This window comes from Euleptes europaea, chromosome 19 (genome assembly GCF_029931775.1).
Source record: "Euleptes europaea isolate rEulEur1 chromosome 19, rEulEur1.hap1, whole genome shotgun sequence".
Taxonomy (NCBI): domain Eukaryota; kingdom Metazoa; phylum Chordata; class Lepidosauria; order Squamata; family Sphaerodactylidae; genus Euleptes; species Euleptes europaea.
Genome location: NC_079330.1, coordinates 16,666,886 through 16,738,484, shown reverse-complemented (window position 1 = coordinate 16,738,484; position 71,599 = coordinate 16,666,886). Strand labels below are relative to the sequence as shown.

General features: G+C 47.4%; 2 long non-coding RNA genes across 2 annotated transcripts; both read left to right on the top strand.

Annotated features, from left to right (window-relative positions):
• The first annotated feature begins 44,456 nt into the window (after positions 1-44,456).
• On the top strand, positions 44,457-47,461 carry LOC130491818 (uncharacterized). The gene is made up of 4 exons (XR_008933866.1): positions 44,457-44,475; positions 46,437-46,466; positions 47,178-47,225; positions 47,389-47,461. It is a non-coding gene; the product is annotated as an uncharacterized LOC130491818 (long non-coding RNA).
• A 668-nt stretch (positions 47,462-48,129) lies between these two features.
• Positions 48,130-50,913, top strand: LOC130491798 (uncharacterized). Its single transcript, XR_008933864.1, has 4 exons — positions 48,130-48,187; positions 49,791-49,835; positions 50,178-50,240; positions 50,868-50,913. It is a non-coding gene; the product is annotated as an uncharacterized LOC130491798 (long non-coding RNA).
• Positions 50,914-71,599: the final 20,686 nt, after the last annotated feature.

Genomic DNA, 71,599 nt, shown 5'->3' with positions numbered 1-71,599 from the left:
TCTGTTAGGATGAGGAAAAAGCACAAGTGAGTTTCGCTGTGCAGTGGGAATTGGAATCCGGATCTTATTTTAGAAGTTAACACTCGACAGGGCTTTGGGACACAGGTGCTATGCTGGAAGCTGTGAAAGAGCTACTCTTCTGCACCTTTATTCAAGTCCAGTAGTACCTTGGCGACTAGCAAGGTATAAGCTTCCAAGAGTCAAAGGTCCCTTCATCAGATATGGCACCTTTGTATCCATGGAGACTTCTGCCAGCGAGTTGTGCCCTTTGAGTGGTGTTCTTGGGTGGACTGCATTGCACACTTTTGTATTAATCGCCTTGTATCGGAGAGCTGTGCATGCAGAAGGTCAGTCCCTGATTCCTCCAGGCAAAGGTGTTGGGAAAGGCCTTTCAACTGTAGAGAACCAGTCAGAGAGATGTTACTCAGCTAGACAGACCCAGGAACTGACCTGATATGTTTCATAGAACATAAGAACATAAGAAAAGCCATGCTGGATCAGACCAAGGTACATCGTCCAGCAGTCTGTTCACACAGTGGCCAACCAGGGGCCTCTAGGAAGCCCCCAAACAAGATGACTGCAGCAGCATTATCCTGCCTGTGTTCCACAGCACCTAATATAATAGGCATGCTCCTCTGATCCTGGAGAGAATAGGCATGTATCATGAATAGTATCCATTTTGACTAGTAGCCATGAATACCCCTCTCCTCCATTAACATGTCCACTCCCCTCTTAAAGCCTTCCAAGTTGGCAGCCATCACCACATCCTGGGGCAGGGAGTTCTGTTTATCTGTTTAGGGGAATGAGACAGCCATGGCTCAGCAGTTCATTGCCTGTATGAGGAAGGTTATGGGTTCAATCCCTGGCTGCAGTTAAAGGCTCCCAGGGAGCAGGCTCTGGACATTCCCACCACTGTCCGAGACTCCATAAAACCACCCCAAGTCAGAATAGAGAGTACCATGGTCTGATTCACTGACACACGAACACATGCCCTATACTGAATCAGACCATTGATCCATAAAGGTCAGTGTTGTCTACTCAGACCAGCAGCGGCTCTCCAGGGTCTCAGGCAGAGGTCTTTCACATCACCTACTTCCTGGTCCCTTTAACTGGAGATGCTGGGGATTGAACCTGGGACCTTCTGCATGCCAAGCAGATGCTCTACCACTGAGCCATGGCCCCTCCCCAGCGTCAGATGTTCAAACAGGCATCAGATGTTCAAGAAAGAGTGAAGCTTACCCTCCTTGTGGGGCACAATTGTGGAGTGCAGCCGCTCCCTCTTTGCAATGCCGCATTCCTCCGTCCATCTTCATGCCCATAATATTTTTGTTCCCTGTGGAGAGAGGGGGAGTGTGCGACATTCATGGAAGTAAGCCTTTTGCCACGGCTTGTAGCAAAACAAATACTTGCATGGTTTTTAGAAAAATGTATAAAATATTTTTTATTAGGCAGCTAGGAGAAAGTAGGGCCCAAGATGGGAATTCTAGCTTTAAAAAAAATAATCTTGGAGCGAGTAAGTTGCAGCAAAGGAACGCCAGTTTCAAAATAGCCTTCCCCTTAGTCTCCTGCAAAGAGTTAAAAATCGCCTCCAGACAATCAGGCAGTGGAGGGCTGTGATGGGCAAACCTTTGGTTCTTTGCCATCTTTCAAGCGGCGTGTGCCCCAAATAACTAACACAGGCTAATAAATCATTTTGGCTAATTACTAACATGACTAGGGGAAAAAAAACCCTTCTGACTACAAACTTAACAGGACTCAGGGTCAGTTTATAAAACCGGCAGGATCAAGTAGCAAAGTTTTGGCTGAACTGTACCACATTTAAGCTGTTCGTGTGTGTGTGGTGTGTTTGGGGGAGGGACTTGCTTTTTTTTTACTCCCCTTCCCAAACCCTCATTCCTGCATGAAGAAAACTAGCAGGTCAGGGGAAAAGATGTGCAGAGAGCTTTGACGTTTGTATTCACAACGAGTGACAGTTGAGCCCAGGCTGAGGATATTTCTCATGTGTGTTTTCGAAGGAGCTTGCTTTGAAAAGCAGGCAGTTTAATATACACGCTGCCGTCAGCTATGAAAGATGCAGTAATCCAGAGCCGACCACATTAGGTCTTAGCAGAAGTGGTCCCCTACTGTGCCATCCTCTGCATGTTTTTCAGAAGTCACACCCACTCAGTTCAACTGGATTTACTCCCAAGTAAGTGTGCAGAGGTTTGCAGCCTTGGTGGCTTTAGAAAAACAGGATGTAGAAAAAATCCTAGCCTTGGCAGAGCTTCCCTGCCTGAAAGTTAGTCAACAATTCATGGGATTCAGGTTGTTGGCTTTTTTAAAAAAGCGATTCTCAGGGCCAAACTAGATGTTTGGTAGCAAGCCAGGTCTGGGGAGCTGGGACTCTGCCTATTATTAGTCTTCATATTAGTATTAACACTACAAACATTATTCATATTGTTAAAGCATCTCAGATTTCAGCGTTGTGCAAAAAATTCAGAGTATTAAGACAAGCCCCGCCTTCAGGCTTACGAGCCAATGAACAGCAGCAGAGCAGCAGGGGGAGGGTGCAGGTTTAAAAGGGCTCTTAACCCTTCCCTACCCCCTGCTGTCCACCTCTGACCCCTGTCCTCCCAAGCTGCTTCTCCTTCTGCCAGTGTCTCCAAAGCACTTTTGAGAAATGTACTGGGTGTGGGAAGGGTTAAGTAGTCCACCCCCAGCTTTTCCATACCAATGCCCTCCTCCAGCTGTTTTTCAGCATCTGCAGAGACTAGCTCCAGACCTCTTCTGGATATTTGGACCTCCATATTGGATTTTCGGATCCCCAGCTGGAAAATTTCGAAACCTGACATTTCAGATCTGAATCTTTGTTCAAGTTTCGGATCTGCATTAACCTTTTCCGTTGGTGCTACTGGCATGTATACAGCCACAGGCGCCGTGGAGAAGGACTTTCTTGCTTCTGTTTTGATCTTGCAGGGGGAATCATCAGGCTCTAAGGAAAAGCATGGGGGGACAGTGGGGGTCTGAAGTTTGAGAGGGGCATCGGCAGAAATTGCCACCCCCTCTTCTGCAATTTGGTCACATTATGAGAAGACAAGAGTCTCTGGAAAAGAAAATCATGCTAGGAAAAGTTGAAGGCAGCAGGAATAGAGGAAGACCCAACAAGAGATGGATTGACTCTATAAAGGAAAAGAGGAAGACCCAACAAGAGATGGATTGACTCTATATAGGAAGCCACAGTCCTCAGATTGCAGGACCTGAGCAAGGCTGTCAAAGATAGGACATTTTGGAGGACCTTGATTCATAGGGTCGCCATGAGTCGGAAGCGACTTGATGGCACTTAACACGCACACACACACACACACACTTCTGCAATTGGAAGTGCCATTTATTGGAGGAATATGGGTGGATACTTGCTAGGTTGGATGCAGGTTCTTGTTGGTTTTTTACTTGGCATATCTGGAATGGTAAGAACTTGGAGGGTAATCTGGTGAACGGGATTTGTTTCTCCACTCCTCCACGTGAAGCCAGCTGGGTGTCCCTGGGCTAGTCACAGCTCTCTTAGAGCTCTCTCAGCCCCACCAACCTCACTGGGTGTCTGTTGTGAGGAGGGGAAGGGAAGGTGATTGCAAGCCGGTTTGAGTCTTCCTTAAGTGGTAGAGAAAGTCAGCATATAAAAACCACCACCTCCTTCTCCTCCTCTTCCTCCTCCTCCTTCTCCTTCTTCTTGTCTACTGAGGCTGCTTTGCCTCACAGAGCTGGCTCTGGAAGAAGGATCGCGGTGTTGTTTTTCAGGCATGCGAAAGGTACAGATGGATAGGAAGATCTGAGAAAATGTATCTCAGTCACCATCAGGAAAGGAGCACTAACTCAGACGGAGAATCCTCTGCGGCAAGCGTTACATGTCCAGGAACAAAAAAGTTAACTTAAACAGTGTCTTGCAACAAATGCTGCTGCCAAGGTTTCTGGCCTATTTTTCTAGGAAATGGGGATTATCTTCGGTTGGGGGTGGGGCTGATTTTGGTGGCTAAAGAAAGGAAGAGGTGGAGCTGCAAATGGGCCCAGCTGAATATCTAAAGAAAGGTTGCATTCAGACCGAGTCAAGCCAAGGAGTTTGCCGTTCGGGGAAAATCGTCCCCCTGTGCATCCCAGCATGCATTTTTTTAAAGCAGTCTGATACTCCATTCAATGCCCAGAATTTGGATGTTGAGTATAATTGCATATGTTTTTGTTATAAAACCAAAGAGTTTTATTTCAAGGTAGTGTAAAAAAGGGAAAATCAGCAGTAGGTTTTATTAGGAAAGAGGTTCAGAATGGAATCCAGTTTCATAATGCCTTCATAAAAATCTGTGGTGCGTCTGCATTCAGAATATTGTGTACAGTTCTGGTCACCCCATCTCAAAATGAGGACGGTGTAAGCTCTGGAAAAGGTGCAGAAAAAGCTACCGAAACTATTAAGAGATTGTCGCTCCTTTCTTCTGAGGAAAAGTTAAGGAATCTGAGGCTTTGAGGTTTAGATAAAAGATGACTAAGGGGAGGACATGAAAGAGGTTTATAAAATTAAGCATTGTGTGGAAAAAGTAGATACAGGGAACTTTTTCTCCCTTTTGTGTAATACTGGTGGGCAGGAGATTCAGGAAAGGCAAACAGAAGCCAGCGTGATGTAGTGGTTAAGAGCAGTGGTTTGGAGTGGTGGACTCTAATCTGGTGAACTGGGTTTGATTCCCCACTCCTCCACATGAGTGGCAGATGCTAATCTGGTGAACTGGGTTGGTTTCCCCGCTCCTACACATGAAGCCAGCTGGGTGGCCTTGGGCTAGGCACAGTTCTCTCCGAACTCTCTCACCCCCACCTACCTCACAGGGTGTCTGTTGAGGGGAGGGGAAGGGAAGGAGATTGTAAGCCGGTTTGAGTCTTCCTTAAGTGGTAGAGAAAGTCGGCATATAAAAAACCAACTCTTCTTCTTTTCTCCCACAATGCCTTGTGGAACTCAATGCCACCAGATGTGGTGATGACTATTGGCTTAAATGGCTGAGGCAAATACATGGAGGATTTGTCTAAAAAGGGAAAGGTCTCCTGTGCGAGCACTGGGTCATTCCTGACCCATGGGGTGACGTCACATCCCGTCGTTTCCTAGGCAGACTTTATTTATGGGGTGGTTTGCCAGTGCCTTCCCCAGTCATCTTCCCTTTACCCCCAGCAAGCTGGGCACTCATTTTACCGACCTCGGAAGGATGGAGGGCTGAGTCAACCTTGAGCCAGCTACCTGAAACCAACTTCCATTGGGATCAAACTCAGGTCGTGAGCAGAGCTTGGACTGCAGTGCTGCAGCTGACCATTCCGCGCCACGAAGCTCCTTATTTGTCTAAAAGCAGTCATTAATTATGATAGCTGAATGGCATGACTGTGTCCAGAGGCGATCCACTTCTATGTGCCAGATAACTAGGAAAGACAACAAGGGCCTATACCGTTCATGTCTTGTCAGCTTTCCGGGGGGCATCTGGCTGGTTGCTTTTGGGAACGGGATGCTGGATGGATGAATCAAGGAAGTACAGAAGGGAAGGAGAAAATTTCTCTTCTGTTCCTATTCCCCCCCCCCCCCGCCTTCATGGTATGGTTTTATAAAGCCAGCAGCAGAGAGCTTACTGGTCCCCTTCCAGTCCAATCGCTTCGAAAGGATTTGGTACCCGGAGAAATGAACAGCAGCCAGGAAGGATTATCCTGGGGCCTTCTGTTATCAGGTGTTCTGCGCCATGTTCCCGTGAAACCTCAGAGTCCTGCAAGATAAGATTAGAGCCCCTGCCACGGTTTACTCTTGTTCTGGAAAAAAGAGAGAGAAAGAGTTAGAGGTGGGGGTTGAATGTGAGTAGTCGAGAGTCTGGGCTCCCAGATTCCATAAAGATATTATGTTCCGTTCCTCGTGGTGCATTAGCTTGGTTTGTTGTTGTAAGCTGTTGGGACTTGGCAGACCTTCGCGTAAGCCGTTAAGTCATTTTCCTGAGCTGCCCTTCCCTTGTGGGTATCAGAAGTCATGCACAATAATAAGCTAGTCGATGCAAAGGCATTCGATATGGATAATTTGGTCTCCAGATTTTGGCTTTCCTTGACTAGAGACTGGTGTGGAAGAAGGGGTAGTAGAGCCATCTTTTAAAATGAGCACGAGTGCGCTCACTGTTGTAGTTTCCCTAACTGTTGGCAAATAGATTTGGCTGGCTTTTGTAGTTGCTCAAAAGCCTGCCAAACCTGTTTAATCAAAGACAGTAGGTACCAGAAGGCATCAGACCAAGCAAACGACTGGTCTTTTATGCAGGGACATTTCCCTGCGGTCACCCCCGCTGACTGCTTGGGGGCTTCCTTTTGATTACGTGCACTGTTTCTGCCCATCAGCGGTCGCCTCGCTCTCCCCACGCATTTTGCCAGTGTTTTCCAGAGGCTGTTTTAGCAAGAAACTGGAAAATGCGGGCAAAATGGGCGGGGAGAGCAAGACGACCTCTGACGGGCAGGAAAGGCACGCATAAACAAAGGGAAGCCCCGAAGTAGCCGGCGAGGGTGACCGCGGGGAAACATCCCTGCATAAAAGGCCACTGCATACAACGTCCCTGCGTGAAAGGTATCCTGCAGGAAGCAGTGTCTTTGTCACATCACCTTCTGCTTTTTTGAACATGATTGTCTTCAAGTGTGGTCACTGACTTTGACTCTGCCAAATGGAGACGGGCAGACCCCTGGCTTCCAAAAGGTAGCCCCCCCCCCATCCTAAGGCCACCTAAATATTGGCAGCCTGGCGTGTCTCACCCTGTAAGGTGATTAGCTCAGCTGCTCTAAGTGCCAGGGTGTGCGGGGAGAAGGGAGGCACGAGTTTCCCATGGGGAGGTGGCACTCTGGTGGAACTTTCAACTTCTGACCCTGCTGTTCTTAGCTTTGTACTCAAGAATGTGGCTGCACGAAAGATGCCTTTTTCCGTTCCAGCCATATCCACCAACTCGGAACAGAGACCCGTCGCCAACCCCCAGACAGTTTGCAAGCTTATATGACACAGCAGGTAGAGAAGGCTGGACTAGATTTCCATAGAGTTGCCAACTCCAGTTGTGAAATTCCTGGGGATTGGGGATAGAGCCTGGGGAGACCATGGTTTGGGAGGGAGGGATCTCAGGAGGGTATAGTGCCATAGAGCCCACCCTCCAAAGCAGCTGTTTTCTCCAGGGAAACGGATCTCTGCCATCGGGAGTTCAGTTGTGATTCTGGGAGATCTCCAGGCCCCACCTGGAGACTGGCAACCCAATCACAGCAGAGCACGTGAACACATGAAGCTGCCTTATACTGAACCAGACCCTTGGTCCATCAAAGTCAGTGTTGTCTACTCAGACTGGCAGCGGCTCTCCAGGGTCTCAGGCTGAGGTCTTTTACATCACCTGCTTGCCTAGTCCCTTTAACTGGAGATGCCGGGGGTTGAACCTGGGACCTTTCCCCTTACAATTGAGTAACCGTAAACCAGATTTGTGTGTATGTGTGTATGGAGGGAAGAACAGAAGGCAGGTAGAAATGACTTAAGCGTAGATTTTTAAAATTCCGTTTTGGTTTCCGTCTCTTTCTTGGGTCCTTTTTGTTATTAGGGGCTGAGAGGAGAAGGTGGTGGGTGGAGCCATTCAGGGCAGGGGCCGTGGCTCAAATGTCCGAACACACCCCTTCCACGTGCAACCTCTGGCCTCGATCAGCTTTGTTTTTTGATGTATTTCGGCATGGCTTAGCTTAGCTTATGAGATCTGATGGTCTAGCACAACCACTTTTACCTGTTCCAAAAAACTAATGTAGAGGTGAGATGGGGTTGCAACTGAAGAAAGTTACTGGACTGTTTCCCCAGTGTTTTGTGATGGAGTCTCCCCCTTGCAAGTTTCCAGAATCTGCTGCTGACACCCAGCCAATTCCCTGCCTGTACCCCTTACTGAGTGGGTCCGCCCCTGCTCCCAGAACTTGGGAGCTGATCTTGAGAGGACAGGAAAGAAATATGTTCAAATAAGTAATCTAATGAGGTGGGCCAACCTACTTTAAAAAAATCATGTGTGTGTAAAGTGCCGTCAAGTCGCAGCCGACTTATAGCGACCCCTTATGGGGTTTTCATGGCAAGAGACTAACAGAGGTGGTTTGCCAGTGCCTTCCTCTGCACAGCAACCCTGGTATCCCTTGGTGGTCTCCCATCCAAATACTAACCAGGGCTGACCCTGCTTAGCTTCCGAGATCTGGCTGTACCATGCTGCCTTCCCTTCTTTAAAAAATCATAGTTAATAGTTAACATCATATCTGAACAGGAATTGTGCATTCTGAAATGACAACACTTTATTTATAATATCTCCAAATGTGTCCATTGCTGCTTCTTTTTTTTTGCCAGTGTGACGTAGCCGTTAGTGTTGGATTAGGATCTGGGAGGCCTAGGTTCAAATCCCTGTTCTGCCATGAAAGTTTGCTGGGTGATCTTAGCCTCATCTTCCTCACAGGGTCTTTGTGAGGATAAAATGAAGGGCAGGAGAATGCTTTATGCCATCCTGAGCTTCTTGGAGGAAGGGTCAGATAAAAAAAATGTCCTATAGTAAGATTTGTAAAGCTGTGCTTAAAGTGGTTTGAAGTGAAATCGGTAAAAAGATACAAGGAAGAAAAGCGTTTTAAAATGAAACAGCAGGAATAAAGACTAACCCAGCCACATGATCACCCATGTTCAAGAAATTAAGTTGGCCAATACCCTATCATTTACAAATGTCTTTACCTTCTGGAGCACATCATGAAAGAGGTTGCCAGCAGACCTCCCTAGGCAGGGACTTTTGAAGAGCAGGGGCCGCTGTGGTGAAGGCCGTACTCCAGGTAGGGTTGCCAACTGTCTAGAGGTGAAAAAAAACATCTTGTCCTTTTTTTACAGGCTTAATGGGACATTATTTACCTCTATGTCATGAAGAGCTTCAGTTGGCCATTTTCGTACAGTTTCTGTCAAAGGGAGCTTTGACTCTCGAAAGCTCATACCCCCCCCAAAATCTTGTTGGTCTCTAAGGTTCTACTGGGCTCTAATCTAACTGTTCCATTTCCATACATTAAGTCTATATTAAAAGGATAGGACCTTTTTCTCCAGGCCTGTTGGCAACCCTAGCTCTGATAGCTGTTATTTAGGTAAGCAGAAGAGCAGTCACCAGGTGTTTTTTTTACTGAGATCGCTTGATGGTATGGAAGGAACATACAGGAGCTTGCACCAATGAGACCTCTAGGAGATTTCAAGCACAGCACCAGTGATGCTGGTAGAGTTGCCAACCTCCAGGTACTAGCTGGAGATCTCCTGCTGTTACAACTGATCTCCAGCTGATAGAGATCAGTTCACCTGGAGAAAATGGCTGCTTTGGCAATTGGACTCTATGGCATTGAAGTCCCTCCCTCCCAAGGCTCCACCCCGAAAACCTCCAGCTGGTGGCGAAGAGGGATCTGGCAACCCTAGATGCTGGGGATGCAAGAACCTTCATATCCGTACAAGAATCAAGGGTCTCTGACCTTTTCCACTCCTGCACGCTTATGTATGAGAATTCAGGGCCGTTCATTGCAGCAGGGAGATTGCTGCCCTCCGCAAAACAGCTGTCTGCAAAATGACATCTCAAGCAAAACCATGAAGGGGAGAGAGGCCTGCAGGCTACCTGGAAAAGAGGTGGGCTTTCCAGTACAGTTACTGCCCCATTGTGGGGGAGATCCTTGTATGACACCCCCACCCCTCAACTAAAAAGCGCCAAATGCCTCAGCCTTTCCTCCTGAGGAAGATGCTCCAGCCCTTTGAACAAAGAAGGCCTAAGGGGCAGCGGATATACCGTGGGGGCGTATCAGGACAGCTTAAACTTTTGAATGAAGACTGGCCCAGCACTACGGCCAGGCCCTTCCTTGAGATGAATTACTTATGGTGTTTCTGAGAAAGAGGGAGAAGGAGGGGTGCAAAGATTGCAGGGCCCCCCCCCCAACACACACACCTGTGAGAGGTCAGAGCTCTATGAGGATGTTTCTCAACGGATACTTTGGCAGCATTACGTGGCGCTTGCTGTCCAGGAGGTGTTGGAAGACTGCAACAGAATGTAAGGGCTTGCGCTTGATTAATCCTCTGCTTTTCACAACCACGGAGCCTCGACTGTCAGCGTCCTAGATATTCACCAGAATCCAGCTCGCCCCCCCACTCCCCTTCGCATCCTTCAAATCAGGATGTTGCAAAACTCTGACTGGGGGTCCCTCTGTCTCTCTGTTCCAGAGACTCTTCCCTCAGGCAGGCTTGGTTCCTGGCGCCATCAGAAGCCCCTTGCAAAACACTGGATCTGCCTCCCAGGGAAGAAAGCAGGGCAGCGTTTATGTACCTTGCCCCCCACGTTTAAAAATCAAATCCTGAAAAACAGTGCGAGATTAGGGCCTGAAGTTTTCCTTTCTCGGTTCCTCCTTTTTTTTCTTTTTTTTTTTACATGGGTGGGAACGCGAAGAGAGAAAAGCAGAAAAGTACAGACGGGAACCAGCCCTTTGTTTTTGCATGCCCCGTGCTGTCTGCGGGCCATAAATTTCCTGGGGATGGCAAGCAAGCAGCATCGTGCACACTCTGTTCCTAGTTCAAGGGCAGATCTTTTGCACCCTTGGGCGGAACTTTGATCCACACGCGTGACCCTGTCCTGATCATTATCATAACATGGGGACCCAAAGTATTTTCCTCTCTGGTTTTATCCTCGCAGCAACCCTGTTTTGAGGCTGTGTGTGAGACTGGTCCAAGGCCATCCAGCAAGCTTCCTTAACAGTGAGGATTCAAACAAGACCTAATTGTAGAGCATGTATAACACACGTGAGAATACAGGGACAAAATGCAGCAGTGGGAATCGACGACCTGGGGAGATGGTGAGCCCACCCACCCCCACCCCCACCCCCCGCTTCGCTGGCAGTCTTCAAGCGGTGGCTGGATGTGAATGCTTAAGAGACAAGCCCAGGTCTGTGCTTTCCGTACAGATCAGAGAGAAGAGAAGAAGAGTTGGTTTTTTATATGCCGACTTTCTCTGCCACTTAAGGAAGAATCAAACCGGCTTACAATCACCAGCCAGCATGGTGTAGTGGTTAAGAGCGGTGGTTCAGAGCGGTGGAGTCTGATCTAGTGGATCGAGTTGGTGACCTTGGGCTAGTCCCAGCTCTGTTAGAGCTCTCTCAGCCCCACCTACCTCACAGAGGTAGTCTGTTGTGGGAAGGGGAAGGGGAGGTGATTGTAAGCCGGTTTGATTCTTCCTTAAGTGGTAGAGAAAGTCGACACATTAAAAACCAACTCTTCTTCTTCTTCCTTTCACTTCCCTCCCCACAACAGACACCCTGTGAGGTAGGTGGGGCTGAGAGAGCTTTAAGAGAACTGTGACTAGCCCAAGGTCACCCAGCTGGCTTCGTGTGTAGGAGTGGGGAAACCTACCCGGTTCACCAGATTAGCGTCCGCCTCTCATGTGGAAGAGTGGGGAATCCAACCTGGTTCTCCAGATCAGAGCCCACCGTTCCAAACCACCGCTCTTAACCACTACACCATGCTGGCTCTCAGCTTGAAATAGCACCCTCCTGCAAGCCACTATGATTGCCATCTTTGTGGACAGCTCTGCTTCTGTGCCTCTCAGAACAGCCTGACGTGCAGGAATCAAAGAGACGAAGCTTCTCCCACTGCTGATGCAGGAAACATTTCACCGGCTAAATTTGTGGGTGTCCTGCTGCCGTTAAGCACAGGGGCATGGCCGATGAAAGCAGGCGGCAGCCTGTCCAGATCAGCCATTGGTGATATGTACACTAAGTTAAACAACAGTAGTAGCTAGATTCGATGCCAGTAGCACCTTAGACAACAACAAGATTTCCCCCCATTAGGAAGAATTTTCTAGCAGTTAGAGCAGTTCCTCAGTGGAACAGGCTTCTTCAGGAGGTGGTAAGCTCTCCTTCCCTGGAGGTTTTTAAGAAGAGGTTAGATGGCCATCTGTCAGCAATGCTGATTCTATGACCTTAAGCAGATCATGAGAGGGAGGGCATCTTCTGGGCATGGTCACTGGGTGTGTGTGTGGGGGAGGTAGTTGTGAATTTCCTGCATTATGCAGGGGGTTGGACTAGATGATCCTGGTGGTCCCTTCCAAGTCTGTGATTCTATGGACTCGAATCTTGTTCTTCTACAGCAGACTAACATGGCTACTCTCTGAACACGATTCTAGCAAGTGTGTATGTAGCACTTTTGAGGATTCAACACATTTACACATGAAGAAGAGTTATTTATGCCCTGCTTTTTTCTACCTGAAGGAGTCTCAAAGTGGCTTATAATCACATTTCCTTCCTCTCCCCATAATTTACACATAATATGATTTTGTAATCTTTAAAGCAACCGTGTAAGGTAGGCCAGTAAGCGAAACACGGGTTTTGTTCCTGTGAACTCTGGGGAAGCAGATTTGCTCATGTGAGGGAAATCCATACTCTTGGGTGTGTATGAAATGTAACTGATTGACTGAAATGGCCCCAGGGCTTGGGGCTTTTCCCCATCCCGTATATACCAGTCTGTGAGGAGGTTCCTGGAAGCTGAACTTGTGGTCCATGCCAGAAAAAGGCGAATGACATTTTGTTGGCCCCGCTATTGGCACCAAGGCCCTAAAAATGTTTGTCCCAAACAACTTTTCCCGAGCCAAAATATTTGGTGTTTGAGTTCATCATAACCCAAAAAAAATTCCAAGTATCCAGAGCTGATATTTACAGCTTGTAAATCAAAATGCCAATGCGTATTAAATGAACTAATTCTGAGTTCCTCACCACCCCCCTAGGGATTTTTCATTTTGTTCACTGGGTCTTAGCTCCTTCCCTAGAGACGCCAATAGGGCTTGTATGTCTTTAAGGAGGAGGAATTCCATAGTCTTCTTGGGTGGACTTTTTCCTCCTAGGCTCCCTTTTTAAAAGCACATGAACTCTTTCAGGCTCTGAACTAGTAAACAATGTTTGGCTTATGAAACTTTCCTCAAATACTGCATTCATTTTTTTCTTGGATACTACTGAAATCATTAAATGCACACATGACTAATCAAACCTATATGTTTTATACAAACATTAGGTGAATTAATTAACATATTAACAATAAACATATGCATGGCTACTAGTAAAAATGGTTACTAGTCATGATGCATACCTATTCTTTCCAGGATCAGAGGAGCATTCCTGTTAACATAGGGGCTTTGGAACACAGGCAGGATAATGCTGCTGCAGTCGTCTTGTTTGTGGGCTTCCTAGAGGCACCTGGTTTGCCGCTATGTGAACAGATTGCTGGACTTGATGGGCCTTGGTCTGATCCAGCATGGCTTTTCTTATGTCCTTATGTTCTTAACATATAGGAATTAATTAACATATAGGATTAGAATTAATTAACATATAGGATAAGAGTTAAACACAGAAAGAGAGAATATATAGGTTTTTTTAGAAATATAAAACTATCTAAACACGTACAGGGAGTGATGTTAAGTTATGCAGGGGTAGTTTAGAGTACATGGATGCATGAAAGTAGCTATGTGTGTGTATGTAAAGTGCCGTCAAGTTGCAGCTGACCTATGGTGACCCCTTTTGGGGTTTTCATGGCAAGAGACTAACAGAGGTGGTTTGCCAGTGCCTTCCAGGGTTCCTGTACAGCAACCCTGGTATTCCTTGGTGGTCTCCCATCCAAATACTAACCAGGGCTGACCCTGCTTAGCTTCTGAGATCTGACGAGATCAGGCTAGCCTGGGCCATCTGACACTTGTGTGTTATTAATTTGCATCTTTGTAGGTGTACTGTGTTTTCTGTTCTGTATATTCTATATTTTTTGTTCTGTTTCTATTATTAGAAACAAGTTTTAAAAAATTAAACTGCACACATGGGCCCGTGTGCTACAATGGTTGGACTAGGTACTGTCGTTGTTGTTCTTGTTCCTGTTAACTTGGCATGGTTATTGAGTGGTGCTGGCAATTACTAGCGGTGCACACTGTAAACCTGGAATGTAAACTTGCCGCGCACTACAGAGATGGTGCCTCTGGGTCCGGGTGTGACAAAATAGATCCCAAGGGAACTGTTGTCTTGGGGCCAGCGATGTCTCTTGGCAGCCCTGTCCTCGACCAGAAATGTAAGAGGCCAGCTGCTATCTCCGAGGCATGATTCAGATATCTCATGCATTTCCTTTACGGTTGCCAACCTCTAGGTACTGAGATACAAAAGACTCGCTAATACTGTAAGGCAAAGACTGTATGAAAAAACAGTAGTAGGCTCTAAATACGAAATAGCAAATATATTAATGGAACGCTGATGACAGATAAGAGACAATATGTGCAACAACTAACAATCAAGGTACAATTAAATACAAAACGCCAAAAAACACAACAGTGTGACTCAACAATAATAACAATACTCTATATCAGATTCAAAGAATTCTGTACAGAAACAATTCAAAAGAAACTTGTATCATGCAAACTGTGCTGATATGCAATCCAGGTCTCGCATCCTCCATAAAGTCCTTCAGGAGTGGGTATGCGTTACCTCACTCAATAACCGTGCATTTCGGCATTGATGGGCGCTCTTCCTGGTAAGACTCGTCAGGCAAAAGAAACGGAAACGCCTTTCCGGATATTTCTCCTGCTATTACAACTGATCTCCAGCCGATAGAGATCGGTTCACCTGGAGAAAATGGCCGCTTTGGCAATTGGATTCTATGGCATTGAAGTCCTGCCCCTCCCCATTCCCTGCCCTCCTCAGGCTCTGCCCCAAAAACCTCCTGTAGGTGGCAAAGAGGGACCTGGCAACCCTAACTTCCTTCCCCACTTCCTCCTCTCACATGCAGTGAGATCCTTGTGGGGCTTTTGCTTTCGCGGTAGGCCAATGTCTGTCATTGCATCCGAGCCATAAACTCTGGTTTGCCGTTTTCCTCTCAAACCAGGAATAAACCAGTGTGTGGGTGTGTGTAATGTGCTGTCAAGCTGCAGCCAATCCACTGGAAATTCCCATTTGATTGAGTGTGTGTGTGTGTGTGTGTAAAGTGCTGTCAAGTCACAGCTGACTTATGGTGACCTCAGCAAGGGGCTTTCAAGGCAAGTGATTAAGCAGAGGTGGTTTGCCATTGCCTTCCTCTGCAAAATCTTCCTTGGTGGTCTCCCATCCAAGTAATGACCCAGCTTAGCTTGCAACATCTGACAAGATTGGGCTATACTTCAACTTTCCACATCCCTATAAACCAGAGTACAGAATCTTGATTTTGTAGGGGCGAGCAGAAGCCAGAATTTGCAGTGGTAGTTAGAGTGACAAAAAGTGGTTTGCCACGGAAGTGGTCATATTTAGTTACCTCATCATGCACTAGGCCACAGATTACCTTGGCTCGTTCATTTGGTCACGGTTTGCCATCACATCATACCTGTTCCTCAGCACACACTGCCAATTTGAGTCTGCAGCAGGGGTTGTCCTGTTCATATATTGGCCTTCTTCCTTGAAACCCAAGACGGTGTCTATGGAAGATTCCCAGGTGGTCTTCCTCCTATCCAGGCACTGACTAGCCCCAGTCCTGCCTAACTTCAGCATCCTAAAGCATCAGACCTTATCCTAGCATGGCACAAGAAACTCTTTGGACACTCAAAAAGATATCAGCATATTGCTAATATGGGTTGCAAGTCTTCCCAATTCATTATGATATTCTTTTTGGCAATCCCATGTTTGGTTGTTCCTTAAATACGGCATTCAACCTGCAATGTGGTACTGGATCCTTTCTAGTGTATATACTGATCTCCAGAGTGGCAAATTCCTTGGAGCTTGGATAATCTACCACCTATCTCTCTTTTACCTACCCCTTGCTCATCCAGCAGATTCAGTTGCAATAGGAAAAGCTACAGGAGAATTACACAGCTTTAAGGTTGACAATGAGGAAATTGAAATTGTTGAAGACTTTCTATTCCTTGGCTCCATCATCAACCAAAAGGGAGACTGCAGGCAAGAAATCAGAAGGAGCTTGAGACTGGGAAGGGCAGCCATGAAGGAGCTAGAAAAGATTCTGAAGTGTAAGGATGTGTCACTGGCCACCAAGATTAAGTTAATTTATGCCATCGTATTCCCTATTATGTGTATGGATGTGAAAGCTGGACATTGAAGAAAACTGATTGGAAGAAAGTAGATTCCTTTGGAGGAGAGTGCTATGGATACCCTGGACTGCCAAAGAAAAACACAAATCAGTGGGTTATAGATGAAATCAAGCCTGAACTGACCCTAGAAGCTAAAATGACTAAACTGAGGCTATCGTATTTTGGTCACATTATGAGAAGACAAGAGTCACTAGAAAAGACAGTCATGCTAGGAAAAGTTGAGGGCAGCAGGACAAGAGGAAGACCCAAAAAGAGATGGATTGACTCCATAAAGGAAGCCACAGCCCTCAATTTGCAAGGTCTGAGCAAGGCTGTCAAAGATAGGACATTTTGGAGGGCTTTGATTCATAGGGTCGCCATGAGTCGGAAGCGACTTGACGGCACTTAACACGCACGTAACACACAGGAAAAGCTTCCTGCGCATGCACAAAAAAAAAAAGACACCGCAGCCTCTCCTCTGATGGTTGTTCTCCCTTCTCAGAAATGTTTTTTGGGGAAAGGAGCAACTCCTGTGGGCCTGATTGGCAACTTCCAGTATCCCCTCCCACTATCCCCTCTTTTTTACTTTTGGGGTCAGAAGCCAATCATACCGTTCTGCTAATAATTGCAACATGTTGGCAAATTCTTTCCAGAAGTTGCCTGACTGGGGAGGAGAGAAAGGATAGGAAAGTTGTTGCCGCTGTGAACGAAATGGACATTTCCACCCATTTGAACTTTGCTGAGTACTTTCTAGTGACAGGGCATCTAACCTTAACAAAAGACGTAAAATACGAAGATTTAATTAGAAATAGTAGTCTTGGGAGCAAGGGTAACTGTTCCAGTTTACTCCACAGACGCGAGCAAGAAATCAAATTCAATAAAATAAATAAAAGAGGCATATAGCTTCCTACTAAGAGAAATATGCTTATCTGCCAAAAGAGAAAGAGTACAAACATGGAGTGTAGAAGAACCTTCCTGAAAATCAATTTGTTCTGGACCAATTACAGAAAAGAAATCCATCCATTGTCTCAGTCTTAGCATAAAATGGGCAGCATATAATTTCCCAGTAATTGAAAGTAAACTAATGGGGCGATAATTAGACGGCAGGTTAAACAGTTGCTTTTTATGGACAGGAACGATTATGGCTTGACACCATTTCTCCTGAATTTTCAATGGCAGTGAATACAGCTGCTAAAAAAGGAGCCCAATTGGTATTTAACTTAAAAAGCTCAGCAGGGCCCTACTCAGGGTCAGGGGGTCTACCTTACTGTCAATTCTGCCAGAAGGGTAGAGATTTCCTCAATAGTAAAAGGCAGCTGCAGTAAAAGTTAAACTCTTTCTGGTGGATTGTGAATCCCTACCAGAGCTCTTCAGATGGACTCAATTTGACTCCCATAGATGATCTTAGGATAAGTTAATGGAGGATAAGGTGTTGAATTTAGGGTTCAATTTGTCTTTCTATTGATGTACCAAAGGTTAGAAGCGAGGCTTTGGAATCACTGAAAAGATTAGATCAGGAGGTTATTAATTTAGATGCTAGGAGACATCGTTCTCCCCTTTTGGGGACTTTTCAGACCCTCTTTTTCTTGTTTCACCAAGTTATTTTACTTTTCCAACTGTCCAAATTTTTCATCAGCTTTTTTCAGGGCTAGAGAAAATGCCTTACTGCTTGCAGAACTATTAGGTCGCCGCAAGGGTATTAGCTAGGGTTGCCAACCTCCAGGTATTGTGGAAAAGAAACAGAGCAGGCTCAAAGTATCAAAGTATCAAAAAACTATATTAAACGACCTAAAAGGTGCAAGACTTCAACAAGTTGGTGTAACATACATATATATATACAACAATGTACAGCAGCTGTTAAGAAGGACAACAGCAAATACAATAATAAGCACACTGGCAGTCTCCAAAGAAAGACGTGACGCAAGTCCAAGAGGTAGGTGATCTTGATGTAAACTTCCAAGGGTGGAGACCACAGCCCTGCCGCAGCCAGACGGGAATGGGGCAGGACGGGGAGGAGGAAACGCTTTCCCGGATAATTATAGTTCTTTCACCTTATCAAGCTTCATCAGCCTCAATTAAGAGTATGTGTTCAACTTTTGCCTGGGAGAATCATCATATTTCTAAATATTGTCGAAGGCTTTCATGGTCAGAGTTCATTGGTTCTTGTAGGTTATCCGGGCTGTGTGACCGTGGTCTTGGTATTTTCTTTCCTGACGTTTCGTCAGCAGCTGTGGCAGGCATCTTCAGAGCAGTAACACTGAAGGACAAGCTTCATCAGCCTCAGTTAAGAGTATGTGTTCAAAGTTTGCCTGGGAGAATCATCATATTTCTGCTAATCAATCAGAATGAACATCTTCTGTTTCATTTTGCTATTTTTATTTTGTTTTTTCTATAAAGTTTATGCTCCCAAAAAAGTATATAACAACTAACAGATAGAATTGCAGCCCTGTTCTTTTTGGGAGCATAAACTTTATAGAAAAAACAAAATAAAAATAGCAAAATGAAACAGAAGATGTTCATTCTGATCGATTAGCAGAAATATGATGATTCTCCCAGGCAAACTTTGAACACATACTCTTAATTGAGGCTGATGAAGCTTGATAAGGTGAAAGTGCTATAATTATCCGGGAAAGCGTTTCCTCCTCCCCGTCCTGCCCCATTCCCGTCTGGCTGCGGCAGGGCTGTGGTCTCCACCCTTGGAAGTTTACATCAAGATCACCTACCTCTTGGACTTGCTTCACATCTTTCTTTGGAGACTGCCAATGTGCTTATTATTGTATTTGCTGTTGTCCTTCTTAACAGCTGCTGTACATTGTTGTATATATATATATGTATGTTACACCAACTTGTTGAAGTCTTGCACCTTTTAGGTCGTTTAATATAGTTTTTTGATTCTTTGATACTTTGAGCCTGCCTTGTTTCTTTTCCACATTCTTGTATTAACAGTGGTTTTGAGTTTTTCTTGTTGCTTAACCTCCAGGTATTAGCAGGAGATCTCCTGCTATTACAACTGATCTCCTGCCGATAGAGATCAGGTCACCTGGAGAAAATGGCCACTTTGGCAATTGGATTCTATGGCACTGAAGTCCTTCCCCAAACCCCACCCTCCTCAGGCTCTGCCCCCAAAACCTCCGGCCGGTGGCGAAGAGGGACCTGGCAACCCTAGTATTAGCCTTCCCCAGAGACTCTGCCCTTGTGGTAGAACTGCAATTGAAACTTCACTTCATTTTGTATTTAGTTGTTATTTATATTCATCTGCAAGAGCTAAATATATATTACCTTTATTGAGCATATCCCCTTGCTGTTCACATGATTTTAATCTGTTGTATCTTTTAGATGGTAATGATAGGCGTGCGACTTTGCTTTGTTAAAGTTTATATTTTGTAGAATTAAACGGGCATATGTTAAAAATATCCCTGGGGTTAAGTGTTAGCGGGGCTGTTGTTTTATTTAGTTTCACCAAGGTGCTTTGGGGCACGCAGGCTCTCTGATTTTGACACAGGAAGAGGAAATTTATTGAATTTTCCCATTGAAGGTTAGGACAGGGCCTGGATCGTCCCCTCGGAATGCGTCTGCTTTAGGCTTGTTGGCATCTCTTAGTGGTTTTGGCAGATATCTAGTATGCAATCCCAGAGACAGGCAGGGATCAAACACTAAATACCATTTCGTACGCCAACCAGCAAAAACTGTCACACGGTTCCTGTTTCCCTGAGCAATGAGACGGTCCAGGAGCAGCCCTGCTAGACTTTGGTTTCGTTTGGACGTGGGAGCTCAGAAGACTTCTGCTCTTTCTCATGTTTGGGTTGTTTTTTTTTAAACCCAGAATCAGAGTGCAGGGTAAGAGAACTCCTGCAAGGCAACATTAATAGGGCGTTGGCCACTGTTGCGCATTACATGGTAGTATCCAGATTGGACACAGGTACGCATGCACACAACGAAATTATTTTCATTGCTCCGGATTTGAGGCAGGGAGTGATTTACATTGCGTCTCCCAGCAGCAGTTTTTAGAAAGGGCAGTCGAGGACATGGCGCTGTTTATTGCATGCAGTTCTTGTTTTTGCTGCATCGCTTTCTAATTTCTGTAGTCAATCCATTTTTTGTGTTGATGTCATGTCTTACACTGTTCCGTTTGCATTGTTTTTCTAACACTACAATCCACTTTTACTATAAAGTAAATGGATAAATGGATAACCCTGTGGGTTGGGACCTGCATGTGGACCATGGAATCCTTCCTGCCAGGGTGCAAACTCCTATAGAGCTGCTTCTTAGGGGACTGCTTTTTGGAAGGGCCTGCTGCTAGTGTGCATGCACAAAGCGCTAGGAATCATAGAATCATAGAATTGGAAGGGACTACCAGGGTCAGCTAGTCCAACCCCCTGCACAATGCAGGAAACTCACAACTACCTCCCCCCCACACACCCAGTGACCCCTACTCCATGCCCAGAAGATGCCCAACATGCCCTCCCTCTCATATACTGCCTAAGGTCATAGAATCAGCATTGCTGTCAGATGGCCATCTGGCCTCTGCTTAAAAACCTCCAGGGAAGGAGAGCGCACCACCTCCTGAAGAAGCCTGAGGGACTGCTCTAACTATTAGAAAATTCTTTCTAATGTCTAGACGGAAACTCTTTTGCTTTAATTTCAACCCTTTGGTTCTGGTCCGACCTTCTAGGGCAACAGAAAACAACTCTGAAGCCTCCTCTATATGACAGCCCTTCAAGTACTTGAAGATGGTTATCATATCCCCTCTCAGTCTTCTCCTCTTCAGGCTAGACATACCCAGCTCCTTCAACATTTCCTCATAGGACTTGATCTCCAGACCCCTCACCGTCTTTGTTGCCCTCCTTTGGACACGTTCCAGCTTGTCTACATCTTTCTTAAACTGCGATGCCTAAAACTGAACACAATACTCTAGGTGAGTTCTAACCAGAGCAGAGTAAAGCAATACCATCACTTCTTGTCTGTGGCAACACTTTGCACGCACACAGAGAAGTCCAGCGAATGGCAGGGTCACTCAATGATGGAGACGATTCTTCTCAGCGACAGGCAAATTCAGAGACAACCTCCTCCTGCAAAAAGCTCTCACTTGTTTGCTTTCTCTTCCCCCAGCTAGAACTGCCCCTTCAGTCTGCCCTCCAAGCACTATGTTCATGCCGTCCTCTCCAACAGTGAGGTCACAACTTCGGCTCCTCCTCTTCCTCTAATGTGACTCCGATGAAACATGCTTTTGTCATGTGCTTGCTGCTCGGTTGTCCCACCTGTGCGTTAAAAGCTGAGTGCCGATCTGGAACCATCAAAGACCACTGACTTAGAGGATTGTTGCTTGCTTGTTTTTTTAATTGCTGAAGTTTATAGAGGAAGAAAAAAAGAGGATGCAATTAATATTAATGCGATGTTGAGTGTGAAAATGCGGGCCATGCAAAATTTACAATAAAAATGCAGTGTTGATCTAGTGTTAATGTGAAATTAATGCGCAGATTAACAGACTAAAATTGTACTGGTTCTATAATGGAAAAAACACATCTTCAGTTAATTAATTATAACTCAAGTCATCATTACACAAATTGGTTAATTATTAATATTAATGGCGACAGCTTAATAACTAGGGAAGAGGGGAGAAAGAAAATATATACCAAATATGTTGCTACTAAACCACTTTAAACAATTAAACATTGATGTTGATGTATAAACAAGCTGTCCTACTCAGAAAAAGACAAATACTAAACAACTGAGAACCGAACATATGGTCTCACACCAGCATAAGAACATAAGAAAGGCCCTGCTGGATCAGACCAAGGTCCACCAAGTCCAGTACTCTGTTCACACAGTGGCCAACCAGGTGCCTCTAGGAAGCCCCCAAACAAGACGACTGCAGCAGCACCATCCTGCCTGTGATCCACAGCACCTAAGATAACAGCCATGCTTCTCTGATCCTGGAGAGAATAGGTATGCAGCATGACCAGTATCCATTTTAACTAATAGCCATGAATACCCCTTTCCTCCATGAATATGTCCACTCCCCTCTTAAAGCCTTCCAAGTTGGCAGCCATCACCACATCCTGGGGCAGGGAGTTCCACAATTTAACTATGCGTTGTGTGAAAAAAAAAAACTTCCTTTTATCTGTTTTGAATCTGTCACCCTCCAGCTTCAACAGATGACCCCGCGTTCTAGTATTATGGGAGAGGGAGAAAAACATCTCCCTGTCCGCTCTCTCCAAACCATGCATAATTTTATAGACTTCTATCATGTCTCCCCTTAGCTGCCTTCTTTCCAAACTAAACAGCCCTAAGCGTCTTAACCACTCCCCATAGGACAGTTGCTCTAGTCCCCTAATCATTTTGGTTGCATGAATATAGGATGTTGCAGGAATGACAAAAACAACTAATGTGCACCCTGGAAAGGAGCTTATCAAGGGCAACCCAGGAATGGTGCATTTTTGATGGGCAAGTTCTGGAATGGTGTGGTGGTAGAAAGCACCTTCAGCAGAATTTTGAATATACCATACCCAGACAGGACCTGTCCTTGCCCTTCTGGCTCTATTGATTCACTAGCTCATGCCCTTTTGGAATGCCACTTTTATGAGGAACTGAGATCATGTTATATCTTTCCCCTTTTAATATATAAATCTAATGCCTCTGTGTCCGATATAATGCTTTTTTTTAATTAAGTGACAGGGATCCCAAGGCTACATTGTCAGTGGCAAGATTTATTTCAGTCCTTATATTCCTCAGTCATTAGGTTTTAAATTACGCTGCTCGAGATCAATGGATCAAGGAGCTTCTAAGGGATGAAAGGAAAGGAAGGAAAGGAAAGTGCCTTCAAGTCACAGCTGATTTGTGGTGAACCCCATAGGGTTTTCAAGGCAAGAGATGTTCGGAGGTGGTTTGCCAGTGCCTGCCTTCACATAACCACCCTGGTTTTCCCTGGAGGTCTCCCATCCACATACCAACCAGGGTCGACCCTTAGGGTTGCCAGGTCCCTCTTTGCAACCAGCGGGGTTTTTTTGGGGTGGAGCCTAAGGAGAGCCGGGTTTGGGGAGGGGAGGGACTTCAATGCCATAGAGTCCAATTGCCAAAGCACCAATTTCTCCAGGTGTACTGATCTCTGTCGGCTGGAGATCAATTGTAATAGCGGGAGATCTCCAACTAGTACCTGGTGGCTGGCAACCCTACCAACCCTGCTAAGTAATATTGTTAGGTGCAAACAATACTTAGAGTCCTGCTGCTGTCGTTGGAAAAGTTAGTTGCATCTTCCCAGTCGGAGAATCCAGGCTTTCCCCTCTATCCTGCTCGTTGGGCGGCAGAGATGGCCCCCTCCCTCTATCTTGGTCGGGGGAGGTCAAGCACAGCTCACTTGGCACCGAGGCTGGGCTTCAGCTCCGCCCGAGGGGGTGGACGAGGAGGTGGACGACGTGCCCCCCCCTTGCAAGCCTGTCTGCCCCGGCCAGCCGCTCTCACGAGCAGCAGGCGCCGCTGGCTCCCGGAGGAGCTCTTGGGAGGCTCAAAGAGGCAGCCCGCAAGGCCGGGGGCCCTGCCAAATGGTCTGCCCCTCCTTGACCCATTCTAAAGCCTCAAGGAGCAGCAGCTGAGGGAGGTGTCGGTCTGAGGACAACAGGGTAGGGGGGTAAAGAACTGGGGTGGGGGCGCTCGGAAGTCTCGCTTCTGTGCAACAGAGTTGCTTCAGTAGATTTAACCACACCAAGCTGCCCTGTCCTGATAGATCCCTGGACCACCAAGGGTTGCGTGTCGTCCCTGCCTGGCAGTGGCTCTCTAGAAGCTGCCTTATCCTGAGTCATATCCTTGGAAGCAGCTCTCCAGGATCTCTAGCAGAGAAGAGCCTGTCCTAACACCAGAGGATCGTGCTCTGGAGGTGCCAGGATTCATGCTTGTTCCCCTTCCTGAGCTGCAGTTCTGTCAGAGGAGGTGTCCAGGGTTCTTTTCAGCCTCCAGCCCGTGTGGCGTAGTGCTAAAGAGTGGCGGATTCTAATCTGGAGAACCGGGTTCGATTCCCCAGACCTCCACATGAGTGGCGGACTCTAATCTGGTGAACCAAGTGGGTTTCCCCACTCCTCCACATGCAGACTGCTGGGTGACCTTGGGCCAGTCACTGTTCTCTCGGAATTCTTTCAGCCCCACCTACTTCACAAGGTGCCTGTTTTGGAGGGGCGGGGGGAAGAGAAGAAGAAGAAGAGTTGGTTTTTATATGCCGACTTTCTCTACCACTTAAAGGAGACTCAAACCAGCTTACAATCACCTTCCCTTCCCCTCCCCACAACAGACCCCATGTGAGGTAGGTGAGGCTAAGAGAGCTCTAACAGAGCTGTAACGTCAGTTGACCAGATTAGCCTCCGCCGCTCTTGAGGAGTGGGGAATCAAACCCTGTTCTCCAGAGCAGACTCTACCGCTCTAAACCACCGCTCTTAACCACTACACCACACTGGAAGGTGATTGTAAGCCACTTTGAGTCTCTTTAAAGGTAGGAAAAAAATACAGCATAAAAACCAACTCTTCTTCCTTTGCCAATTGTATGATTCATAGAATCATAGAGTTGGAAGGGACCACTAGGGTCATCTAGTCCAACCCCCTGCACAATGCAGGAAATTCACAACTACCTCCCCCCCACACACACCCAGTGACCCCTACTCCATGCCCAGAAGATGGCCAAGATGCCCTCCCTCTCACGAACTGCCTAAGGTCATATAATGAGCATGGCTGACAGATGGCCATCTAGCCTCTGTTTAAAAACCTCCAGGGAAGGAGCACTTACCACCTCCCGAGGAAAGGGGGTTTTTTTTTGGGGGGGGAGAGGGAAGAGTTATGACTGTTAAGCAGGTATAATAGCAATCTAAGTCTGGAGTGTGTGGACAGTGGTTGCACATTCTTGCATTTCCCTCAAAGCTCAGCCCTGACATTCGATATTCAACAGCATAATCAAAGCAAGGTTGGCTCTGAGCATGTGCAGAGTGCTTCCCCTTCACTCAAGTAAGCAGCTCCAACCAACTGTCGTTTGCTGGTTTCTGGCATAGAACACCCCACACACATACATACCCACATGTAAATGATGAGGGCCAACGTTTCTTAGCAGCGTTTGCCTTGCTGACCCTTCCCTTCTGAGTTAGAATCCTGTGGGGTGCGGCGAAGTTTGGCGGAAAAAGAAACGTGCTTGGTCCTTGTTCCCCCCCAAACTCTGGTGTTTGTAGCAAAACAGTCGGGGAATTAATCTGTTTAGAAAATATCTTTGCCATGATTCCCACATCATCTGTTTATTTTCCTCACCCAGCCATGGAAAAACTTGGGGTGGGGGGGGTGTTTGAGGGCGGAGAGAAAGAGGAGCATTTTCCAAAAGTTGATTCATTTTCCGGGCATTGCATCACTGATGCATGCAAGCTGCCTTCTGTCCTCCTCCACCCCTTGTTACCTGGTGGTGGCGGCGGCTTAGTTTCGTTAGTTGGTTAGCCGTTTGCAGTTTTGGGTCCCGGCTTTGATGCTTACACTGTTTTTTCCCCAAGAGCGACTCTGAGAACGCACAGAGTGCTTTTGTTTCTCTTCTCCACTGCTAGCCTCAGCCATGTTTGCATAGACAACATCTGAGATCAGGAATGGTGGCTACTAGGGCATGGTTATTCAGTAAGGACACACATACGCTCTCTCTCTCAGCTGCGTGCACATACCTTCCCTCCTGGGTTTTTTTTTTGGGGGGGGAATCCCTTCTGAGGAGGCACAGAAAGAGCAGTGGGTAGTGGTTAAGAGCGGTGGTTTGGAGCAGTGGACTCTGATCTGGAGATCAGAGCTTGATTCCCCACTCCTCCATGAGTGGTGGATGCTAATCTGGTGAACTGGATTTGTTTCCCCGCTCCTACACATAAGAACATAAGAAAGGCCCTGCTGGATCAGACCAAGGCCCATCAAGTCCAGCAGTCTGCCCACACAGTGGCCAACCAGGTGAAGCATGTTGGGTGGCCTTGGGCTAGTCACAGCTCTCTCAGTCCCGCCTACCTCACAGGGTGCCTGCTGTGGGGAAGGGAAGATGATTGTAAGCCAGTTTGAGTCTTCCTTAAGTGGTAGAGAAGGTCGGCATGTAAAGACCAACTCTTCTTCTTTCTTCTTCTATCCCCACCCTGGAACAATTCACCTTGTTCTAGTGAGTGATGTGTATCCCCTCCCCCATACCACATTAGTGGTAGGTAGCAGAATAGCTTGCTCTCTGCTGATGGGGGGCAGGGGGGGCAAGAAAAGCCCAGCCTCCCACACTTTTGCAATGGCCCCCTTACCTTTGTTTTTCAAAAGCTACACTGGAGGCAAAAGCAGAATGGTTTGAGGGATGGAGTTTTTGAATTACATTAAGCCTATGAAGTGGACATGAGGGAAAAGCCTGCCTCTTGTTGTCCCCCTTGAGTGACATTCAGAGGTACACTGCTTCTGGACATGGAGGTTCCATTTAATCATCCAAACGAATTGCCATTCTATTTATTTAAAATATCTGTGGTTGTTGATAGACCTCTAGTTCTCCATGAAGGCATCTAATGTCCCTCTAAAATGATTCATGGTCATTGAAAGATCTTTAGTCCTCCATGAATGCACCCCATCTCCTTTTAAAACGATCTGTGGTATCCTGTGGCTGTGAGTTCCGTAAGTTAAGTATTTGTTGTTTGAAACATACTTTCTGTGCAAAGGGGAGGGGTCCGTTGCTGAAAGGCTTTGGGCACATGAGGCTTTCCCCACCCCTGCACAAAAAATTGCACCTTCCAAAATCTCCCCTCCCTCCACTCGTCCATTAAAGGTAGAAGAGCCTTCCCGGGACCTCTCTTTCTATTCTGTCAGCTTATTTTTGGGATGCTCCCATAATGCACCTGTGCCCATCCGCCCGGACCAAATTGAGGGCCGCTGATGGGTTCCAGCCCCCACTGCGCTGACAGAGCCTTGGGCCCAGGCTTGCTGGCGGCTCCCTGGCTCTCTCCGCTGCCCCTGTTCTCACTCTCTTGCAAAGCGGCTCCAGATTTGTGCAGGACAAGCTGTTGAGCAGGCCTGTGTTTAGTCCAAGAGGCAAGCTACGACTCTCACCGTAAATAAATATAAATCTCAAGAGTCAGCGCAGGAGGCCCCCGATTCTGTCTGGCCGGTTCTCCTTTCCCGGAATTGCGCATTGTTTCTGCCCAGTACAGAATGCATCTTCCACAATGCAGAAGGACCGGCTGTGCGTCTGTTTTTGGCCATGACACCGTTCGCATGCATCTGCTCAGAATCCTGCTTATTTTTTTTTTGTCTTCCACAGCAACATATTTAATGCTTTAAACCTGTTGGAGATGCTTGCAGCTTTTCAGGGCCACTGCCAGAGAACGCTTCTGCAGGCAGCAAATGTAGAGTTGAGTGAGGTGAGGTTTCCAATAAAAGGAAGCAAGGTGTGCAGTTCTCATCAGACACTGAGCTAAGGCAACAATTTGCAATCCATGTGCTGGTGCATGAGCCTATAGTACCCATAAAGGAGGTTCCTCGCTGTCTCTCTGTATGATTTACTGCTCTGGCCTTGCCTCCCTTCTTTGACTGGGGGCAGGCGATCCTGCCATGTCTTTGTGCTGGGTGGATCATTGAGTCAACTCCTGATGGAGAAATAACTGCTTTCAGAGGAGGCTGCCTGTTCTGTCTCTGCATGAAGCATTACTTGAACCTTCCTTCTTTCCATAGTTGCCACACCATGAAAACATGAACTCCTGGGTTGAAATCTCACGTGTGCCACATAGACCCAATAGAGGGGCCTAAGGCATGTCATCCCCTCCTAGTGCCCAACCTGTAATTTAGGGATGGTGATACTATTGATACTACTGACCTGTTTTACTAGTTTATTGCAAGTATTATAGATGATGTATGTGAAGCATTTGTTGTTGTTAGTAATAATTACTATAATTTTTGCTGGATCTTAAGCTTTATCAACCAGCTAGCTATGACAATTATATTCTTTAGGGACTGTAGGATGTCATACAGTGTTCTCCCCTGCCTGAATTTGATCACAACAACCCTGTAAGGGACCATTTCAGGTTGGGAAAATGGTGCAGGGGGGAATTTTGACACACACACCCCATGCTATGGGAGAACCAGTGTGGTGTAGTGGTTAAGGTGTCAGACTAGGATCTGGGAAACCCAGGTTCGAATCCCCACTCTGCCATAAAAACTTGCTGGGGGACCTTGGGCCAGTCACACATTCTCAGCTTCGACCCTGGCAAGCATTTGGGTGGTAGACCTCCAAGGAATACCAGGGACGGGAGGTAGAGGCAAGCCACCTCTGAACATCTCTTGCCCAGAAAACCCTATGGGGTCGCCATAGGTCATCTGTGACTTGACAGCAAATAGAAATACTGTGGTCCTGATCTGACTCAGGCCCTATGTGGACCTGGGAATTAAGTTTCAAGCAAGGAAGTTCCAGAGCACGTCTGATGGACAGTACCAAGATAGCTATGGGCAGCCGTGTTAGTCTATCACTAGCAGTAGAAAAGAGTAGGAGTCCAGTAGCGCCCCAAAGACTAACAAAATTTCTGGCAGGGTGTGAGCTTTCCTGAGCCACAGCTCACTTCTTCAGATACAGCTAGAATGTGATTCCGTCTATCCTTAAGTAGAGATGAGTGAATTAGACACACAATGCCAATGTAAATGTCAAAAGCAATTAAATGACATAAGCAGGTGTGATAGGACTAGGTGTGATATGCAGAGGGGTAGTAGGCGTGGAGAAATCAGCATTGGTAATGAGACAGGAATCCCAGATCTCTATTAAGTCCTGGAGAATGCATCACCTTGATCTTCATTATTAGTTGTAATTCAGCAGTCTCTCTTTCTAATCTCCCTTTGAAATCCCTTTGTAAGAGAACTGCTACTCTTAAATCAGCAACTGTACCAAGATGGACATGTAGGGGGCAGAACGACGGGGTAACATGTAGCTATTCCTTTGATGAGTAAGGATTTGGGCACAGGTCCCCTACGAGACACAGAGGGTGGTCTGTCTCTGTGTCCATTCCTCCGCTGGGCTGCTTTCTTTCTAACCTTGTGAACTAGATCTCAGTGTTGCAAGCATACCATGAAATCTGAAACGGTAAGCATTAGTCTGGGGCAGTAAAACACAATGAAGTTTTGGCATCTCACACTCAGAACGTGCTTATTGGGTTGTAAGGAAAAGCTCACACTGCGAAATTCCTGGTCTGTATATATCTTCCTCCCCACGCCCCTCTCTCTCCTCCCCTCTGCCTTCCATCCAAGTAGCTTTCAAAGGGATTGTTCATTGCTGTCAGGTGAACTCCCTGTTTACATAAAATATAAAACATGTGCTTATCGTTTCTCAGGGGCAGAGGAGAACCAGCCTTTGAAATGAGCCAATCACATGGTTTGCAGCTTCAACAAAAGCATCCAGCTAGAGTTTTGCTAGATTAAACGACACAGGGCAATGAATCATTCTTCACAGAATCATAGTTGGAAGGGACCACCAGGGTCATCTAGTCCAACCCCCTGCACAATGCAGGAAATTCAAAACTACCTCCCCCCCCACATCCCCAGTGACCCCTACTCCATGCCCAGAAGATGGCCAAGTTGCCCTCCCTCTCATGAACTGCCTAAGGTCATAGAATCAGCATTACTGACAGATGGCCATCTAGCCTCTGCTTAAAAACCTATGAGGAAAGGCTAAAACTTTTCGGTTCAGGAGGGAAAGCCGAGGACATGACAGTGGTTTATAAAATTATGAATGGCACGAACTGTGTGGGTGAGCAGAATTCCCCCTCTCACACACAAGCTCAGTAGTAATTGTAGGGCTGTAACCACTATGCCGGCTTTTTCACATAAAGCTTCATTGTAGGATGTGGTGATAGCAGTTAACTAAAACCTAGCCTGCGGATACAGCAGAATGAGGGGGTAATGAGGTGTCAGAAAGCCGAGGAGACAGACTGGATCGTGGAGTGGACTGGGAGCTTTCTGTCTCTTTCATAATACCAGAACTCGAGGGCACCCACGAAATTGTTGGGAAATAGGTCCAGGAGAGACAAAAGGAAATACTTCTTTATTCAACCAGTAATTAAACGTGGAATTCTCTTCCATGGAGTACACAAACACCTGAAGCTGCCTTATACTGACTCAGACCCTTGGTCCATCAAAGTCAGTATTGTCTACTCCAGTGGTTCCCAAAGTGGGCAGTACCACCCTCTGGGGGGCGGTGGGATTACCTAGGGGGGCACTAAGAGGCAAGAGGGCAGCAGAGGGGTGCTGGAGGTGGGCCCCTTCAACTGTGTTGTTCACTAATTTACAATAGATCAAGCTATGGCACCATGCTGGCAAACTTGATGAAAACTATCAGAATTTTTTTTCCAGACTTTGAAGAGCTGGTACCACTGGATCAAGTTCATCAGTTTTGTTGAAAACATTTCAGCTAAAAAGTTTTAATTTAATCTTGAATAGATGTGCAATTAATTATTACTGTTTTGAAATTTTATTGTCATTATCTTCTTTAGTGAGTCATGCAAACCTCTGTTTTGAATAATGCTTTTTATAGGATAGGGTAGGGGGCGCTGGGGTTGAGTTTGTGGAACCAAGGGGGAGGTGGCCCGAAAAGTTTGGGAACCACTGGTCTACTCAAACCTGCAGCGGCTCTCCAGGGTCTCAGGCAGGGGTCTTTCCCATCACCTACTTGCCCAGTCCCTTTAACTGGAGATGCTAGGGATTGAACCTGGGACTTTCTGCATGCCAAGCAGATGCTCTGCCACTGAGCCACAGCCCCTCAGTAATGGCTACAAGCATAGATCGCTCTCAGCTGGGGTTAGACAGATTCATGGAGGAGAGGCCCAGCAATGGCTACTAATCAGGGTGACTGGAGCCTCTGTCTAGAGAAGAAAGTTTCGGGTGCATAGCTGGGTTGGCCTGCCGTGGAAGAGCAAGATTCGAGTCCAGTACCACCTTTATCACTTCAGGACTCTTATCACTCCTTTGAGGGCTTTTCAAAAGCCTTTGAGGGCTTTTAAAAAGGGATCAGACGAACTCATGATTTGTATTTGATAGCCATTAGCCTTGATAGCTAAATGGAGCCTCCATGTTCAGAGGCAAGCTACCCCTGAGCACCAGCTGTTGCACACAGACAAGAGGAAAGCCGTTGCCTTCCTGCCCTGTTCACAAGCTTCCCAAAATCTGCCTTCTGGCCTCTGTTGAAGGCAGGATGCCGGGCTGGGCAGGCTATTGAGCAGATGGTGCTGAGCTCTTTTTTGTGCCCCTTGGGCTGTGAAAAGTTTCACGTTTGCGTTTTCTGCATACTTTAAGATGCAACGAGCAATCCTTACGCTGTTTGATATGTCTAGCTGCAGCCCCTTAATCCCAACGAACAGCCTTCAAGTTTCCCCTTTGGGTTTAAAAACAATTCTAGTAGCCAAACTCGAGGAGGACTGGCGGGCGGGGGGGGAGTTTGGCCACCTTCCAAATCAGGTTTGCTGGAGTCAGGCCCAGAGAATGCTAGTCCCAAGTGAAAGAGGTCAGCAAAAAGACTGGGCCTTAAATCCCCCCCCCCAAAAAAAAAGATCTGCAGTAATCCTTGGGTGGGTATAACATTCATTCAGAAGTGCCACCCTAACCCCCAACTGGGACACATAAGCTCTTCCCGCTTATCTTGAAGTCCCCGCCCTCTTCCCCCACCAAAATAAAGCTCATCTTAACCCACAATCAAAATTTTAATATTTACTTCTACACATTTGCTGGAAGGAACACGGTCAAGAAACTTCGCACCACCATGCTGGGAAGCAGAAATGAACTTCTCTTTTCCTTCTCTGTGTGTGTACATGACTTGTGGCAAAGAAGCAAAGGTGTCTCTGCAGACTTTGGCATGTCTGCCCGCTCAGATTTAACAGTGTGTCCCTCGGTTGTTCTCACAAAGTTGCTAAGGTCTTGCAAGGAGATCTTGTTCGAATTCCCAGCTCAGTTTTCGCAAAGCTTACTGGTATTTAGTGTGCCAAAAGGAGCCGTACCACCTTGCAAAAAGCTTTGCTTTATCAAGATCAGTTCCTGGAGATCTCATATCTTTGATCGCCAATGATGCTGTTTCTAAAATGAGTTGATACAGGAAAGGCCTGGCTTTGCCCCTTGGTGCGACTGGTTGTGTGAACCAGCCCCGAGTATGGAACATTCACATGAGCATGTGGGTTGGGCCACGGACTGTGGGGCTGCTCTCCAGTCCCACGAGCAAGGCTCTCAGCTACAGTGAGCACCATGTGCATCGCCAGTGTAGAGTAGTGGTTAGAGTGTCGGATCTGGGAGACTCCAGGTTCGAATGTCCCATGGATATGTGCCGGATGACCTTGGGCCAATTGCACACGCTCGGCCTAATCTACCTCACAAGGTGGTTGTGAGGATAAAACGGAGGAGAGGTGAACAATATAAGCTGCTTTGGGGAGAAAGGTGGGTATAAATGAAGTAGATAAATAAATAAATTGCTGTGCTTTGGCTAATTGCTGGAAACGACCGTGGCCCGGAATCCGCTCTCCCCGGAAGCCCCCCATCTGGAGACCCTTCCTCCCTCATCTCAGCACCCAGGGGACTGCTGGAAAGCTCAGTGGAGATGTAAAAACTCTCTTCTCGTGCACACAAAAGCTCTCTCCTCTTGATTCTGGCACGCCGGTGTCCTAAGCGAGCCCCGGCGGGGCTTTGCGCTCTGCGTGTGCTCAAGGTCGCTCCTGCTTCCTTATTTATCCATGTGGTTGAGTCTTGAGTCTTGGCCTTAAAAACCAGCTCCGGAGCGGGCTTGGACCAAGCAAAACCCCGGGGCTGTGTTTGATCCTGTCCACTGCCCTCTCTCACACACACATTTGCCTCCTCCGTGGCTGAGAAAAAAACCTAAGACAAGAAGTCTGATCCAAAGCAAAGGATAACTGGGGGGGGGGGTGAAGTGTGGGGAGCTGGCCTTTGGGAAGGAAACAAAGATTTTTATTTTTACAAAGCACCCCCCCCCAAAAAAAAAAAATTGCACATAAAGCGCCGGCTAATCTGTTCCAGCATGACTCAGCCAACTTGGAGCCTCAGCACCATCTACTGGGCAAGCTGGATTCCATGGCACACCTAACCGCTGGTTTCCTGAGAGGGCTGAAAGCCGGATGGGAGGAGATGGTGGCTGGCGGGATCTGTATCTTGCATTTGTGGCAAACTGGATAAGAAAAACCTGCTAGATGGGAATGCTGGGAAATTCCTCCAGCCCGAAAGGCGGAAAAGTCACATGACTTGTCATCAGGGCTCACCGCTTAGCTCCTTTGTGTGTATGTGTCTTTGTGTGCGTGTTAAGTGCTGTCAAGTCGCTTCCGACTCATGGCGACCCTGTGAATCAATGTCCTCCAAAACGTCCTGTCCTTAACAGCCTTGCTCAGATCTTGCAAACTGAGGGCCGTGGCTTCCTTTGTAGAGTCGATCCATCAACTGTCCTTCAGTGTTACTCCTCTGAAGGTGCCTGCCACAGCTGCTGGCGAAACGTCAGGAAAGAAAATACCAAGACCACGGTCACACAGCCCGGATAGCCTACAAGAACCGATCCACCTCTTGTTGGGTCTTCCTCTTTTCAACTTTTCCTAGCATGATTGTCTTTTCCAGTGACTCTTGTCCTCTCATAATGTGGTCAAAACAGGACAGCCTCGGTTTAGTCATTTTCGCTCCTAGGGTCAGTTCAGGCTTGATTTGATCTATTGGGTTTTTTTGGCAGTCCACAGTATCCGTAACCCTCTCCTCCAACACCACAATTCAAAGGAATCTACTTTCTTCCTATCAGCTTTCTTCATTGTCCTTTGCTCATCGATAGATAATACATATGGTACTTCCTGGAGGCTTGGTAACTCTAGCCCAGTCCTCTCTCATGCAGGCGGCTGCCCATTGTGTCACTGCAGGAGTCACTGTTCTGGCCAGGTTTTCTTTAATCCAGCCTCCCCTAAGGGGAGGAAATTATGAACAAATGAGGGTGCCTTTCACTGCATTAGACCATTGGTCCATCCAGCAAACTGGCAGTGGCTCTCCAACATCTCAGGTGGAGACAGATCTGTCCCAACCCCTGAGAACCATTTAACAGGAGCTGCCAGACTGTGTGCAAAGCCAGTGCCTTGCCAACGAGGCACGGCCCTCCACTAAAAAGGTAAAGGTAAAGGCCCCCTGTGCAAGCACCGGGTCACTCCTGACCCATGGGATGACGTCACATCCCAACATTTACTAGGCAGACTTTGTTTACGGGGTGGTTTGCCAGTGCCTTCCCCAGTCATCTTCCCTTTACCCCCAGCAAACTGCGTACTCATTTTACCAACCTCGGAAGGATGGAAGGCTGAGTCAACCTTGAGCCGGCTACCTGAAACCGACTTCCAATGGGATCGAACTCAGGTTGTGAGAAGAGCTTGGACTGCAGTACTGCAACTTACTACTCTGTGCCATGGGGCTCCTCGGCCCTCCACTAGAGAAACCCAAAGGCTCCTGAGTAAGCTTAGCATCCATGGGTTAAGAAAATGAATTATTTTGTGGAGCAGTAACTGGCTAAACAAGAAGCAGAGGGTAGGATTAAATGCAAAAACAAGAATGAAAACTTAAACTTTTCTACCATCCAGCCTGATGAAGAGCTCTGGTGAGCTTGAAAGCTTGCAGAATGTATTGTGTCAATTCGGCTGGCCCTAATTAAAGGTATTAAGAGTGAACACATGAAGCTGCCTTATACTGAATCAGACCCTTGGTCCATCAAAGTTAGTATTTGTCTGCTCAGACCAGCAGCTGCTCTCCAAGGTCTCAGGCTGAGGTTTTTCCCATCACCTACCTGCCTGGTCCCTTTAACCGGAGATGCCAGGGATCGAACCTGGGACCTTCTGCATGCCAAGCAGATGCTCTGCCACTGAGCCCACAACAGATGCTCTGCCACTGGGCCACAGGTGGCATGGTGTAGCCTGCTCTCGTCAGATTGCGGAAGCTAAGCATGGTCGGTATTTAGAGGGGAGACCACCGAAGAGGACTCTGCAGATGAAGGCAGTGGCAAACCAACTCTCCTTCTCGCTTGCTTTGAAAGCCCCTTGCAGGGGTCACCTTAGGTCAGTTGCGCCTTGATGGCACTTGCAAACTTAAAAAAAACTTACTACACAGACTTCATTCTTGTTTTTGGATTTTGCCTGGACCGATACGGCTGTACAACTTTTTTCTAGGGCTAAATGGACAGTTCTTACAATGGAAGGGAACAAGCGACGGGATCCCTCCAGGGTTCCGTATCAGGGGTCGTGCTATTACATTTGTTCAGTAACAAGCTGGTATAATGGAGCGAGCAGTGAAGAGGCCAAGTTAGCAGATGATGCTGAATGATTTAGGGTGGGTAGAAATCGGTGAGGGTTTTGAAGAGCTCCGAGAAGATCTCTCCAGATTGGGTGAGGAATCTGGAACACGACAAAAGGGATCCAGTGTAATTAAATGTAAAGTGGCTTCCTTTGAGGGGGGAGTCTTAATTTACACATACCTTGAACTTGATGGGGTCTCAGCTAGTGATGTGTGACTAAGAAAGAGATCTTGGAGGTATGGTGCACATAGGGATGCCAGCCTCCAAGTGGGATCTGGGGATCCCCCTGAATAACAGCTCATCTCTAGACTACAGAGATCAGTTCCCCTGGAGAAAATGGCTGATTTGGAAGGTGGACTCTATGGCATTGTACCCCACTGAGGCCCCTGTCCTCCCCAGGCTCCACCCCCCAAATCTCCAGGAGTTTCCCAAGCTGGCAACCCTAGTTGGAGGTCTCCATGCAGACATCGATTCCCAATGCGGCAGAGGTGAAAAAGGCATGTTCTGCGCTAAGGATAATTGGGAAAGGTTTTCAAATTAGTCTTCTTTGTGGCGTGGGCAGTCCATCCACAAGCCATGCAGAGGAAGGACCATCAGCCCTTGTTCCCCTTTTGGGCTTGCAGAGCAAAATCGCTTTTTGAGTTTCGGGGGGAATGCGCTGGGTAAAGATGACTTTGTTCTTTGCTGCGTTGTCTGTAAAGTCGTCTCTTTCTCAGATCCCTTTGTACAAAAGGCCCAGCAGATGCCCAAAGCCTCTTGTTCGTCCTGCCACACTGACAAACCCTTTGGCATGGTGAGCTTTGTCAGCTCCTGCCTTCTCCTTGTGGCCTACAGTGGCTCGAACTGCTCAGACGGCAGGGTGGGGGTCAGATTGGATGACCTCCTGGTTCCCTCCAGCCCGAGAGTCTCTGATCCCCCCTCCCATACAGCTCTGTGCAGCACGTGTGTTTATTTCTTAAGACTTTTCATTGTGTTTCTCAATCCGCTTCCACCGACCAAGCGTTGGGTTGGTTTCTCAATCCGCTCTGGCGCACATGGGACTCTGGCTTTTGTTGATTTAACTTTGGCTGCCTTCCACCCAGCAATTAAGCAGGGTTTAGAAGAGTTCTAGTCCCCCAGGGGGAAAGCTGGTTTAAGAAAATCCCAACTGGCCAGCTTCACCGCCGTGAGGATTGGCCGCTTGTTGCTCTTCATTTCCGGCAGTTTCTTGCAGCATCCTCTACGGTTTGGCCGTAGCAACTTTTCAGATCATGTTAACAGATCACAAAAGAGACCCCCTCACCTCTGCAGGAGTATATCGTATACCTTGCAGTTGTGGACAAGTTTACATCGAGACCACACAATGCAGCATACAAACAAGGATAAAAGAACATGAAAGATACTGAAGACTTGGCCAACCTGAGAAATCAGCAGTGGTTGAACATGGACTGACCCAAACAGGACACAGGGTCTTATTCCAAGACACTGAAAGACTGGACAATTCTACCAACTATTTTGTCAGATTGCACAGAGAAGCCATTGAAATTCATAAACATCAACACAACTTTAACAGAAAAGAAGAGAGTTTAAGAATGAATAAGGCTTGGCTTCCTGTCCTGAAAACCTCCAGACTAATAAAGACTACAGTCCACAATAGCCATGTGGATTAGCTTTGGATTCCACATGTTAACAGATCACTTCAGGATACAATGGTTCCACATGAACATACCACACCCTCATTAGCACATTATCTTGATACTTACAGGACAATGATTAGCACATTACCTTTAATACTTTGCAGGACAATGACTCAGCTCAAACCCAACCCCTTTCTGACTATATATTACTCTTCCTACACACTCGACACTGAGAGACACTGTCCTTCAGTGTTACTCCTCTGAAGATGCCTGCCACAGCTGCTGGCGAAACGCCAGGAAAGCAAATACCAAGACCACGGTCACACAGCCCGGTTAGCCTACAAGAACCGATATTTATTTATTCATTTATTTATTTATTAAAAATTAGATTTATTATTAGAAAGTGCAAAAAAACCACAGGAACATCAGAAATTAAGAAAGAAAAAAACACTGCATAGATACAAAGACCGAAAGGGGAAAAAAAACGATCACAAAAATTACATAGACCAAAGAAAAAGACCATTCTTGAACTTCATTTGCAAACCCCAATGGGAGCATCAATACATTCCACTAATTTTCTGCTCATTAAGACATAAAATATTGGTTTACCTAATTAAATTACTTAGATTACAGTCAGAGGTTTCGCCAAAATAAAGTAAATTACCCCACACCTTATTAAATTCTTCCCCCACCTTATTTCCTTGAATTACTCTGGTATTAAAAGTAATTTTTTTCCAAAATCATGAACAATTTTATTTTCTGTCACCAGCTGTCCAACGTAATATTTTCTGCCATTTTCCAATTCACGGCAATTACTAGCCTCGCTGCTATAATAAAAAAACTTACTAAAGGTTTCTGTGTACAGTTCCTGTTTTTGTTCAAAAATAGATTCAGGAGAACTATCTGCACTGAGGGTTCTGTTTTTTCTTTGGTAATCGCCTCAATTTCCGTAAAAATTTCCTTCCGAAATTTTTGTATACTTGGACTGTCCCACCACATGTGAATAAATATACCAATTTCCCCACATCGGAAGGGGTGTTCTCAATCAATACCTTTATTGGCATATTGGTTACAATAGCATGGCAACTCCAGAAATATTTTTTCCCCCGACTGAGCTGCAGCAGCATCTCCGGCATCTCTGAGAGTCTCATCTTGTGACCTGGAAGATCTTTGTCTTAATGGCAGGCTGAGGTTAGTTATGATTAGGCTGTGGTGAGGGAAAGCACTCTGCGTATACTCAGTGGCACTCTCTTCATGCTCATTAATCCACACATGGGCATGGAGTAGGGGTCTCTGGGGGTGTGGGGGGAAGGTGAATTTCCTGCATTGTGCAGGGGGTTGGACTAGATGACCCTGGTGGTCCCTTCCAATATGATTCTATGACATCCCAAGGCTGAGCCTGGCATTAGAATTGACTTTGGGGTTTGAGAAGGGGCAATCTTAGGCCATTTATGCAGGGCTGTTTCCCTTGCTGTCACCCGACCGACTGCTTCAGGGCTTCCTTTTGATTATGCATGCATTTCCTGACTGTCAGAGGTCGCCTCGCTCTCCCCATGCATTTCCATGCATTTTGCCCGTGTTTTCCGGGGAGCACAAGGCGACCTCTGACAGTCAGGAAATGCATGCATAATCAAAAGGAAGCCCCAGAGCAGTTGGCGGGGTGACTGCGAGGAAAACAGCCCTGCATAAATTGCCTTAGTCAACATTAAGATTTCCTTGGAAGAGGAGCTCGAAGTTGGGGCTTAGGCAAACCCTACTTTCTCGTCTAGGGGTTTCCTCCCAGCCAAGAGTCTTTGAGCTTCCTCTCCCCACACCGTTTGGATACCCGGGCTCCATCTGGAGCATGAAAATCAAACAGGCAAATCAGCCTCTCGGTTAAGAGAGGCCAGTACTGTTTGAATCCCCCAGGCAAAAAATACATTACACTTAAACGAAAGTGTTTATTTTAAAGGGAAGAAGCAAAATAAAGCGCAGGAGGGAGAGAAACGTCAAACAAGTACAAGCTATATATTGCTTAATTATGTGGCGCGCACAGATGGCAGAGGCCAGAATCCCGTCGGAGAGAGCCAACGGCCTGTCAGCAGCACTGAGGTGCAAGCAGATTGCTGACACGTCCCAGGGTGTCCCGTGCATGTTCAAATGACTGCTCGGTGTCTGCAGAGCATTGCTTTGCTGGCGTAACACAGTGGCTTACAGGACGGGCTGTGATGCAGAAAGCCGCTGGTTCAAACCTTGCCTCTGGCAGTGAGCCCAAGACACGCCACTCAGAAGGCCCCCCCAGGGATGCCTTCCAGGTGGGGGCAGGGGATCCCCCAGAATTACAGCTCATCTCCAGACTACAGAGATCAGCTCCCCTGGAGAAAATGGATGCTTTGGAGGGCGGGCTCTATAGCATTGCACCCCACTGAGATCCCGGTCCTCCCCAGGCTCCATCCTCAAATTCCCAGGAATTTCCCAACTTGGCGTTGGCAACCCTAGGAAGTCCTGTCCTCCTCCATGGTGTCACAGCCTAAGGGGTCGAGTGGATTGACTAAATGAGGAGCCTGTACTCTGTGGGAGGATGCCAGGCAACTTGGAGACAGGTGGCAGAAGGTGATCCAGGGGGAGAGAAACTCTGGTAGACCATTGGCCACTTTGTGGAGAGGAAGGGAATAAACGCAGCATCCCTGGATTGCGCCCTAAGGGTCATTCTAGCTCTTGTTTCCTTTGCAGGGGTCCCTGGTGCTGGAGTGGGACTTCCAGGAACAGGATATTACCCAGGTAAGGATCAATATAACCATCAGCAGATGCTTCAGAGATGATGGCAAGGGTGGGGTGAGTGTGTGCATATGTGTGCGCGTGTGATATAGCCAGCTCCTGGATGCTGGCGTTTCCTGAACAGAGTCAGGGTCAGAGCCTGGCTGTTGACATTTCCCCAACAGTATCTGGAGATACTGCAGTTTACAGTATCTGAGAGCCAGCGTGATGTAGTGGTTAAGAGCGGTAGTTTGGAGCGGTGGACTCTGATCTGGAGAACCGGGTTTGATTCCCCACTCCCCCACAGGAGTGGCAGAGGCTAATCTGGTGAACCGGGTTGGTTTCCTCACTCCTACACACGAAGCCATCTGGGTGACCTTGGGCTAGTCACAACTCTCTTAGAGCTCTCTCAGCCCCACCACCTACCTCACAGGGTGTCTGTTGTGGGGAGTGGAAGGCAATTGTAAGGCGGTTCAATTCTCCCTTAAGTGGTAGAGAAAGTCGGCATATAAAAGCCAACTCTTCTTCTTCTTCCTATAACCTGGTTGTCAAGCTCATGTGCCCATGTCCGTCCAGCGCTTTTGAACAGTTTGCTGAATAATGATGATTTATTTATTTTGTTTATGGTCCTAAACACCTCCCTTAAGTGAATAGGAACTTCCTCCAATCACTTCCGATCACCTCCGGATCACTTCAGATGCGAATGGACGTTTTTTTTCTTCTTCTGCCCTCTGCAGGAGCTGGCGTCGGAGGCCTGGGGGTAGGCGGACTCGGGACCGGAGTTGGAGGAGGTGAGTTCCTGCTAGAAGCGTTCTTTTCTGCAAGGTGAGGAAAGTGGAAGGCAGGCAAACACCTTTCTGGGCAACAGTCCTCCCTCTTTTCTTTAGTAGGAATTTATTACTAAAGAGTATCTCCTTTAGGAGCCCCGTGGCGCAGAGGGGTAAGCTGCAGTACTGCAGTCAAAAGCTCTGCTCACAACCTGGGTTCGGTCCCGACGGAAGTTGGTTTCAGGTAGCCGACTCAAGGTTGACTCCGCCTTCTATCCTTCCGAGGTCGGTCAAATGAAGACCCAGTTTGCTGGGGGTAAAGGGGAGATGACTGGGGAAGGCACTGGCAAACCACCCCATAAACAAAGTCTGCCTAGGAAACGTTGGGATATGACGTCACCCCATGGGTCAGGAATGACCTGGTGCTTGCACAGGGGACCTTTACCTTACCTTTACCTACCTCCTTTACATGTATGTATGTATTTATTTTATCAAATTTCTACCCTGCCCTCCCTGGCAAAAGCCGGGCATATAAGAACATAAGAAAGGCCCTGCTGGATGAGACCCAGGCCTACCAAGTCCAGTAGTCTGTTCACACAGTGGCCAACCAGGTGCCTCTAGGAAGCCCACAACCAAGACGACTGCAGCAGCATTCTCCTGCCTGTGTTCCACAAGACGTCTTCTGGTGTCTTTGGATTGCCTTTTATCCCATTTTCTAGTTCTGTCTTGAAACCTTTCCGGCAAAATTCTTCAGGTGCATCACGTCCTGGGAAAGAAGCATTTTCAAAAAGGGACAAAGACATTTTCAGAAGGGTTGCAGGCTGGTAGGGTGGAGGGAAGAGAAGGTTTCCTCTCTGCATGCCGCCCTTATCTCATCGCGGCGCCTGTTATTTCCTCTGTAGGGTTCGGTGCTGGAGCGAAACCACCCAAACCGGGTAAGTGGCCGCAGTTCCCACACTGCCCTCCTCCTTCTTATGACTTGTGAAAACAATGGGGCTCACTTCTGACTGGCCTTTCCTTGCTAGGGGAAGATGTTGCACATGGCAACATCAGATAGATAACCAGTTTGGAATCTTTCTTCCCGAGTCTCCCCAATTCTTGGGTTTTGCTCAGAATTCTGGCACAGGGAGGCTCCACAGTAAACCACCTCCCATACCATCCCTTTCTCTCCTTGAAAAAGAATCCATCATCTCCGGAAAGCGCAGCAGAGGGGTCACGATCCGCAAATCAAATTTATTGAATACAGTCCAAGACCAATAAAAATAGAATCAATACAATAGTTCAGACTTCCAGAATATCAATTAACTCATGGGGGGGGGGGAAACATTTAAAATTGTAGAATCACAGAATTATACAATATCTTATAAAACTTATAGCTAAAAAGCCTATATATGGCTTACCCAAATTTCCTAACCTTGTAGGCTAAAGGTTATTGCTAAAAAGCCTATATATGGCTTACCCAAATTTTCCTAATCTTCTAGTCTATCCAACCAAATTTGGCGACCTTAAAAGTGATCTCTTGATTTTTATCTGCTAGCATTAGAGAGAGGAGAATCCTTCTGTTTTTACCGGGATGGCGGGAAATTATGGGGGCAATCAGAGTTTACCTAATATGACTATAGGTATTGCACCTGGGTCACATCTTACCTAGTTTAAAGCAGGGCTTTTCTCCTCCTCCTGGCTCATGTGTAATATATATATATATATCCCTGGCTCGTGTGCAATATATATCCCTCAGCCTTTTTCATCCCTCTTCCCCACTGGCCCTGCCAAAGGGAGGCAAGCCCACAGTCCCCCAGTTGAAATGGAGAGAAAGCACCCCTCCCTTTTCGACTCTTGTCCTTGATTCTGGTCTTCTATGCAAGGCTGTTTCCCTCGCTGTCACCCCTTCGATGACATTGAATCTTTGTCTTGATTATGCATGCCGTTTCCGACTGCCAGAGGTCACCTCGCTCTCCCCCCACCTCTCCACGTGTTTTGCCCACGTCTTTAGATACCTGTTTTATCTCGAATTTGAAAATGTGGGCAAAACGCAGGGAAACGCAGGGGGAGAGCGAGGCGGCCTCTGGTCGGAAACAGCATGTGTGATCAAGACAAAGACATGAACACATGAAACTGCCTTCTACTGAATCAGACCCTTGGTCCATCGAAGTCAGTATTGTCTACTCAGACTGGCAGTGGCTCTCCAGGGTCTCAGGCAGAGGTCTTTCACATCACCTACTTGTCTAGTCCCTTCAACTGGAGATGCTGGGGATTGAACCTGGGACATTCTTCATGCCAAGCAGATGCTCTACCACTGAGCCACGGCCCCTCCCATGATCCCATGACCTGAAGTCATTGGAGGAGTGGCGGCGAAGGAAACAACCTTACATAAAAGAATTCTGTGTTAACTTGCTTTTTATGCTTTCTTTTCTTTCCCTGCAGGTGTCGGAGCACTAGGTAAGTTTGTCTCGCTTGAGATCTCCAGCCATGCAACGGGAAAGGCTCTAGCCAAGTGCAGGGACAGGCCAGGATGTCGTGTGATTTGTGGGTGGAGCGTGGCACGTATTTAAATGCCGCCAGAGGTTGGTTCTTTCCACAGCCACGTCAAATAGTTCAGAATGGGTTGGGTTGAGGAAGATAGCGAGAGAGGATACTGCATGCCAAGGACTTTGGAAGCAAGGACTTTCACCATGAAAAGGTGATGGAGCTCAGCTTTCCTTCTCTGCCCCAGGAGGCGTCTATCCAGGAGGGGCTTACCCAGGAGGTTTCTATCCAGGTGCTGGAGCTGCAGGAGCTGCTGGAGCTGCTGCAGCCTATAAAGCCGCTGCCAAGGCTGGTAAGTGGATGCCCTTGATGCCACTGCCCACCCTGCCCCTCAGAACCCTTCTGTGCCATCGCCACAATCTCACACCAGTTTGGAGCGGTGGACTCTAATCTGGAGAACCAGGTATGATTCCCTACTCCTCCACATGAGCGGCGGAGGCTAATCTGGCAAACCGGGTTGGTTTCCCCACTCCTGTACATGAAGCCAGCTGAGTGTCCTTGGGCTAGTCACAGCTCTCTTAGAGCTCTCTCAGCCCCACCTACCTCACAGGGTGTCTGTTGTGGGGAGGGGAGGGGACAGTGATTGTAAGCCCATTTGATTCTTCCTTAAGTGGTAGAGAAAGTCGGCATATAAAAACCAACTCTTCTTCTTCTTCTGAAATAATCACCCCCAGGATGGATTTGTTTTCTTTTCAACATCTCCACTCTGTACACATGGTTCTAAAGCCCCATGCATGTTGTGCCACAGGAGATACATTAATTACAAAATTAAAGGGCATGATGAACTCAAAGGCCGCATCCATGGAGGAAGCTGAAGGCTGCATATTTGCATGATTCTCTGGTCTGGCATGTACACTATCTGCAATGGTAGTGATTGGTTCATTCAGTCACTCCTAATGTAGACACACAGTAGAGTTATCTGGCATCAGAGGAGTTTGCCTGTTGCATCTCTGCATTATGTACTGATCTGGCTTTGTCTTCCTTTCACTCAACCAGCCTCTACTTGTATATGTGTATGAGATAAGCAGAGCACATTTCTACTCTTCACTGGGTACTATTGGAGCATTCATTGACTTCTAATTCAGAGACACAGTGGAATTGCTCGTCCTCAGAGATAGCTATTGGGTACTCTCTGCATGAGTTATTGCTCTGCACTCGCCTCCTCCCAGTCATGAGATGCATCCAGAACACAGACTCATACCGAAGCAATTTGAAGACTCATGGGCTAAGCTGAACTCAGCCGGCACTGCTATTGTGCCCTGCTGTCAGCTACCACAACTTGGGCTGCCACCTACACTTCAAGTTCTGCTGTGCCTTTCCTTAAGCAGCTGCCGGTGCTGGTCTTCCTGGAGGCGTAGCTGGAGGCGTTGGTGTACCTGGAGGCGGCGTGCCCGGAGGCGTACCTGGGGGCGTGCCTGGGGGACTACCAGGGGGTGTCCCAGGGGGTGTTGGCATACCTGGTAAGCTGTTTTCATCTATCTGTCTCCAGAAGCTTGCATGTCATATTGGTGCCCAAAGCAAGGAAACTATAAAACTGCCTCATACTGAGTCAGACCTTTCAGGGCCGGAATCAGCATACCTTGATGTGGGGCAGCTGCCTTGGCCCAGGCTTCTAGGGGGTTCATTGCTGCTGACCCCCCCTCCCTGCTCCTTTGCTAACACTGTGCTACCCATGGTCCCAGCGGTACACTCTTCACAATGCCACCAGGGAAAGGGTTGGGGTGGTGCAGATGGGCAGTGGGAAGCCTCGCAAACAGCCAGGGGAAGGACACAGGAGGGAGGGGCTGTGGCTCAGTGGAAGAGTCTCTGCTTTGTGTGCAGAAGGTCCCCAGGTTCAATCCCCAGCATCTCCAGTTAAAGGGACTAGGCAAGTAGGTGATGTCAAAGACCTCAGCCTGAGACCCTGAAGAGCTGCTGCCAATGTGAATAGACAATACTGACTTCGATGGACCAAGGGTCTGATTCAGTATAAGGCAGCTTCATGTGTTTATGTGACACATAGGTGGGAGGCATGAGGATGGGTGGGAGGAAATGAGGGTGTGAGCAGGGCCTGGTGGTTGGCAGAGGAGGGGGGGACTGGCAACTCTGCCCGGGCCTCCCCAAACCTGCTGCTGGCCCTGACGAACCATTGGTCCATTTCGTCTTGGACTGTCAATCCTTAATCAGTAGAGGCTTATCAGGGATCTCAAGCAGAGATCTTCCTCCGCTGGTTTGGAATGCTGGACTCTGATCTGGAGAACCAGGTTTGATTCCCCACTCCTACACATGAGCGGCGGACACTAATCTCATGAACCGGGTTTGATTCCCCACTCCTACACAAGGCCAGCTGGGTGACCTTGGGCTAGTCGCACTCTCTCAGCCCCACCTACCTCACAAGGTGCCTGTTGTGGGGAGGGGAAGGGAAGGTTATTTTAAGCCGGTTTGATTCTCCCTTAAGTGGTAGAGGAAGTCGGCATTTAAAAACCAACTCTTCTTCTTCTTTCTTAGCCCTGAAACTTAGGATCTAGCGGCAATGGAACCTTCTGCTTTCAAAGCAGGTTCTCTGCAGCCCTTCACATACTCAGGTTAGGGAAGCAGAGGATGATCCAAAAGGAAGGTTATGACAAGTGTCCGTTTTTGACAACCCATCTCTCTGGACTTCCTGTTCGCTCAGGGAAAGAATGTCAACCCACAACGTCCGGTGTGGCAGGGCAACTATTCAGCCCTCATAAGCCTCCCCCTTGCTGAAATAGACCCATTACCCTGCTTTTGATTGAATGAGGAGCCCATCATATCTTTGGGTGGGACAAGAAGCCAAATCCCTAAAGTTCAAACCACTTCATGTCTAATCACTATGAGTCAGATCTTCTCCCCAGACCACCATCTTTGATTTCCTAGAATAGCAGATCTGTTTCAGCCAGAAGTGAATTTCTCCTCAATTTCCCAGCTGAAAAGACTTTGATCAAAACCCTATGTGCTTTCTCAAGTGCAGAAAGGTAGCAAAGCAATTGCAAACCCACCTTCCTTCAGAACACATGAACATGAACACATGAAGCTGCCTTATACTGAATCAGTCCCTTGGCCCATCAAAGTCAGTATTGTCTACTCAGACCGGCAGTGGCTCTCCAGGGTCTCAGGCAGGGGTCTTTCACATCACCTACTTGCCTGGTCCCTTTAACTGGAGATGCCAGGAGTTGAACCTTGGACCTTCTGCATGCCAAGCAGAGACTCTACCACTGAGCCACGGCTCCTCCCCATTGATTGATTCGGAGAGACTTCTAGAAGTACATTTGAAAGAACCGTTCTACTCTACTCACCAGCATACCAAGAGGGGTGCTTCAAGAGGGCCGTGTAAAATCAGTTGCGTGCAGGGTGCATTTGTACTGAGACAATTGTAAACAGTAACCACACTGATGGTTTTCTCTCTGTCATCCCTTTCTAGGCGTTGGAGCCAAACCGGGGAAAATCCCTGGTAAGTCGGCAGGAAAACCTGGGTTCAAATGAGGGATGAAGAAAAGGTGTGCAATTATGAGGGGGGGGGGGTCGTGAGAGGAGAAACATGCCTAACCTTCGCCTCGTGACACACAGTGATTCTCAGCCTCACTTGCTCCACCTGTAAAATCGGAGTTTAAAACAGAGCCAGCGTAGTGTAATGGTTAAGAGCGGAGGTTTGGCGCGGTGGACTCTGATCTGGAGAACCGGGTTTGATTCCCCACTCCTACACACGAAGCCAGCTGGGTGACCTTGGGCAAGTCACATTCTCTCAGCCTCACCTACCTCACAGGGTGTCTGTTGTGGGGAGGGGATGGGAAGGTGATTAAAAGCCGGTTTGAGTCTCCCTTAAATGGTAGAGAAAGTCGGCATATTAAAACCAACTCTTCTTCTCCTCCTCCTCCTCCTCCTCCTCCTCCTCCTTGGGCAAATAAGCCAAAGGGGAATGGCAGCCATATTGCAGCGGCAACTGGCGACTCTGTGTAAAGGCACTGTAGGAGCCCGATTTGGTTTGGGGAAATAACATGGGGAGGATGCAGGAGCCCCTCCTCCCCCTGGGCCATGGTCCCAATCCAAATCGGTGCCGCTTTTACCCAGAGTCACTATCCCGGGACTCACGGTAGCAAAAAGGCTGCCTGTCCTCATCTCACGTAAAACGAGAATGCACGGCTTCCTTTTCCTTCCTTGGCAGGTGTCGGGATCCCCGGAGGTCTCCCTGGCGGCGTGCTTCCCGGCACTGGTGAGTGGTCCCTTTGCCTGTCCCATCCTACAGTCGTTCAGACAAAGGAGAGCTGACCGCTCCCGTTCCAATTTCAGCAAACGCTCAAACGTTCAAACCCGTCATGTCAAAGTGGGGGGGGGGAATGTCAGGTTATAACTTCCTTTCGCTGTTGTTGTTGCAGGTATCCGTTATCCTGGGGTAGGGGTGTTGCCGGGCGTGCCAATTGGAAGCGGAGTCAAGCCAAAAGTCCCAGGTAGGTGTCCTCCTACAACAAGCCTCCTTGGTACCAGAAACCTTCCCCCTGTTCAGGCTTTTAAATGGCTTCCCAGCTGAACGTTGACACTAGCTCTTCAGCGTGGTGTAGTGGTTAAGAGCGGTGGTTTGGAGCTGTGGACTCTGATCTGGAGAACCGGGTTTGATTCCCCACTCCTCCACATGAGCGGCGGAGGCTAATCTGGTGAACTGGATTTATTTCCCTGCTCCTCCACACGGAACCAGCTAGGTGACCTTGGGCTAGTCACACACTGTCAGCCCCACCTACCTTGCAGGGTGAATGTTGTGGAGAGGGGAAGGGAAGGTGATTGTAAGCCGGTTTGATTCTTCCTCCTCCTCCTCCTCCTCCTCCTCCTTCTTCTTCTCCTCAAAATGTCATGCTGCCAGTCCTCTGCACATGGTGATGGACACTGCTAATTTTCTCTTTGCCTTTCAGGAGCAGGAGGTGGTGGCTTCGCGGGAATCCCTGGTAAGTTGGGTTGCTGTAAAAGCATATTCCCCCCTCCGGCTCCAGCACAGCCTAAGGGGCCCTGTAGCTTGCTTCGCTGGCTGTGGAAGAGGACAGCGGGACTAGATGGGGTTGCAGGGAGTCTGTAAGCCTCGTTCTGATGGTTCTCTCTCTTTGTTGGCTTTAGGATTTGGAGCCTTTGGGGGGCAGCAACCAGGACTACCTCTGGGCTACCCCATCAAGGCGCCTAAGCTCCCTGGTAAGCTAGAACTTTAAACCACAGCAACAACAACAAAGGTTCTCTTTCTGGGATCCGCACTTAGATATGGTAAATCAGCAATATCTGCATACAGTTTTGCAGACTGGAGCCACCGGAAGCCTGTGGATGGAGTATAGAACTAGGACCTGGAAGCTATAGTTTCAAATGCCACCGCTGGTCATGGACTCAGTATCTGTGATCGTGGATGTCTCGTTCTGGCTCAGTTCCCTCCATGTAAAGAAAAGAAAGGAAAGGAAAGGAACAAAAGCCACTGTCGTTGATAGGGTTGTTGGGAAGGGGTACTTCAGAAAAAGATCGTCACTCGCACTAGAAATGTCCAGTGAATCTCATTTGTAAGAACACGATGTGTAGCCATGTTAGTCTGTCACTAGCAGTAGAAAAGAGCAAGAGTCCAGTAGCATCTTAAAGATTAACAAAATTTTTGGCAGGGTATGAGCTTTCGTGATCTGAAGAAGTGGCTCACAAAAGCTCATACCCTGCCAGAAATTTTGTTAGTTTTTAAGGTGCTACTGAACTCGTTCATTTGTGAGAATTAATGGGACTTATTTTGTGCTGATTGACAGATCATCCGTTTCAAAGGCAGCTGGCGGGTTTTAAAGCAAACGCATCCTCTCCCGTTAAAACACCAGCCAATTAAAACATTCTAGAAGTCACTCTGGGAGGGAAGGTGGCAGGGTATAGCCCGATCTCATCAGATCACATTTGCTGATTTTTTCCCCCTGTTGAACTTTCCTCCCAGAAATTTAAATTCTGAATGCAAATTAAATTCATTTACTCTTGACCACCTGGATTAAGGGGAGTGACTGTGGCTCAGTGGCAGAGCATTTGTTTGGCGTTTAGAAGGTCCCAGGTTCAATCCCTGGCATCTCCAGCTAAACAGATCGAATGGGAGGCGGTGTGAAAGATCTCTGCCTAAGATCTCAGAGAACTACTGCTGAGTCTGAGTAGACAATACTGACCTTGATGGACCAAGGGTCTGATTCAGTATAAGGCAGCTTCTTGTATAAGGAAGCTAGGCAGGGGCAGCGACGGAAGCTTTTAGGGATAGAAGTGGAGAGCAGAAGAACTGGGGTTGGAAAGGGCTTAAAAAAAATAACTTCTACCCACAGTTAAACTTACAGATAAAACATCAAAATCATCATATAAAAAGTGAAATTGTCTCCCTCTCCTCTACTAATTCTGGTTAGTGTTTTTTAAAAATACATCTTTGTTTTATAAATGCCTGGAATTTGGCAAAAGGGGTGAGGGGGGAGAAAATCTGGAGAGGAAGGCTGTTTTTTCGGGGGGGGGGGTTATTGGCTCACCCATTATATTTTAAAAGCCTGTGTCCAGAGACAATCTGCTCTCTACTTATAAACGTTAAAGAAATGAAAAAGAAGAGAAAATGATATCCCAGAACAGTGCAGGCTATTTTCCATGAATCCATGTTGGGTATTTTAGAAAATAACTGGGGTGGGGAAAGAAAACTTGTAGCTTTCTTGTGGGGACAAAATACTTCAATGCTGCCCTGTGGCCAGTTGTAACAGAGAATGGATGGGCCGACTCCTTTTATGGGGGCTTCATATGTTGATTCTCTTTCCAGGTGGTTATGGGCTGCCCTACACCACGGGGAAGTTACCATATGGTGGTGAGTGGCTCGTCTTTCATATGCCCAGTCCGTTGCTCTAGACTATACAAGAAAAAAACAGCAGTGGCCCAAGGGAGGTGGGACTTGAAGAAAGTGACTCTGGTGGGGTGGGCCCTGGCTTCCCCTAGATTGTCACCCGGAGGCCACCCACAGGTACCCAGGAGCCAAATGCTGGAAAGGGGCTTTTGCGAATTCTCAGTCAACTGACTTCTGTGAGCCATGTGCAACGAACTACGCGGTTCTGATTTTTCTCTTTTAAAAGCCGTGCTTCAGGAAGAGCTCCTTAGATTTGCTTTAAGCAGCAACAAGCCATGCAGATCTGCTTTCTCTTTGCGTTTGTAGGTAATGGAGCTCGCGGGGTGCTCGGTGGAGCTGGAGGAAAGGGTGGCTACCCCACGGGCACGGGTAAGTTGCAACCCCTTGGTTGAGTACCAGATACTGGGGGGCATAAGCCCTGCTGGATCAGGCCAAAGGTCCATCTAGTCGAGGATCCTATTTCTCATAGGGGCCAATCAGATGCTGCCATGAAGTTCATCAAGAGGGTATGAAATAAATGGCCCTTCCCCAGCTGTTTCCTTCCAGCAACTAATGTTCACAGCTACACTGCTCCTGAATGTGGAAGTTCTGTTTTTCAGCATCACTAATAACTGTTGAAAGACCTTTGTGTCAAACAGTGGAACACCTTACTGGTGGGGTTAATTGGACTTGAGGGAGATGTGTGTAGGTAGGGTAGATCACTAAAGCTTTGGTCTTTGTTCTGGTTTTTGTTGTTGTTGTTAAAGCCATGAAGTTTTAGCTTTATACACACACATGCACTTGTGTGTGTGTGTGTGTGTGTGTGTGTTTATACACATATACCATATGAATTATTTGTCAAAGCCAAGCAGCTCAACCAGACTGACTGCAAACAGCAGAGAACAAAATTTGTAGACAAAAATATTAAAATAAATTAAATGAGAAATGGTTGCATCCCTAAGTTACACGTGGGAGCCCAAAATCCCACCTCTGAGGCTCTTTTTGTTTCTCTGCCAGGTGTAGGAGCCCAGGCAGCAGCCGCAAAAGCAGCTGCGAAATACGGTGAGTAACTTGCTGGGGAAACCACAAGGAATGCCAAGAGCCCTGATTGCCTATAAATTTTAGCCATCTATAATCCCGCTCACCCTGAATATCTCAATTAAAAATCTTGATTAGAAGCACCACAGACCAAACGTTAACCTGTTCCTCTTGAACATCCAAAGGGATAAGGCCCGGCAAGTCTCTGTGGGTACACAATCTGTAGTGCCACCCTGAAAAAGGCCCCGCTGTATCAGCATTGCTGCTGTTCTTGGAGGAATGGGGAAGGGGACCTCACTTTAGAAGGCCCTCCATGAACCAGTGAAGGGAAAAATCAGAAATGAAAGAAATGGCGAGTGCAATGGAATATACAGAAGCAGCTCAACTTAGAGTAACCTGTACAACCTGCTCTCTCTCCAGGTTTCTTTGAGATGCCTACACAGATTTTTTGGGAAAGTTTTCACTTCTTTCCACAGGTGTTCCCATATATCCCAAATTTGCCTTTCCCAGCTTTTTTTTTTTTTTTTTTTTGCAATGTAACTATAGAGCTTTTATTTATTCAGGCTATTATTAATTGGCCATTTCTCCTCCACCCCAAAATACCCCAAACGTTATAAATGTATACTGGTATTTAGCTATATGATTTTGGGGACAGAATTGGGAAGAGGAATTGAGATGGCTTGGAATAATGGGATTCTGAAAGTAAGTCAGAGTACAAAGGCTCCTTTGCTGCTGGTCTTTACTTTGCAAAGACTCATCCACCATCGGATTGCCAGCTGTGGGTTGGGAAATTCTTTAAGATTTGGGAGGCAGAGTTTAGGGAGGAGTAGGGTTTGGGGAGGGGAAAGAGCTCAGTAGATATGTGATGCCAGAGTCCACTCTCCAAAAATGCCATTTTTTCCATGGGAACTGATCTTTGTAATATGGAGATAAGCTGCAATTCTAGGAGAACTCCAGCCCCCACCCAGAGGTTGGCAACCCTAATCCACCATCGCCTCCCTGAGCCTAAAATGACAGGCTGCCATTCACTCTGGTCTCTTTCCCAAGGAGCAGGAGCCGGTGTTCTGCCTGGGGCTGGCGTCCTTCCAGGAGGTTTGGTGCCTGGTGGCGGTGTCCTTCCAGGAGGTATAGGTAAATGTCATGGGGAGGTGGGCTGAGTCCTGTGAATATAAGCTTTGCCTTGCTGGATGTCACCAAGATGGCCTCTCCATGCTTGGCCTCCAGCAGGAACCAACTGGAAATTTGGAGACTCACACAGGGCCGGAAAGGGATGCGTATCAGGGAAAATCTGTCCCTGCTTGGGCAGAGGGTCCCGCGTTCAGCTATCCTTTCTAATAGCCATTCACAGAATTGTAAGAACCTGAGCAGGTCCAGACCAAGCGTCGATATAGAGTAGCTTCGTTTTCCCACCGTGGTCAACCACAGGAGGGGCTGTGGCTCAGTGGTAGAGCATCTGCTTGGCATTCAGAAGGTCCCAGGTTCAATCCCCGACATCTCCAGTTAAAGGGACCAGGCAAGTAGGTGATGTAAAAGACCCCTGCCTGAGACCCTGGAGAGCCCCTGCCAGTCTGAGAGGACAATACTGACTTGGTTGGACCAAAGGTTTGATTCAGTATAAGGCAGCTTCATGTGTTCATGTATTTTGGGTTGGATTCATCTGTCTGTGCTTTGGGTTGGATCCAGCCTGCTTTTTTGCACAATCTCTGCCAATTCCCGTCCTGACTGTCTCCCCCATCCCATGGGCCTAAAACACAGAATAAAAGGCATATACATACATACATACATACATACATACATACATACATACATACATACCTCCAGCTAGTACCTGGAGGTTGGCAGCCCTACTGTGGAGCTACCCTTTGTCATTCCTGAGTTTTACCCGGCAGTGACATAGCTATGTCAGTGACATCGCACCCTCCATGTCCCTGCCCCCAGCCCTCCTGCCGGTTGTCAGGCACAGGCTGGCAACCCTCCATAGCCTCTTTGGTGGTCAAAGGGGGCTCTCCCCTTCCCTTAACACCAGCAGAAAAGCTGATTGGATCCAGCCCATTGTTATTCATATCTTCAGGACCACCTCTCCTAGTATACCCCCCTGAAGGACATTATGATACATAAATAAAATACACATTTGAAAGTAGCATCTTCTGAACGTCTCCAATTGTTCCGCAGGAGTGGGGGGTCCGGCGGCGGCGGCAGCAGCGGCTAAAGCGGCAGCCAAAGCAGCGGCTTATGGTGGTGAGTTGGCTTGCCTTGCATCGCAAATCCAATACTGGGGTTAGGAGTCTGAACCGAACCAGAAGATTGATTGTGATTTGGGGCGCTGCCAAACTTTTTTTAAAGGGCAAGGGGGGAGGGTGCGATTTGGAGGAAAGAAGTGGTGGAGTGCCCTCTCCTCCTCAGCATCTTCTCTGTGCTCCCTCCCCGCAGCTGTTTTTCACCCAGGCCACAGCCAGTCATGTCTGATAACCAGGCTGGAGAAAAGCCCTTCTCCCCCACTCCCATCCAAATCAACCTCCTCCCTGCCATTTTTCATACGTTCGCTGAACCCTGCATCTTTTGCCGAGCGATCGATTCGGCCCTTTTCACCCAGTATTCTGAGCTATGGATCCTCGTTGGCGTCAAGGTATATCGTTCATGGACTGGGCAGTCTTTCTGAGCACTTATTTCGCACAGAGAGTAAGATCTGAGGTATGGGGAGGGAGGCGGCTGTCGTCTGGAAAAACCCCAAGCCAAAAGACATGTGTCTAGGCAAATGGGAACCTTTGCACCTCATTTTCCTCTGATGCACCCAGATGACAGGCGATGTTCTTGTGGGGAATAGCTGGACACTAGGCTGCCAGTTCTGAGAAGGACGGGGTTTGGGGAGGGGAGGGGGGGACTTCAATGGTGTATAATGCCATAGAGCAGGGGTGTCAAACATATGGCCCAGGGGCCGGATCAGGCCCCTTGAGGGCTCTTATCTGGCCGGTGAGGCAGCTGAGGCAGCCACCCTACTCCCCCACCCCGGTTCCTGATCTGGGCTGGCGAGCCCACCCCAGTCCCAAGGTGCCAATGATTTAAAAAACTGTTAAATAAAAGAAAATACTGTAAGAGTGTTATTGTGTTAAGCATGTTTTATTTTGAGTAAAAAATAAAGCAAAACAATAATACAGTTAATTGGTTTTGCCTGTCTTCTATAAAGTTTGTATCTCCGGTACCTGCATTAAATTTTATGGTACACACGGCCCGGCCCAACAAAATGACATTTATGTCATATCTGGCCCTCATAACAAATGAGTTTGACACCTCTGCCATAGAGTCCCCTGTCCAAAGCAGCCATTTTCTCCAGGTGAACCGATCTCTATCGCCTGGAGAGCAGTTGTAATAGCAGGAGATCTCCAGTTACCACCGGGAGGTTGGCAACCGTACTTGACACCCATTTGTATTGGCATGGCGCCGATTATCCGAGGTTGTCCCAGCAGGGCATCTGTTTCAGGTTGGAAGCAAGTGGATGGCAGGGAGCAGTGCAATTATTATTATTATTATTATTATTATTATTATTATTATTATTATTATTATTATTATTATTATTGCGGTCCTTGACCAGTATTACAAAGTTAAAACATCGTGGGAGCCCTGCAAATTGTAAGAGGGGCGCATTTCCCCCTCTTCGAATCAGGTTTCATTAGCTGGCGCATCTGTAAAAGTAGAGAAGGGGCTAGGAGCTCATTCCTTTTTCTTGCAAATGACTCTATTTTTGAAGCTTTTCATAGCAAGCCTCGCAGTATTTTTATGAACAAGGCAACCCAAGCCCCTGGGTTGTGAACGAAGCCTTGTTTTGTTTCCAAAATGAGAACTCCCGGAGCTTGAAGCCGCCGGGCTACTTTCTTTCCTCAAAACTTGATTGTTGATAAATGCAAAAGCAGGAAAATTACATCTGATAATTGGCAACAATTAGAGGGGGGCAATTTTTACTAGAAAAGCTCTCAGAAGGGAAACGTTTAAGAAGCCTTTCCCCACCCCCGCCCCCTGGGGGAGTTTTTAGCAGCAAATACAGCTTTTGCAGCTGCATTTTATAGAACGAGTGAACACGTCAAAGGGAAAAAACTTTATGTGATCCAGCATCACACACAGCTTAGTCCTAATAGGGATTGAGAGCCGGCAGTTTTTGAGAATATAATTATTTCATGGCAAACCCAGGTCTCCCGGTTATTTCTTAATGCTTAGCATTTGTATAGCCCTGTCAGAGGTAAAAGTGCTTCATGTGTGTAACCTAGTTGTAATCTGTACAACGCTCCTGTAAAGCAGGCCAGTATTATTACCCCCACACTGGACATGAGACATTTGAACGATGACTGCTTTTTTTTCCTTGGTAGGTGCCGGAGCAGTCCCTGGCGTTGGCGGTCTGGTTCCTGGTGTTGGCGGTGTAGGCACTGGCGTTGGCGGGGTGCCAGGAGGGGTTCCCGGCGCAGTGCCAGGTGGGCTTGGTTGGGCGGCTTTCCCGTGTTTTGGAGGGTAAGAGAGGGGAGGAGAAAAATGGAGGTAGCCTTGCCTGATTGCATTCTAGTACCAGAAGGAAGCCAAGCCTCCCACCCCTGACATATATCAGGATATAAACCTGCCTGCTGGCCTCACTTTGCACATGGGATCCAGACCACTTTGCCGGTGGATCAGTGGTGCGCAGAAGGATAACACTCGCCCCTGTGCCCTCCCACCAGCACCCTAAGAACAGAAAATTCCAGACATACATCTTTTATAATACTCCAGCTTATTTTAGCAATTTAATAGTCCCTCATTACCATAGAGAAGAGCCCCGTGGCGCAGAGTGGTAAGCTGCAGTACTGCAGTCCAAGCTCTGCTCACGACCTGAGTTCGATCACAATGGAAGTCGGTTTCAGGAAGCCGGCTCAAGGTTGACTCAGCCTTCCATCCTTCCAAGGTCAGTCAGATGAGTACCCAGCTTGCTGGGGGTAAAGGGAAGATGACTGGGGGAGGCACTGGCAAACCACCCCGCAAACAAAGCCTGCCTTGGAAACGTCAGGATGTGACGTTACCTCATGGGTCAGGAATGACCCGGTGCTTGCACAGGGGACCTTTACCTTTACCTTTTTTACCATAGAGCATTCATGCTTGCTCGCTTCATGCTTCAGCGGTGTTAAATGGAAGATATGGGCAACTTACCTTATTCAGATGGGCTTTTTCCATGTTATCTGAAGAGAGTGGATTCATTATTCCATATGATGTTGGAATGCCCCCAATATAATGTCTGTCGCAATCAATGGATTACCCCCCTTCTTAATCAAATTACCTGCCAGCATAACAAAAGATTTTTGCTGGCGGATAGAGACCCAAGAACAACAGTGGCGGTAGCCAAGTATCTCTCCGCCATATTTTCCTTAAAGAAATAAAGGCTCCCCTTTTACTGCTCAAGACCTTTTGGTCAAGGGAGCTTGAAAGAAGGAAAGGAAAGTATCTTTTATACTACTCTCCACCTTTCTCCTGAGTGTCATGAAATTCTTGGCTGTTGAACTTCTGTTTCTGAGATTGGAGGAGCCAAAAAGGCAGACCCTTGTTGCATTGACTGACGCCAAAGGTTCTTGGTTCCAGAGGGTAGCCGTATTGGTCTGCAGTAGAACAGCTAGATTTGAATCCGGTAGCTCCCAAGAGACCAACAAGCTTTTGAGGGTATAAGCTTTCAAGAGTCAAAGCTCTTTCGTCATATATCTGGCGAAGGGAGCTTTGAGTTTCGAAAGCTTATGCCCCCAAAATCTTTTTGGTCTCTAGGGCGCTACTAAGCTCGAACCTAAAGATTCTTGGTGTGCATCTAAAACGGATCACGTGTTTATCTTTAAGTCCTGTCTGTTACATCTCTACTTTTCTTTGTTCCTACCAGGAGTCGCAACTCCAGCAGCAATAGCAGCCAAAGCAGCCAAGTATGGTAAGGCTCTGAGCGGCTCAGGGGGCAATCGTAAGCAAGGCTCTGGGTTGTGCTGAGTAGTCAGCTTCGGGGGTTGGGGGGCTGGGGTGGGGAACACAGCTTCGGTCCCAAAAAATACAAAGCAAGTTTCTAGTTTTTCTGGCCGCAAAAGACATTCTGGAAAGTTTATATGCAATGCCCACCGAAATCTCAAAAGCTAGAAGAATGACTGGAATACAGCCCCAGGCAAATGAGGCAGTACCCTTGCTGAAGCCAACCAGCTCTGCTTCGTGTCTGGATGGGAGGCTGTCTAGAAAAGCCAAGGATGCTGCCTGGGGCTGCATGGAGGAAAGGCTGGACAGAAATGGAACTGATAAATAAACAAGCTATTTCTGCAGAGCAGTCGCACAGCTGCTGCTGAAAACAGCAAGCCTGCGTTTCATTCCCCCCTGCTATTGTGATATAAAACATGTGATGTGACAGCATTGCATTGTAAAATTCCTCAGTAGGAGCTGGGGGGAAAATGGACTGTAAGCTGGAAAATTAGGAGCACGGTGATGATATCATGTCATGCCTCTTCTATAAGTAGACGTTGCTAGGGGAGGGGGAGGAGGGAGACACAAGGCTGCTGTTTTCCACGGCAGCTGTGTGTCCACTGTAACATCCTGCTCCCACCTAAGCTTTCCAGTGGGGAAGTATCCATCAGAAGTGGCTCAAGGTATTTTGCTGTCCCAAGTGCTGTTCTTATGTGCCGAGTGTCAGGCAGGCTGCAGTAACAGCTGAGGGCGTGGAGGGGGTTGTATTTCCTCCAGAGCTGTCCCTCCTGATTTGCCACAAAAAGTGACAGCTTGCTTTGCTTGACCATCAAACCAACATTCCTTGGGCGTCTCTTTGCCCCCTCCCCAGAAATGGTGGCATCAGAACAAATTGCTCAAATAATAAAGAGCTGCACCGTCAGTTACGCAAAAAAAGAGGCATAATGCAAATTTACTTTGTTTGCCTAATTTTTGCCCGTTGGAGGAAGTAGCCTTTTTCGTGGTGCGGGATTTGGATCCCGTGAGATGGACGGCTAAATTTGTCAAGTACACATGAACACATGAAGCTGCCTTCTACTGAATCAGACCCTTGGTCCATCAAAGTCAGTATTGTCCACTCAGACTGGCAGCGGAGCTCCAGGGTCTCAGGCTGAGGTCTTTCCCATCGCCTACTTGCCTAGTCCCTTTAACTGGAGTCGCCGGGGATTGAACCTGGGACCTTCTGCATGCCAAGCAGATGCTCTACAAACTGAGCCACGGCCTCTCCCCTTTTAGAATGGCCATCATTCTAAAAGAGGACCCTGTGGGCCCAAAGAATAATTTTGGGCACCCTGGTGAAGGACTTATTCTTCCTCTTGGTCAGCTGCTGGGGTGGACAGGAGAATGCCACCATCTCCAGGGCAGGGTTCCTGTTTCTCCCAGGACTCCCATTTCTGCTCAGCCCTCTGCATTCCTCTGCATCGTCAGGCAAGGTGTGCGTGATGCCTGCTGAACTTCGGGGAAGAGTAAGAGTGGTGCCCCTTCAGAGGAGCCCACCCAGTGTGTACCTGTGTGAGTCACTGTTCAGAGTGTTCCCTTGAGGAAAGAAATTGTGCAGTGTATCTGCATCCAGAGCAACTGGAAGATCCAGCTGCACCCTATGCGGAGTTGCAGCAAAGGCCAATTGGTAGGAAGCAGCACAGTGACTCATGCATAGATGCAGCAGGTGTTTACGTCTGCGGGTGGATACTCTGGGCTTGCTATTGCTAGAGCGTTTACTTTTAATTGCCTTGCATCTCCTGGCCCAGTCCTCTTGCTCCGAGCACCACACTTTGGAGTCACTGCGCTAGACTTGATGGGCTGATACGGCAACAGTGAATCGCGATGTTGAACGTATTTTGCACAACCTGTCTTATTTTGGCTGGCAAACGCCCAGTGAGATCAGCCAAGCCGATGGGTCCAGGTTACGTTCTTCTCGAGCCCGTTCCGAACAAGCTTGTCCTCCGCTTTCGCCTCTTCTGTCCCAGGTCAGGTGCCAGGAGTTGGCGGGTTCCCAGGCGTCGCCCCAGGAGTTGGCGGGGTCCCAGGTGTTGGTGGCATCCCAGGTGTTGGCGGGGTCCCAGGTGTTGGTGGCATCCCAGGTGTTGGCGGGGTCCCAGGTATGGCTCCAGGCACTCTCCCTGGTGAGTTAGGATAAGAAGATGCATCCCCTACCTAGTCAATTTCTGCCCCGCATCTTGACCATGTCTTTTGCATGTACCTGCAGGTGTTGGGCCAGGAGCGGCGGCAGCAGCTGCAGCAAAGGCAGCGGCTAAAGCAGCAGCATATGGTGAGCTGAAGGGCCCATTTATCTATCACTTTGTTGAATTGCCGTATGGCTTTCCTCACGAGTTTTTGAAAAAGATTTAGAATTCTTCATTCCTCTCTCAGATCTAGCGTTCTGACTAACAATATATTTTCTGCATCATTCCCACTTGAGAGCCAGCGTAGTGTAGTGGTTAAGAGCAATGGTTTGGAGAGGTGGACTCTTATCTGGAGAACCGGGTTTGATTCCCCACTCCTCCACATGCACGGCGGAGGCTAATCTGGTGAACTGGATTTGTTTCCCCACTTCTACACACGAAGCCAGCTGGGTGACCTTGGGCTAGTCATGGCTCTCTTAGGGCTCTTTCAGCCCCACCTACCTCATAAGGTGTCTGTTGTGGGGAGGGGAGGGGAAGGTGATTGTAAGCCCATTTGAGTCTTCCTTAAGTGGTAGAGAAAGTCGGCGTATAAAAACTAACTCTTCTTCTTCAGGTGCTGGCAGGATCCCAGGTGTTGGCGTTGGCGGGGTCCCAGGTGTTGGTGGCATCCCAGGCATTGGTGGGGTCCCAGGCATTGGTGGTGTCACAGGTAAGGCTCCAGGTGCTCTCCCTGATGAGTTAGGCTAAGAAGATGCATCCCTACCTGGACAAATTCTGCCCTGCATCTTGTCCATGCCTTTTGTATGTACCTACAGGTGTTGGGCCAGGGGCGGCAGCAGCAGCAGCGAAGGCAGCAGCTAAAGCAGCGGCATATGGTGAGCTGAATGGCCCATGTATCTGTCACTCACAGGACTGTTGTGGGTCATCTTGGAACACAAATAAACCAGACAGGGCTGGCCTGAAATTCACTGTTATGCTCATCTTAGAGTAACTGGCGCTCCTTTTCCATTCATTTAAGTCCAGGCAGAGAGAGATTCATGGGGATTCCGAAGGGCAGAGGCAGAATCGAAGTTCTGTGCACACATTCCTTACATGTTCCATGTGACCATTTTTTATTTGTTTAGAAAATTTGTAGGCTGCCTATCAAGACCTGCTTGAGGCAGCTCACAAAAGTTAAAAAAAAAAACAACCAAGCACGGTGATGGAATGGACTTGCAAGCCCTGTTTCCTTTCGGTTCTGGGAGTTTGGAAAAGCCCCAAAGACTGGATAGGCATGGTGTATTTGCAGAGATCTGAACATTCAAAATACATGTTTAATAAAAAAAACAATAAAAGTAGTACACATAATCTTTACAAACATCAGCCTGAGTAAGGATGTAAAGAAAAGGTGAAAACATGCAATCCTCTAAACTCTGAACTCTACACTTACCCTACACTGTGCCTCATTAGGATAGGCTAATTATTCTTGAAGTTGTAGCATTTCACAGTCCATTATTACATTAGTTCTCAGAGTGAGGATTTCTGATCGTCGTCCCTCAACACGTGGTCAAGATGGAGTCCTGATGTAAAAGTTTAATCCTTCCCAACAACTTTTCTGATTGGGGAATTGGGCATTGTAGATTGGATACATTATTTTCAAGCTTAATGTTCAATGTGTTAAGGGCCCAAGAGATTCTATCAAGTGCAAAAAGGTTACTTCTAAACTGAAAGCTGTTAATGCTGATGGAGCTTTTTTACAAGAAACCCATATAATGGCAAACAATAATAATTATCTGTGTAGAGATTGGGTTGGAGAGGTATATGTTACAGATACACCTAATTGATCTAAAGGTATTGAGATAGATAGATAGATAGATAGATAGATAGATAGATAGATAGATAGATAGATAGATAGATAGATAGATAGATAGATAGATAGATAGATGAGGGAGAAATGTGTTTCTTTTCAGGCTCAGCTAGTGATAACAGACTCAAACGGTTGCTTTATTATTTTGATAGTGAAAAGCTCGGATTCTGTTATGATTAATGTGGATGGTCCAAATGTGGACTCTCCATATAAGTATCATTGATGTTTCAGCTTCCTGGTGATTACAAGAGGTGTCTCTTAAGAATATACTTTGGGCCTGTCCAGTTATTTGGTCTTTAGAGAAGTAATTACTTATATCAATTTTGCTTTAGAATATTCATTGATCTTTGAGGAAGCTTATGTAGTCTTAAACTATTTGTCTGTCTCCTGGAGGCTAACTGATGGTCAATTAAAATGGACCCTGTGTGCTCTTACTGTTGCTAAAAGACTTATACTACAACTCTGGAAAGATAAATACCCACCTCCAGTAATTCAGTAGACTGAGGACCTTACAACTTTATTAACATTTGAACATATGGCGTACAGATGACAACTGCGTATGGACATATTTTTAGATAATTGGAACCTCCTTATACTTACTTATCTGGACACTTGCCACCATTGTTGTTATATTATTTATTTATTCAATATATTATTTATTTATTTCTGTTTGGGGGTTTGATTTAAAAATACAAAAATTAAATTTGAAAAAAGCTTCTTATCAAGCACATTCAGAACAAGCTTGCCTTCCAATTTCACCACTTCTGTTCCAGGTCAGGTGCCAGGTGCTGGCAGGGTCCCAGGCGTTGGAGTTGGTGGGATCCCAGGTGTTGGTGGCTTCCCAGGTATGGCTCCAGGTGCTCTCCCTGGTTCATTAGGCTAAGAACAAGCATCCCCTACCTGGACAAATTCTGCCCTGCCTCTTGACCATGTCTTTTGCATGTACCTGCAGGTGTTGGGCCAGGAGCGGCGGCAGCAGCAAAGGCAGCAGCTAAAGCAGCGGCATATGGTGAGCTGAATGGCCCATTTATCTGTCACTCACAGGATTGTTGTGGGTCGTCTTGGAACAAAAAAAAGAATCAGACAAGAAGCCACCAAAAAACATAATGCGATCTTGGGGTGCATCAACAGAGGCATAACATCCAAATCACAAGATGTCATACTTCTGCTGTACACTGCATTGATCAGGCCGCACCTGGAGTATTGTGTGCAGTTCTGGAGGCCTCACTTCAAAAAGGATGTGGACAGAATTGAGCGGGTGCAGAGGAGAGCGATGAGGATGATCAGGGGCCTGGAGACCAAGCCCTGTGAGGACAGGCTGAGGGAGTTGGGAATGTTTAGCCTGGAGAAGAGGAGGTGGAGGGGGGAACATGATTGCTAGTATCTGAAGGGCTGTCACTTAGAGGAGGGAAGGGAGCTGTTCCTGTTGGCAGCAGAGGATAGGACTCGCAATAGTGGGTTTAAATTGCAGGTGGAGAGATACCGGCTGGACATTAGGAAAAATTTTTTACAGTAAGAGTTGTTCTACAGTGGAACTGGCTACCTCGGGAGGTGGTGAGCTCCCCCTCACTGGCAGTCTTTAAGCAGCAGCTGGACAAGCACTCGTCAGGGATGCTCTAGGCTGATCCTGCATTAAGCAAGGGGTTGGACTAGATGGCCTGTGTGACCTCTTCCAACTTTATGATTCTATGATAAGACTGGCCTGAAATTCACTGTTATGCTCAGCTTAGAGTAATTGATGCTCTTTTTCCATTCATTTAAGTCCAAACAGGGAGCGATTCATGGGGACTCCAACAAAATTTTGGGGGTATAAGCTTTCGAGAGTCAAAGATACTGACGAAGGGAGTGTTGACTCTCGAAAGCTTATACCCCAAAAATCGCATTCGTCGCTAAGGAGCTACTGGACTCAAATCTTCCTCCAATTGAAGGAAGGTGATTAATCAGTATGATAAAATAAATACGTTTTCCTCAGGGACTGGGGTGGCACCTGGCTATGGAACTGTTCCTGGCGTGGCACCCGGCGGCGTGGCACCTGGCGGTGTGGCTCCCGGTGGCATTGGAACTGGAGGTATGTTGTTAGGATACGCGAACCAGTGTAGGTAGTGAAGGTGCGTTAAAGAAAATAGATGTCTTAGCTCAGTGTTTGGTTCTGTAGTGTTATAAAAGATGGGATATCCCCCTCACACTCCTAGGGCAACCATGAGGTCTAGAATAACAAAAGAGTCTTGTGTTTGCAGGTAACTGTGTTAGTCCAAGGTAAAATCCACAGCCAAAAGTTGAGTAATACCTTTTATTAAAGGTAAGGGTAATGACTACCGGAGAATTACACAACTTTAAGGTTGACAATGAGGAAACTGAAATTGTTGAAGACTTTCTATTCCTTGGCTCCATCTTCATCCCAAAGGGAGACTGCAGCCAAGAAATCAGAAGGAGATTGAGACTGGGAAGGGCAGCCATGAAGGCGCTAGAAAAGATTCTGAAGTGTAAGGATGTGTCACTGGCCACCAAGATTAGGTTAATTAATGCCATCGTATTCCCTATTACTATGTATGGGTGTGAAAGCTGGATATTGAAGAAAGCTAACAGGAAGAAAGTAGATTCCTTTGAAATGTGGTGTTGGAGGAGAGTGCTACGGATACCGTGGTCTGCCAAAAAAACAAATCAGTGGGTTATAGATCAAACCAAACCTGAACTGACCCTAGAAGCCAAAATGACTAAACTGAGGCTATCGTATTTTGGTCACATTATGAGAAGGCAAGAGTCACTGGAAAAGACAGTCATGCTAGGAAAAGTTGAGGGCAGCAGGAAAAGAGGAAGACCCAACAAGAGATGGATTGACTCAATAAAGGAAGCCACAGCCCTCAATTTGCAAGACCTGAGCAAGGCTGTCAAAGACAGGACATTTTGGAGGACATTGATTCATAGGGTCGCCATGGGTCAGAAGCGACTTGACGGCACTTAACACACACAAGGGTAGTCCCCTGCGCAAGCACCGGGTCATTATTGACCCATGGGGTGATGTCACATCATGACATTTACTAGGCAGACCATGTTTACGGGGTGGTTTGCCATTGCCTTCCCCAGTCATCTACCCTTTACCCCCAGCAAGCTGGGTACTCATTTTACTGACCTCGGAAGGATGGAAGGATGAGTCAACCTTGAGCCGGCTACTTGAAACCGACTTCCATTGGGATCGAACTCAGGTTGTGATCAGAGGCTTTGACTGCAGTACTGCTAGTACTGTGACTGCAGTACTGTGGCTAGTAGCCACTGATGGACCCCTTCTCCATGACCCCATTTTAAAGCCATCTATTCTCATGGCAGTCACTGTTGGAAGAGTTCCAGTGTCCAGCGTGCAAAGGAACTGAGAAGAAGACCCAGCAGGCAAGGGGGCAGGCAAGTGGTCAGCTAGTTAGGGCTGTAAGATTAGAGACCTTTCCACCCTTAATTCACACCCCTTGTCTGTCCTTAGACTGATATTCTTAGGGGACAATTTCTTCTTCTGGGAAGTCATTCTACCCACTCTCTCCCTGCTTAGCTAGATAGACAGCTAGAGGCTCTTGTCTCTCAGCTTTCCTATCCTAAAATGTAGTTCCCTCAATAAAGAGCAACTTTATCTTTAATGAGTGAGACTGACCCTTCACTGCATACTTAGCATACTCTGCCAACCATCACTATGTCCACTGGTGGTGAATTCCACAATTTGATTGCTCATTGAATAAAGAAGGATTTCCTCTTTTTTTCCATCCTGACACTATTGCCCATCAACTGTATTGGGTGTCGCTGAGATTTAGTATTGTGGAAGAAAGGGAGAAGAAAAGTCAAGCCCATTTTCCCCATGCATCATTTTATAAACTTCTATCATGTCCCTCTTAGTCTCCCTTTTTCTAAACTGCAAACTCCACGACACCTTAGCCTTTCATCTTTCAACTTTTTAAACTGGAGAAGCCAAGAATTGAACTGGGGACCTTCTGAATTCAAAGCAGACACTCTGCCACCCTCCCCAAATTTTGTCTGTCACATCTGTATATACACATGTGCATGAACATTAGAGCGCTATGTAGTGTGTGGCTTGCTGCTTCCCACACTGGGAAGGCTCATTTGGAACAGTCACATGAACACATGATGGAGCTGCCTTATATTGAATCAGACCCTTGGTCCATCAAAGTCAGTATTGTCTACTCAGACTGGCAGCAGCTCTCAGGGGTCTCAGGCTGAGGTCTTTCACATCACCTACTTGCCTAGTCCCTTTTACTGGAGATGGCGAGGATTGAACCTGGGACCTTCTGTGTGCCAAGCAGATGCTCTACCGCTGAGCCACAGCCACAGCCGATAAGGCTCGGGCTATAGAACAAGGATGCTTTACTTAGCATATCTTGAACCTAAAAGTGCAAACCCTTTCTAAGCTTTTTAAACAGTTCCAGAGCTCCCGAGGAAGCCTGTTCCACTGAGGAACTGCTCTAACGGTTAGAAAATTCTTCCTGATGTCGAGACAGAAACTCTTTTGATTTAATTTCAACCCGTTGGTTCTGGTCCGACCTTCTGGGGCAACAGAAAACAATTCAGCACCATCCTCTATAGGGCAGCCCTCCCAGTACTTGAAGATGGCTATCATATCCCCTCTCAATCTTTGCCAGGTCTCTTTCCATCTGGCCAGCGAAGATGACGTTCGGGTGTCCCTTTAGCCCTGGGATGGGGGGTGCTCTTGATGGAATTAGGACAGAAGTTTTCTATCTTCTTCTTCTTTCTTCTTCTTAGGACTGGTACCAGGAGGTCCTGGAGCAGCATTAGCCGCCGCCAAGGCAGCTAAATATGGTAAGTAAGAGGAACTGTGTAGCTGCCCCATCCAGCCTAGGGATGAGGGTTGCCAGTTTCCAGGTGGGGACTGGAGATCTCCCGGAATTACCACTGATGTCCAGTCTACAGAGATCACTTCCCCTGGAGTAAATGGCTACTTTGGAGGATGGATTCTATTACATTATACTCCGCCGAGTTCCCTTCCTTCCCCAAACCCTGCCCGCACATGAACACATGAAGCTTCCTTCTACTGAATCAGACCCTTGGTCCATCAAAGTCAGTATTGTCTACTCAGAATGGCTGCGGCTCTCCAGGTTCTCAGGCTGAGGTCTTTCACATCATCTACTTGCCTAGTCCCTTTAAATGGAGATGCCAGGGATTGAACCTGGGACCTTCTGCATGCCATGCAGATGGCTTTACCACTGAGCCATGGCCCCTCCTCAGGTTCCACCCTCCAAATCTCCAGGATTTTCCCAACCCAGAGTTGACAACCTTACCTATGGTAGAAAAAGAAGAAAAGAAGGAGATCAGCCCATTCAAGATCTGGCCTCATCTGCAGCCATTTCCATTAGTCCACCGGGCCACGAGTACCTTGTAGCCAGCATTTCTGGCGAAAAGAAATAAAAGAACAACCACTGTTGCAAGACACACTTGTTTGGTCACCCAGAGGCAGCCCTCACTCGCCAGAGGCGAGCGTCTGCGAGCACAATTGATCACACTGCCCTTTCCCTTTCATATAAGACTGTGAAGCCAGGCCTTCGGCAATAAAAGAGAGGTACCCTTTCTAGACTTGTTTGCAGGCCTTAGATTGTCATTTCTTTGGGGCACCATTTTGAGCACAGTATTCTGTAATCATAATTAAAGTGCATACAGCACAATCTGTTACCTGTTATTTGTGTTGTTACCTGTTATCTGTTACCTGTCATTTGTGTTGTCATCAGGGCTGGTGCCAGTCATTTTTGCACCCTAGGCAAGGCTAACTACTTGTGCCGCCCCTATTGCTAACCAGTTTTCAAAAAGAGATGTAGAAAAAATAAAAGCACAAAACTTTTTATAAGATGTTATAATTAATTATATTCCATAGCACTGTTGTGGTACTTGTCTTAAAGTACCACTGTTGTGGTACTTAAATATATATAAATTGTCAGTTGCATTTTTTTTTAAAGAAACTAATCTGTTTAAAACTGTGTCCCTGAGGCCAGTTCTGCGCCCCTCTGAGTTCTGCACCCGGGATGACCACCTAGTTTGCCTAATGGTAGCACCAGCCCTGGTTGTGATTATTGTTAAATTTGTGCTTTAATCAAATAGGAGCTGGTGGAGCAAGAGGCCTGGTGCCCGGCGTCGGAGGGGTCGGCGGATTGGTGCCTGGGGTCGGAGGGGTTGGTGCCGGCGGCCTTGGAGGTCAGCAGCCCTGCACAGATTCTATTGTGGCGCTCTGTTGCCTGCGGCATTTCTTTCTCTCCTTCTATTTCATATTGTACATTTCTAGGCTTTCCTGGAGCACAGCTGTTGGGATGATTGGCAATCCATGATTGCAGTCCATCACAAAATAAGTAACAGTGGCAAGGTGGTACAACCAGCCCCCCCCCCCCCAGCTGAAAAGCTCGCTCAGTGAAAGCTGGAATGATAGGAGCTTCTGGCGAGCGTCCCTGGTTAGGGAGGTGCACAACCGTGGGGGGCCACCACCAAGAAGGCTCCCGTTTTTCGCTCCTGTGTGGTGTAGTAGTTAAGAGCGGTGGTTTGGAGCAGTGGACTCTGATCTGGAGAACCAGGTTTGATTCCCCACTCCTCCACAGGAGTGGCGGAGGCTAATCTGGTGAACTGGATTTGTTTCCCCACTCCTACACACGAAGCCAGCTGGGTGACCTTGGGCCAGTCACACACTCTCAGCCCCACCCACCTCACAGGGTGTCTGTTGTGGGGAGGGGAGGGGAAGGTGATTGTAAGCTGGTTTGATTGGAACCCTTAAGTGGTAGAGAAAGTTGGCATATAAAAACCAACTTCTTTTTTGTGGTAAGTCTAAGAATTCATGGGTTGCCTCCCCTGGATCCATTCCAGAAGCAGAAGCACTTTCCTCCAGTGTAAGGACCCTTTCCCTGATGCAAGATGCTCAGAGATAATTGGTAGGAACTGTGGAAGAGATGCAAGGGCTACAACCCTATACATTGCTGGAGTGCTACAACGTATCACTGTGATTTTCCAACAGTGGTCCAAGTAGGCATTCCTCAAAAATTCACTTCATCTGAATCTCTACCTGGATGTTAAAAAAAGGTCAAGGTCCCCTGTGCAAGCACCGGGCCATTCCTGACCCATGGGGTGACGTCACATCCCGACGTTTACTAGGCAGACTTTGTTTACGGGGTGGTTTGCCAGTTCCTTCCCCAGTCATCTTCCCTTTACCCCCAGCAAGCTGGGTACTCATTTTACCGACCTCAAAAGGATGGAAGGCGGAGTCAACCTTGAGCCGGCTGCCTGAAACCAACTGCAGCTTACCCCTCTGTGCCACGCGGCTCTGCGCCACGGGGCCCTGGATGTTAGGAGTTACAAAATACCTAGTCTTGTTTCCAAAGCATAACCGATGCAGTAGGAATACTTCTCAATATCGTGTGTTTTACTTTCTGCATTTTGTACAGAACATCTGCACATGCGGTCAGAAGCCCACTGGTAAAATATGATGGAAAAGGAGTCTGGATGCAGCTGCGCATACCATTTGAGCAAAGCTGCTTTTTTGCAGTGTTTTCTGAATGCACATCTGTGCATCATTATCTTATGTCTGTGTGGGGGAAGTGGAGACCGAATGAACTGAAAGGGCTAGCTGTGGCAAGCTGTGCATTAGAAATTTTCCTAGTGAAACCAGAATTCAGGGAGAATTCCATGACAGTAAAGGAACGGTATGCAGGGAGTCTGTTTCTCCCTGGTTCTGAGGTATTCTGGGGGTGGAGGGTTCTTGTGGCTCTTATCAGGATAAAATGAAAAAAGGGTGGGGAAGCTTCTCTGAAAAGACCACATTTCCCACCAATCCCTGCAATTAAAGCCACTGGAATGGTACCAAAACATGGATCCAAGTACCAGTTTTTGACAGTGCAATCCTAAACAGCATTACACCCTACGTCAGTTGAAGCTGGATGTAACTCTGCTTAGGATTGCAATGCCAATAAACAACCTCTGAAGCATGTTATTGGAACGAGACAAAGATAATCGGTCACCATGCTGATCCTCAGGGGGGAAAACCACCAGCTTCATACTTTTTTACTAGGACCAGCTGAAATATCTCCAAGTGGAGCATAACTTTCGAGTTCCTTGGAACTCGTCATCAAATGGTATGATCAGTATATAAACGGAAAAAAAGGCGGCAGCCGGAGGAGAGGAAAGAGGCAGAATATGGGTGCCCAAAGTTTGCTCGTAGTGTCCAAACATGTACACTACATCGCCAGTGTGGTGGTTAAGAGCAGTGGTTTGGAGCGGTGGACTCTGATCTGGAGAACCGGGTGTGATTCCCCACTCCTCCCCATGAGCGGCGGAGGCTTATCTGGTGAACCGAGTTGGTTTCCCCACTCCTACACAGGAAGCCAGCTGGGTGACCTTGGGCAAGTTACAGTTCTATTAAGCGCTCTCTCAGCCCCACCCACCTCATAGGGTGTCTGTTGTGGGGAGGGGAAGGGAAGGTGGTTGTAAGCCGGTTTGAGTCTCCCTTAAGTGGTAGAGAAAGTCGGCATATAAAAACCAACTCTTCTTCTTCGTCTTTTTCTTTTCTTAATATTTTCTTTCTTACAGGAACACGTCAGAAATGAATTAGCCTCAAAAAAAAAAAAAAGACATGCACCCTTAATTTGCAGCCCTCACTGTTTAAAAATTACCTCCTTCATGTAGTCACTCACACATACCCACATATATGGAAAGATGAGTTGAGGACTTTTTAAAGTTCCCACTGGAGGCTTGCAACTTTACTTGTAAAGTACAGAACCTCCAAATTCAGAGGCAGTGTACCTGCAAGTACCAGACAATGGGGGGGGAGAGATGGGCTGTCTCTTTTGTGCCCCACTCATGAGCTTCCAGAGGCATCTGGCTGGCAACCGTCGGCATCAGAACACTCAGCTTGAGGAACCATTGTCTAAGCCAGGGGTTCCCCGAGCTTTTTGAATGTGCGGGCACCTTGGGAATGCTGGCATGGCACGATGGGCCCAGACACAAAATGGCTGCTGTGCAATGGCTGCCAGTCCTAGGAGGCGGAGCCAACCACAAAACGGATGCTGCAGCTGACCTGTCCACTTTCTAATGGTACTTGTTGGGTGCCACGAAGCATGTTGGCAGGTGCCATGGCACCCATGGGCACCATGTTGAGGATGCGTGTTTTAAGCCAGCGTGGTGTTGTGTGGTTACTAGCGGTGGTTTGGAGCAGTGGACTCTAATCTGGAGAACCAGGTTTGATTCCCCTCTCCTCCACATGAGTGGCAGACGCTAATCCGGCAAACTGGATTTGTTTCCCCACTCCTCCACATGAAGCCAGCGGGGTGTCCTTGGGCTAGTCACAGCTCTCTTAGGGCTCTCTCAGCCCCACCTTCCTCACAGGGTGTCTGTTGTGGGGAGGGGGAGGGAAGGCGATTGATTGTAAGCTGGTTTGATTCTCCCTTCAGTGGTAGAGAAACTCGGCATATAAAAACCAACTCTTCTTCTTCTAAGCTGCCGTGATGTATTCTTTCATTCTTGTTTTAGGGCTCGGAGCAGCAGCGGCAGCTAAAGCAGCAAAATATGGTAAGTCTCACTTGCACCTCTTGCCCCATATCCTTTACCCCAGCTTTCCCTCGGGGAGCACTCCTCTTCTTGTCCTAGCACGTTGCACCCCGCAGCAGGGTACAGCTGAATGCAAAATGGAGATTTCGGTGAGCATGTTCAGAAAAAAAGCATTGAATAAAGCCCCCGTTAGTGCAAGTGAAGACAGCCAAACACTTTACTAGTTTGGGGATCGCAGCGGGAACAAGGAGCCCGTGGTGAGGTTAGACCTTTCCTCTCCTGTGTGACGGCGAGGGCTTAATTTGAGCCAAGCTGTGGGCAGTAGATGAGGGTCATGCCCCCTTCTTCGCCAGCGGGCAAACGTCACCATCAGCCAGGCTTCTGTGTCAGAGTGGATGTCTTCGACACCTTTTGTTTTAGAAACTAAAAGCTCTGGAACTCTCTCTGCAGGTGCTGGGGCCGTGCCAGGCGTGGGAGGAGTACCCGGCATGGGAGGAGTACCCGGCGTGGGAGGAGTACCCGGCGTAGGCGGGGTTCCTGGTGCAGGTAACTGGTTCTTTTGCTATCCCTTAAGAACTGCCTTCTCCCATATGAACCTACCCATGAGTGAAGAAGATCTTCCTTCCGCCTCCAGGGCTGCCCACTGACTGTTCCGGTGCTTGGTTTTGATTATGCATGGCTTTCCTGACCATCAGAGATTGCCTCGCTTTCCCTACGTGTTTTTGCACATTTCGCCCATGTTTTCTGGATGCTGTTTTAGCGAGAATCCGGAAAACGCGGGCAAAATGCGCAGAAACGCGCAGGGAGAGCGAAGCAACCTCTGACAGCCGAGAAAGGCAACGCATATTCAAAACGAATCACCGGAGTAGTTGACGGGGGTGATCGCGAGGGAAACAGTCCTTCATAAATGGCCAAAGACTTTTTGGTCTTGCTGATGACTGAAAAACTGCCCAGCTGATTTTGTTTTTGTTACAGCGAGTTTGCTTTAAGTTTGTTTTGTCCGTTTCAGTTTGACGATTGCTTTAGGGTTTTATTTGCAGTATGGATTCCCCCCCCCCCCACTTAAAAAAGGGTTTTGGTAGCAGCCTTGTAGATGGACCTGCTCATTAAAACATTTTAAATATTTATTTATTTTAAACATTGCAAATATTTATTTATTTTACTTCTGTTCTTCCCTCCCCAGTAAAACTGGGCTCAGGGCAGCTTACACAATGTACATTGTACAACAGAACACAATAAAA